Source organism: Quercus suber, unplaced genomic scaffold (genome assembly GCF_002906115.3).
Source record: "Quercus suber isolate HL8 unplaced genomic scaffold, Cork oak 2.0 scaffold_66, whole genome shotgun sequence".
NCBI classification, from domain to species: domain Eukaryota; kingdom Viridiplantae; phylum Streptophyta; class Magnoliopsida; order Fagales; family Fagaceae; genus Quercus; species Quercus suber.
The window spans coordinates 764984-818160 of NW_027069531.1; the positions used below are offsets into that span (position 1 = coordinate 764984).

The 53177-nt window shown below is 36.3% G+C and overlaps 5 protein-coding genes across 8 annotated transcripts; 2 read left to right on the forward strand and 3 right to left on the reverse strand.

Moving 5' to 3' along the window:
• The first annotated feature begins 8376 nt into the window (after positions 1–8376).
• On the forward strand, positions 8377–10215 carry LOC112034032 (uncharacterized protein At2g23090). Its single transcript, XM_024066821.2, has 3 exons — positions 8377–8544; positions 8879–8919; positions 9855–10215. Exons 1-3 carry the CDS (start codon positions 8469–8471, stop codon positions 9972–9974), a joined length of 237 nt encoding a protein of 78 aa, XP_023922589.1. The 5' UTR covers positions 8377–8468; the 3' UTR covers positions 9975–10215.
• Positions 10216–12859: 2644 nt separating this feature from the next.
• On the reverse strand, positions 12860–17793 carry LOC112034018 (casein kinase II subunit alpha-2). 3 transcript variants are annotated; one of them, XM_024066808.2, is made up of 10 exons: positions 17418–17791; positions 16609–16738; positions 16127–16321; positions 15776–15933; positions 15175–15265; positions 14962–15027; positions 14554–14636; positions 14312–14375; positions 14150–14218; positions 12860–13104 (listed from the first exon to the last, which is right to left on the reverse strand). In XM_024066808.2, exons 1-10 carry the CDS (start codon positions 17738–17740, stop codon positions 13045–13047), a joined length of 1239 nt encoding a protein of 412 aa, XP_023922576.1. In that variant the 5' UTR covers positions 17741–17791; the 3' UTR covers positions 12860–13044. The 3 variants fall into 3 exon arrangements, 2 of the variants coding, with proteins under 2 accessions (XP_023922576.1, XP_065628969.1); XR_010628762.1 differs by lacking the exon at positions 14554–14636 and having other exon boundaries at positions 13059–13104; positions 17418–17792; XM_065772897.1 differs by lacking the exons at positions 12860–13104; positions 14150–14218; positions 14312–14375; positions 14554–14636 and adding an exon at positions 14677–14727 and having other exon boundaries at positions 14959–15027; positions 17418–17793.
• A 3096-nt stretch (positions 17794–20889) lies between these two features.
• LOC112034017 (ribonuclease III domain-containing protein RNC1, chloroplastic) lies at positions 20890–26035 on the reverse strand. Its single transcript, XM_024066807.2, has 5 exons — positions 25015–26035; positions 22954–23158; positions 22230–22430; positions 21529–21615; positions 20890–21373 (listed from the first exon to the last, which is right to left on the reverse strand). Exons 1-5 carry the CDS (start codon positions 25830–25832, stop codon positions 21053–21055), a joined length of 1632 nt encoding a protein of 543 aa, XP_023922575.2. The 5' UTR covers positions 25833–26035; the 3' UTR covers positions 20890–21052.
• Positions 26036–40885: 14850 nt separating this feature from the next.
• Positions 40886–44570, forward strand: LOC112034019 (BTB/POZ domain-containing protein SR1IP1). Its single transcript, XM_024066809.2, has 5 exons — positions 40886–41441; positions 41731–41800; positions 42059–42673; positions 42756–43295; positions 43819–44570. The coding sequence occupies exons 1-5, from the start codon at positions 41308–41310 to the stop codon at positions 44356–44358; spliced, it is 1899 nt and encodes a 632-aa protein (XP_023922577.1). The 5' UTR covers positions 40886–41307; the 3' UTR covers positions 44359–44570.
• Positions 44571–47984: 3414 nt separating this feature from the next.
• LOC112034030 (uncharacterized) lies at positions 47985–50539 on the reverse strand. 2 transcript variants are annotated; one of them, XM_024066819.2, is made up of 3 exons: positions 50166–50539; positions 48828–49022; positions 47985–48706 (listed from the first exon to the last, which is right to left on the reverse strand). In XM_024066819.2, exons 2-3 carry the CDS (start codon positions 48906–48908, stop codon positions 48155–48157), a joined length of 633 nt encoding a protein of 210 aa, XP_023922587.1. In that variant the 5' UTR covers positions 48909–49022; positions 50166–50539; the 3' UTR covers positions 47985–48154. The 2 variants fall into 2 exon arrangements, with proteins under 2 accessions (XP_023922587.1, XP_065628970.1); XM_065772898.1 differs by lacking the exon at positions 50166–50539 and having other exon boundaries at positions 48828–50137.
• Positions 50540–53177: the final 2638 nt, after the last annotated feature.

Genomic DNA, 53177 nt, shown 5'->3' on the forward strand with positions numbered 1-53177 from the left:
AGAGAGATAACCCTTTAAGAAGGGCTTCATATCCACTTCATTATTAGTTGTTGGTTACTGCAAGTAAACCTAGTGATTTAATTTATCTCCTTTTGGTGATTACAAAACAACTCCTATGCCTCCTGCATGCAGTGTAGACGATCCATCTACATGGACGACCCATTTTTTATTATCTTCTCTTTCACCTAAGTCCTTATAACTTGGAGTGAACTCTGTAATGAAATCTACCAGGGTTTGAGCCTTTATTGCATTTCTCGGTTGGTACCGAATGTCAAATTCACTAAACTCGACTACTCATTGAATTAGTCATCTTGCAGCTTCCAGCTTGTTCATTTCCTTCTTGAGCGGATGGTTCGTTATGACATTAATGACATGAACTTGGAAGTAATGTTTTAACTTCCTAGAAGTTGTTATTAGTTTAAAGCTAATTCTCTATCAATGGGCACCTCCTTCTGCTCCTCTCAATGCTATGCTAATGTAATACACAAGCTTTTACACCTTCTCTTCCTCCCTGATCAACATTGAACTCACGACATGTGTGGACACTACTAAGTACAGATATAGTTCCTCTTTTAGCATAGACGGACTTAACAATGGAGTCATGGTAAGATAGTCCTTTAGATCTTGGAAGGCCTTTTGACACTCGTCCGTCATTCGAATGCATTCTTGAGAACTTTGAAAAAGGGTAAACACTTATCTGTGACTTTTGAAACAAATCTATTCAGAGCTGCAACTTGTCCGGTGAGGGATTGGACTTCCTTGATGTTCTTCGGTGGTTCCACGTTCAATATGGCTTGGATCTTGTTTGGATTTGCTTCAATTCCTCTCTGTGAAACCATGAATCCTAGAAACTTTCTGATGATACTCCGAATGCACATTTACTTAGGTTCAGTTTCATCTTATATCGCTTAAGTGTTTCAAAGGTTTCCTAAAGATCATCCAAATGGCTTCTCTTGTCTATCTGTGGACGGAATATGTGATTCACCAACTTTTGACAAGTTGCTCTTGTGTTCTTTAGACCGAAGGGCATCACCTTATAACAAAACAAACCTTGACTAGTGATGAAGAAGGTCTTTTCTTGGTTAGCCTCGTCCATCTTTATCTGATTACATCCTGAGAAGGCGTCCATGAAGCTCAACAATTGATGGCCAGTTATAGAATCCACCAATTGATCAAAGCATGGCAAAGGATAACTATCCTTAGGGCAAGCCTTGTTCAAGTCAGTGAAGTCTACACACATCCTCCACTTGCCGTTTGCCTTCTTCACCATTACCACATTGGCTAACCAATCCGAGTAATAGACTTCTCTGATAAACTGTGCTGTGGTCAGTTTCTAAACCTTTTCCTTAATAGCCTTATCTCGTTTAGGAGCAAACACCCTCTTCTTCTGATGAATAGGTTTAGAAGAGGGATACACATTCAATCGATGAGTAATTACACTTGGATCAATACCTAGCATGTTGTCATAACTCCACACAAAAACATCGATACTCTTTCTCAGAAACTGGACAAGGTCTTTTTTCGCCTTCTCCTTCATACTTGTTTCAATTCTGGTGAACTTTTCAGGATCACTTTCTTGTAATAAGACGTCTTCCAATACTTCAGTAGGTTCCGCGACAATTCTTCTTTCCTTTATACTCATTAACTGCGCTTGCACGTCCAAAGCTAACATGGCTAGATAACATTCTCTAGCTACCAACTAATCAGCTTGTGCTTGTCCTATCCCGTACTCTATAAGGAATTTGATTGATAGATGGTAGGTAGAAGCTATTGCCTTTCAACTATTTAAGGTTGGTCTTCCAATGATGGCATTGTATGAGGATGAACAATCCACCATAAGGAAATTCACTTCCTTAGTTATCTGTTGTGGGTATGATCCCACAACTACAGGTAATGTAATGGTGCCCACGTGCTGTACTTTCATTCCTCCAAATCCTATCAGTCATGAACATGCTGGACGAAATTAATCTCGTCCAAGCCTCATCTGCTGGAAGGCAGGGTAATGCAATATATCCGTTGAACTTTCATTATCCACCAACACCGTCCTGGTTGTGTAATTTGTGATGAGTAGGGTAATGACAATTGCATCGTCATGTGGATGATGGATTCTCTTAGTTTCCTCGTCCATGAAAGAAATGATTGGCTTGTCTATCCCTCTCATCCTTAGGGATCGTCCAGAAAGTTGGACGTTTTGCACCAATTTGAAATACGTCTTCTTCGATTTGGAAGATTGTCCGATAGAAGTCCCTCCTATGATAACCCTTATTTCTCCAAATGGTGGCCGTGATAATTCTTCCATCTTCCCCTTCAACTTCTCATCTTTATGATCCCTTCCAACGAAGTGTCTCAATTTTCCTTATCTAATGAGATTCTCGATCTGCTGCTTCAAGTCATAACACTCGTCCATGTTATGCCCATGATCTCTATGGAAGCGACAATATTTATTCTTATTGCACTTGTTAGGATCTTATTTCATCTTCTCTGGCCACTTCAAGGAAGGATCATCCTTGATTTGCATAAGCACCTGATCGGGTGGGGCATTTAAGGGTGTATAATTCTAATTTCTTGTTGAAGGCCTGCCTTTTTGTTATCTCGGTCTTTCTTATTTTTCGTTCGTCCCTTCTTTGGACAAGGCCCTTGTTCAGAGTGGCGCATGAGGTTTGCTTCCATTCTCTCAGCTCTCTTCCTCTTCTTAGCTATGATTGCGTCTTCTGCATTCATAAAGTTTTGGGCTAAATGGACGAGTTCAGCCATGGACTAAGGCTCTTTTTCATAAAGCTTGTAAATGAATAAGTCCAAATTAACCCCATTGTGGAAGGCTGCCAATAATAGCTTGTCATCCACCTCGTCTACTGTCAAGGTTTCACTGTTGAAACGAGTGATGAAGGACCACAGATTTTCATTCTCTCCTTGTTCTATAGTTAACAGGCTGGACGAGTAGCGTTTATGCCTTTGTCTTCTAATGAAGTTATTGACAAACAACTTACTCAACTCTTCAAAAGAACTGATTGTGCTTGGAGGTATCTTGCTGAACCACACTTACGTTGGTCTTTTAAGGGTGGTAGGAAAGGCTCTGCACATAATCTCGTGTGGAACCCCTTGGAGATTCATTGTAGTCTTGAAAGTAGCAATATGATCGAAAGGATCACGTGTTCCATCATATGAATCCAAGGAAGGCAATTTGAACTTTGGGGGCAAGGGATGACCATTGATGGAAGCTATGAAAGGGGAATCTGTTCGATGAACCAAATCCTCTATTGTATTTACCCTTCTCATGTTCTCCCGCATCTCGTTCATAACCTTCCTCATCTGATCCATCTCCTTCTCCAAGTATGGCACCCTTCGCAAAGTGGTGCCCCTTGATTGACTTTCGGGCTCAGCATTTCCCCCTCTATCTTCTTGACTTTGGGCTTGTCCTTCTGCATATCCTTCACGATATTGCCTCAGATTAATCTCCCTAGTCAACTCTTGGTTCTGGCGAGTTAACTTTGCAATGGCGACTGACATGGACTGTATATGTTGGATGGAAGACGGCTGCATGACAGGAGCTGATTGGCGATCTCGCTGGGATTGCTAGAAGCATCCTTACTCTCTTAGTGGCCTGGGCTAGTGGCCCTTGATCTTGTCCAAACCATACAGCCTTTTGTCAGAGAAAGATAAACTGCAAAACTCGAAGTTTCTCCCTTCCCACAGACGGCGCCAACTAATACTGCACAGAATCAGTAGGCTAAATGTTTCGACTTCGATGGACCAACGGTTGTTGTGAAAGACTACTAAGATGAACACATTATCAAAAAGGGACCGGGGTGAACCGGCCAAACACCTTCCGATGGCTAAGTTAGTTTCTTGCAAGAAAAGAGTTTCAACATTTTGGAAGTAAAATCTCAGATTGCACTTACTTTGATTTGATTCAGACCGGTCCTTATATAGAGAACCTTAGAGCGGTTATTAGCTTAGTAACTTCCCCAAGATTCGTGGAAATTAGTGAATCTGGACATAACTTTCTTAACGGTTATAGGAGTTACAACCGCTGGTGGAAGTAAAGTACTAATGAAGAATTTGTGGCGATAAATATGGGTTGGGTAACCGCTCCAAGATTTTGTGGCTCAAATCCTCCACACACGAGTGATTCTATTCTTGAGGTTTTCCCAAGTGTTGTGTGGTCGTCCATGTGCCTTGCCCATGGATGACTCTTTTGTTCATAGACGGAGTGTTGTGTGATCATCCATGTGCTTTGCCCATGGACGACTCTTTTGCTCAGACGATTTGTTTGAACATTTAGCTCAAGGTTTATGGACGATCACTATGGACGAACCAGAGATGGTAATTTTTGCAATCCCATCAATATTTATTGACAAAATTTTGTACATAAGCTATGTTAGAAATTTGACAAACTTTCTCGATTTCCAAACTTTCTCTCCCTAATATCAATAGCATAGAAAACATATATAAAAAATGTATAAGTCAAAGAAGAAAAGAAACAACTACTTTCGGGAACAAAGTCATATTTCAAGAAAAATAAAAAGGTTACCTTTAGTACATTAAACATTTTCTAAAACTATTTCATCTTTCTATCTCTACCAATATATCATGCTATTATTTTGGGAGTCTTTGATTGATATTATTCCTTTATGAGATGTAACATATTCTCAAAATTATGTTATTATATGTAAGTTTCAAATAAGTTATTCAAATTCATCATCCTCTTAAAGGAGATTATCATGATAATAAAAAAAAATCATCCTAAAATTGCACTTAATATTACACAAATATAGGCACACTCAAATGCATAATCAATATTGTGTTCTGATATAAATTCAATTATCACTTCCAAAATAACTAAGTATTTCCTATCAAAAAAAATCAAACCAAGGCTATAAGAGAAAGAGAGAGAGACTACTTGTGATGGGGAACTCAAAAATACAACACCAATAATTTATTTTTATTTTTATTTTTGATAACTACAACACAAATACTTTTTAACCCAAAATAGAGTTTTAAAAATACAACGATTCATCAATCTAAAGTAGAGATGCAAGGAAGAATATAAAATCAAGAGAGAGAGAGAGAGAGAGAGAGAGTAATCACTTTTTCAAAAGAGAATAACAAAATTATAGAAAATAAGATACGAAGAAAAATAGTAAAATAAAAGATATAGTAATAAACACCAAATTATCCTAGTCATGCTATGTAATAGAATAACATTATATTTCTTATATATTATCTTTATAATTCAATAAGATAACATCTATGAAATCAAAGAAAAGAAAAAAGATAACAACTGAAAAATATAAAACTAAATCACGTCAACCTAAAGTAGAGTTATAAAGAGCAAAAAAATATATCAACCAAAAGTAGAGATGCAAAAAAAAAAAAAAAAAAAAAGGGAGAGAAAGAGGGAGAGAGAAATAACATTTTGTCTATGAGAAAACTATGAATAGAATGTGAGTGTGAATTGCATATTTATAGTAAGAGAATAGAAATAAAAGAGCCAAAACTAAAAGGAAAATAAAGAGATAGAGGAAGAGTGGTATTAAGGTAGTAGTAGTGGGGATATGAAAAGATAAAATGGAGGGAAATGTTGACGAATGTGTAAAAATAAGTTGGATAATTAATGATGAGAAGATGATGAGTTGAGAGAGAGAAAAGATGATTGATTATAGAGAATGTGTGAAATGGAAACCAAAAAAGAAGAAAGAAATTGTGACACGACGATGATGTAACTCAACCGGAGAGCGTAACAACAATAAATTACGATTAGAAGCTAATTTGAATTATGATTGTGTTTCAAGTTTCAAATTTAACATATTATATATGACTCCAAGAATTATCTTATTACTTTTTTTTTTTTTAATATACAAGATACAAATTTTATTTTAACATAATCTGAGTGTATATGTTTGAAGCTCATTCTTGGAGATTTGAATCCTAATTTTTACCCACTATATTCCACAAACACTTATATTTGTGAAGTTATCATCATGCCAAGGAGGTGATTATCCCGATACCTGATAAAACCAAAAATATGCCTCTTCAAATATGGGCACACATTTCCAAAACAGTGCCCGATTTTTGCCCAAACGTGCTCCACAACCTCAATCACAGGACATGACAACCATCATGGGACAACGGACAAGTAATAATATATATGAGAAATGATATGTCTATAACAATTCTACAACATTTTTACAACAATCCTAAGTGGCAGGTTGTTACTATTAGGGCAAAAAGGTATTCTTAGTGTTAGTTTCAAATTTGAACCAATAACAACTAACCACTTGTTATTTATTGTAAAATTGTTATAGACGTAGCATCTCTCAATATATATTTCGTCATCCATGTACATGCCAAGGTATGAGGAATTCCTAATATACCGTTCATAAAGAATATCCATGATCCACAGCTGTGAATGCTAACTTAAGCATTGGAGAAATTTTAATCTGGCATCCTATGATGCAAAAGTTCGATTTTTAAGAGTTGTGGAGGTGATATTAATTTGACGTGTTTCTAAGGCTTTGGGAGCATAAAATTCCATGGCTCTTGAGATGAGAGGTTATGGTGACTTCCAAATGGATCAATAACCACCTAATGTCTCTCTTTAAGAGCTCTTAGTGCTCCACTTCGCTTTGGAATTGTGAACGACCTCCAAAGGGGAAGAGCTTTTGTTGTTGTCTTTGGATTAAGTCATAGTTATATTTATCTCATATACTAATCAGGGAAAAAAGAAAAAAGAAAAAAAGAAAAACAGAAGAAGATAGAAGTTGAAAATAGCACCGTAGTGTTGTTTTTGTGCTCTGAGTGCCAGGCGACATTTAGTTACATGGTCCAAGTGTCTACACTTTGACTCAAAGACTCTAAACTTATCCTTTTTTTTTTTTTTTTGGAGAAAGAATAAACTTATCCATTTGTTTCCCCCTTCTTTTTTTTCTTCTTTTTTGAGTTTTGAGGTAAATCCAATTTTTGGGACATAACTTTTTTTTTTCTCCAGTGATAAGCCTTTTTAAGGCGAGTTATGTTGGTGTCACATAAAGTGGTATAACTTGTGCCACAACTGGCCCACGTGACAACTCGCCAACGTGGCGAGTTGTAAGTGGTAGAGAGGTATCCTCATGTGGACCTACCATTACTCTTCTACCACTCACAACTCGCCTATGGGGCGAGTTGTGACACAAGTTGTGCCACTTTTAGGGCCACTAGTGGATATTTAGCAAATTTTGTAATTTAATTAAACTCTTATATATATATATATATAAGATTATCAATTAAAAAAAAATCCCAATTATCCAATAGAATTAAACTATTTATATGCATACATCACTCTTGTCTAAAGCCTAAACCAATGGGATTATGGTATAAATCAACCACAACTAGAGAACTAATCACTATTAATTAATTATAATTAATCATGTTTAGCATCAATCACAAGAATATGTATTAATTGTTAAATTTCGATAAGGCTATATCTTGTAATTTAGTGGTTTGATTTAAGCACATGATGTATTGTTTTTATTCTTATGACTTCTAGATTGATTTTGCAGTAAGTTCTTAATCATCAATAGTCAAAAATACAATTTTGCTCTTAGGATGAGGTTAAACTAAGGTTGTAAAACAAGCATAAGTAACTATTAGTACTTTAATTCATGTTATTATGAAACAAAATTTTTGTTCAATTCATTTGTTTTTAATTATAACAATCCATTTATTTATAAAATACAAAAATATGTATTTTAGGACATGCCTTTTAGGTGTGTTGAAATGAGTCGTTTCTACGTTAGTCTAGTACATGGATTGTGTTAGGTATGTGCCAACCCAACAAGAACAATTTAATAAGTATGTTACATGCATTATGTCGTGTCATTTTATTTAATAAACGAGTCGTGTTAAAGTCAAGAATTTTTTATACAGTTATCAAATGGGTTAGCTTAGAGTTGATTCGTATAATATAATACAAAATACTCATTACCTCAACACGATATGAAACAGATTTGTTAATACAAAATAAGATACAATACATCTACAATATTTTCATGGCAAATTCATAAGGATAAATTATTATTAATTATAATTTGAATTCATCATTAAAATTACATTTTTATCTACTAATAATATTCACTAATAATATACCACTTAGAACTTATTATGAATGTGTTTTAAAAATATTGTGCGCACAACAAGTGATACATTGATCCTGCGGATCTCCCATCAGCTAGTCAAAGACTATTAAGTCAACAGTTATATTTATTTTTGTTAAACTTAAGTCAACAGTTTTATAAATGAAAAATAACCGTTCAATTTTATTGGTCGGTGACTTTCATATGGGTGAGTGAATCACTGTCCCTTTTCCTATATGGTAATATAGTACTATATATACAGTTCCGCAGCGTATTACAACCTCTCTTTGTCACAAATCTAAAGATCTCATCGCGAAAACTAGGGTTTTGAGGTCCTGATCCCTCTGATTTGCAGCCATGGGAGGAGGCAACGCCCAAAAGTCGAAGATGGCACGCGAGAAGAACTTGGAGAAGGCAAAGGCTGCTGGCAAGGGTAAATCTTCATCCTCTCTTCCTCACTTTTTCTCAAATTTCCGTTTGTGGCCTGAGAATATGACTCGGAAAATCAAAGAAAATTAGACTTCTTTTATGTCTGAATTCTCATCTTTTGAAACATGGACTTTAAGTTTTCAGATCATAAAAGAACCACAGGGTTTTAATTGAGGTGGGTTTTTTCTGGGTAATCGAGATAATATCAAAAATTAGATAATCCGCAACCAAACAGAGCTTTAACCAAAAAAAAAAAAAAAAACTATTTGAGGTCTTTAAGAATTACATGTCAAGGATCTTGTTGTGGTTAACTTGGATTATCTTACTGATTTTCTCAGGAAGCCAGCTAGAATCAAACAAGAAGGCGATGACAATCCAGGTATTCTCGAATTTGTCATACATTTGATATTTCAAAATTTTGTTGTGTGCAAGTGTAACTATGGAAATTGAGATTTGTTGAAGTATTATTTTGAGAGAAGGGAATTTGATTAGGAATAGGGTATCAGGGAATTTAAGATCGGTGTCTGCCAATATAGTTAGCTAATTTAGAACCCCATATAGTAGATGAGGGCATACATGATCCATTCCCGGATGGATGGCTGACGCTCAGGTTGCTAATATGTATAAGTTTGAATGAGAGGATAACTAAAGTTTTTTCGTTTTTCTTTGCCTAAGTCCGAATAACAAACTGTCATGGATATGGTAGCTTGAATTTTAGTACAAGATGGCCCAAGTACCTTCGATGGAGGAGGAATTTCACTCTACTGCTATTTATATTGCAGTATCATTCAAACCATTTATAAATAGTAAATTATTTGTTTTATTTATTTTTTATGATCAATAAATAAGTATTAGCAGGATGTTAGGTTGTTTGCTTGAAAATTGAAGGCTCATCTGGAAATATGTAGTCAAAGCCGGAATCTATTCTGATTAAATCAATACTATATTTGGAATGAGTGTTTCCTCAACTCAGAAGGTAGTTTTACTTTATGTAGGAATTAGGTCAATTCATTATTCGGTTTACATTTTAAATATCCAAACGTTCTTTGTATCCAAATTCCAATGTTGGTCTCTGACATCTAGGGACTCTTCCTGGTTGCGTGTGTTGCTCATGCTGATTTTGTTAAGCTAATGATTATTATGTAAGTGTTTAGGGTAGGGCATGTATTTCCTAAGAATCTGGGGGTCTCAGACCAATCAATCCAATTTTAGATCAAGATTTGTATCTTGGCTCATTTGAGTTAAGTTCTGCTTATTGTACTATTTTTTAATTGTTTGTTAGTTATAATATATTTTGGTGAATCTTGAATGCAGTGCAAGGTGTGCATGCAGACATTTATGTGCACTACATCAGAGGTGAAGTGCAGGGAACATGCAGGAGCAAAGCACCCCAAATCCGATGTTACTGCTTGCTTCCCCCATCTCAAAAATTGAATAAATTGATCAGAGAGAAATCCTAGAGACATGCCAAGAAAATCATCATCTCATATTAAAGCTTTCTACTTTAATTCCAATGAGTCCTAACAATCATGGTTGCTTTCTGCGTATTGTATAATTTGTGTGCTTGAGAGGGTGAGTGGTTGATACTTGTTTCCTTTTGTTAAAGCGAAACTCAATGTTTTATTATATTATGAAGTATCAATGCCATTGGTCATGAAAGCTTGTTTAGTTATAATGCCCTTGATTATGAATATAAATGCCCTTGCTAATGTTGAAAGAGTTGTCTTACTTGGCCCATTGATCAAGTGCTTGCACTGGATCCAGATATTTTCCAATTGTGAATCTGACTTTGGAAGGTCTAGAGGAGTAAAGGGGGTGATGTCATCGTAATGGCACATTTCCTGCCATTTCGATGGCTGCAGTAATACATGAAGTAGTTTTTTCATGGGTCATTGCTTCCCTTGGGATACAGCTTGAAACAATTGGGTATTCAGTTTTCTTTTCTCTAGTGTCTATCGTGATCATGGATAATTGATTTCCTCCAGTCATCACTATAAGAAAATTGAAACCATTGCTTTCTAGTGTTCAATTGTGATTCAAATTGTAACGGTTGTCAGGATATGACCTTAATTCACCAAATCTTAAGCCATGTTCGGCTCAATTTTCATCTCAACACTCAAATCTCATCCCTATAACTCATTATGCAATTCTTATATTCGTAACTCAATTTTCTCATAACTCTACTTGCAATGTGTTTGGATGGAAGTTCTCAGTGGGTTTTTTAAATCAAAAACTCAACTTTAAGCAAAGTTGTGAGACCCACGAAAATTTACACTTTGCAAAATGCACAGAGCAGCTAAATTGAGTACTTGCATAGACATTCTCTCTCCACTTCACAATCTATTCGCATAGCTTTATATGTTTTAGCAAAACCTACTATTTTCTCTTTCTCCGCCTCTCTCTTTGTGCCTTTCTTTATTCTCCCCTCTCTTCTCTTCCTCTCACTTTGCCTTTGTGTCTCCTCTTCCTCTTATTATTTTTGAATCTGTTATCTAGTAGTGCACTAAAGGAGTTCTCCATTTTCCTTTTGTCTTTATGTTTGAAATCGAGAGTACAAACCCTCAAGAAGCTCGAGCCCAAGTTCGAATACAACCCAGGATCTAGAACATGCATCTCTCTGTCTCTCTCTCTCAAAGCTGTTGTCTGGCTAATGATGGATGAAGTTTCTGTATATCATACTTGGGTTTTGTAATTATGGGTCAGGTGATTTTTATTCCCCCATTGATCCGAATTGTAGATGAAGACCCATGGCTTCTTGTAACCAAAGGAGATAGGATACCACTACAAACTTCATAACACACACAGACACCTAAGAGAAGAGACTGAAGCTACAAATTTTGCAAGAGCTTTCAGAGGTGTTAAACTTTTTCGAAATCACAGTAAAATGGAAACCAAAACAAATGTTAAGGGAAAGTGAAAGTAAAGGAAAAGTAAGAGAAAAACAAAAGGTTGGTACATGCACAATGAAAGAGTCATTGGTCATCAATTAGTGCTCTGCACTTGATAGTGACAATACATATGGGTGGGACCCATTCTTTTGAGCAAAATTACAAAATTGCTATAATAACTCTATTTTTATAATTCAGAAACAACAAAAAGATGTTTTCACTTTCATAACCCTAACTCAATTTTTTGAGTCATGAGTTATGAAAATTGAGAATGAAAATCAAGCTAAACAGATGGAATGAATGTAAATCTCACAAAAAGTGAGTTTTGCTTTATAGAAATTGAGTGAAGAGTGATGAAAATCACTCTAAATTGACTCCTACTACACCGCCTTCAAGAAGCTACACTAGAACCAGTTGTGACCACCCACCCAGCATGCCTGTGTATGTTACTTGTTAAGCATTTGGTCGTGGAAGATACAAGGTCGCCCATAAGGCCATAACCTTCTCTCTTGGATACTAGAAATAAACAAATTCACAAAAAACTTGCAAGAATTTCTCAAGTATTATTACCTGCGTAAAGGTATCTGTTTGGTTAAGACTGTTAAGTGGTGGAGTGATTGCTTCATAAGGATTTAAATTTTCTCATACCTGTCTCTTCCTCTTTATGTTGTTGTCGTCGTTTTTTTTTTTTAATTACTTTACGGTGAGTGCAGATATGATTAACTGAATTAACTTGACACAGGTGGATTAACTGATTTAACTTCATGAATAAAGTGATATTTTTTAGACAAGAAGCAAACAAAATAAAAATGATCCTAATCATAGGTTGATAATGTATAATTATCCCTTCATTAAATTATAATTTATTAGAAACGATTCCTTATCTAAGTTGTCTTATTTCTTAACGTCAACGATATTATCACCATTATTTTTTTTTTTTTAGGGGGGGGTGAGGGGGAGGGGGGAATGGCTAGGAGGGATGCATATCCACTAAAAATATGTTTATATGCAAGCGCACACCATAGACCATAGTCCCTGCAATGCGATTGAAGATTTTTATTTTCCTTTCTTTTTCTGAGGAACTGCAATGCGATTAATTTGGTCCAACCAAAGGTCACAATTTTTGTTAGAATAAAAGGTCAATTAATTCTGCTCCAACTCAGTAAAACAAAAATTATTCAAGAATTTCTCTGCTTGCTGCCCCTATGCATGAAGGTAATAAAGAAGGCCTCTCCTCTCCTTCCAAGCCAAGCTTGAAAACATACAGGGAAAGAAAAGGCAAGAATGAGGTCAGTGATGCTTAGTTTACTGCCGGCACCACGTATGTACCTAGCAGTATTTACCGACTGAGAGGGGCTGCAAGTGTAGCACTGAAAGTGCTTCAAGAAAGACAGTAATAAAATTCTAAAATATCTGATGCAAAACTAGAAGTTTGAAAACATTATGTTTTTATTCAAACGAAACAGGAGACTTAAATCATTTTAGTAAAGAGCTCATAGCCAAACTTAGCTGCCTACATCCCATGCGAGGTGGCCATGAAAGTTTTAAGGGTTTATATAATACAAATTCCAAATAACGCGGACTCTAGTTTATACACAAGACTCCATTCAATCAGGCTATTGTGTCCGTATCCTGCTACTTTCTGCTGCCCTCACCTGTGAGAAATATGGATGTGCCTGCGGTACCAACACCAGTACAGCTACATGTTAGTATACCCAATGATAACAATTAGATTACTTACCTAAGTTATCAATCAATAGCTTCTTTAATAATTAAACATAGAGATGAAGTTGAAGATGTGACTCCTATCAAGTCTACGGTTTTCTCTTGCAGAGAGATCTGCATGTCAGGCAAAGCTCAACTAAAGAGACAAATCTCATGAAAGCTTTATAAATTCCCTCCGACTCATATCCCTATGCCTGAGTTGAAAGCTTTAAGTGCTCAACCAATGCTCTTGGATGATTGTCAGACAGTGTGGGCCAAACTAAGTTGAGTAGCTATAAGTACTAGAATACATTAATGCAACAACTGTTGCATCACCATACAATGAATTGCACCGAGTACTATCACACCCTCTAACCATCCATGCTGCACTAATCTCATAATATTGAACATAACACAAGTAATGTACACCAACTTCTGAGGCCAATAAAGAGGGAATATGTACTACCACTGAGTACCCTCTACCACCCAACCACTAGAAAGTTCCCAAGGCCTGTTTGGAGTGCAAAGTTCAGAACCATAGCTGGTTTGAATTTGGGGGGTGAATGATTATTATGATATGGAAGGCCCAAAAAAAAAAAAAAATGCTGCCCACCAGATATTGAGGCAAAACACTACAAATATGGTTAAAATATTTGTAGCATGTAATGCAGCACTAAAATTAATTCGAAAAAGAACAATGTTTTGTGTTGATGGAAGGTTGGAGAGGGAAAGAGGGGGTGGGGGGGCTTGACACATCAGAGGGAGAAGTTACAAAGAAAAATAACTACTCCTTTCTCACCCTAAGCAACAAGAACAACACTCCTGCAAACGTATACTACTTTCCTCTTGCATGGGGTGCAATGTTAAACATGAATAAATCCATGGGAGGCATGAGTTATGTAATCAATTTATATCAACAAAGAAAAATAAATTGAGAAAGAATGAGCATTGCCAAAGCCATTTTTTGGTTGTACTATAAGACAGATACAATTAGTGAATCAGCTCAATTAGGATTACCATGGCTTCCCTAGCAGTTAGCCTGTCCTGATGATCATACCGTAGGAGCTTATCAAGAAAATCAATGGCCTGCATCAAATACAAGTTAAAAAATCAACCAATCACAGTACTACTAGTAATGAGCTAAAATTTAATACACCTAAAAGAACAGAAGAAAAAAACCTCAGGAGAAACCAGATGCTGATTATCTGCATTAATAAATTTGGACCATGGCTTCCTGCTGTGCCTGCAGAAGAAGGTACCAACACATTAAAAAGTGGGTGCGTAACTACTTTAAGGTTGCATGAATTGATTAACTTAATAAAGGGACTTTTTTGATAATTGGTAACTTATACGTGCATCAATGGGACTTTTACACAATAACAGAGAGCTGACTCCAGAAAGGTGAAATCATTCAAACTTACCTCCCAACAAGTGCATCAAGTTGAGGATCAAGCTCTAAATGATACTTATTCAGATACGCATTTAACTCATCAGTCCCAAGTACCTGGAAAGCAAGCCACTAAAATTCATGCAGAAATTCTTCTAGGGAAAGAAAAGTATTATACTAGAAAATATATTTTCTCATCAGTCCCAAGTACTGTAGGAGCTTTTGTTAATAATTCTAACATATACACAGAAAAGATAGTGAACATTAGTAATAAACACAGTAGTTACTAATTTTTCTAATTAAAAATACATGTTATGTTTCCCATGTGACACAAATCTCTCTCTCTCAATGCGAGTGTGTAACAGAGATATCACAGAATAATAAATTATTGTCTATATATATAATAAATTTAAGATTCCTGCCAAATTAGAATAAGCGCTACCTTTGCAATTTTGACAAGTTGATCATGGTTGTCATGACCATAAAAGAATGGCTCCTTGCGGAATATCTGCATAAGCAGCAAGAATAGTAAGCAAGCAACTATATAATCCTCTTCTCTAACAGCTATTGCACAAGCACCTAAACAACTACATGCAGTTTATATTGCATTTTACATGACTTAATACCAGAGGTATTCTAGATAAAATATTCTTACCATTCCAGCAAACATGCAGCCAAGGCTCCACATGTCTAAAGAATAGTCATAGTCTTGCAAATCAACAAGTAGTTCGGGCCCCTTAAAGTATCTGAAAAACAAGGAAAGCAAATGCTCAAATCCTTTCAGACAGATGAATTTTCAAAATTTGAAGGAAAACAGCTTAAAATGTAATATGCCTTCAAACACTTTTTTTTTTTAAGCATGTAAACCACCCTCTGATCTGTAGATGCAAACACAGCATCATGAACTGATGCTATTGTTGGTTATGGACAGTCAAACTTATACACTACAATTCTGTTTATGTGTGTCCGCATAAGTAGGCTTTATAAAAGGATGTATGTTCAAGCATTTGTAAGTAACATCTACTAAATTCCAAAACTTTTGAAGTGGTTTGTAATAAGCATTCTATTCAAGGTATTCTCCACATGTTCACAAGTACAAAATAGGTTTGGACACAAGCAGACACCATATCCTGCGGCAAAATGTTATACAAAGCAACTTCTAATGAAAAATTATCACAAATATCAGTAGATGTAACTTCTAAAAGACATACGTTTCGATTTATAAGACTTAGGTCCACATGTCTTCAGAATGTTACCTCGAAGCCACACGAACATTATATTCCTTGCCAGGATGGTAAAACTCAGCGAGACCCCAGTCTATCAAGCGAAGTTTCCGCAACTCATGGTCTATCATAACATTATGAGGCTTGACATCTCTGTGCATTATTCCTTGTGAATGGCAGTAATCTAATGCCTGCAGTTTAAAGTTAAGAGAACTAATTTGGCATTAAAAAAAATGCATTTAAAACACCACATTACGTCAAGTAAGCAATGGATTTACCAGCAAGAATCATAAATAAGATTTAAGTATAAAAAAACATAATTGCATTGAAGGGAGAAAGATATAGCAGCTATGAAATTTTTGATAGATTCAATGCATAAATCACCTTGAGAAGCTCATATATGTAGTAACGTATGTCATAATCAGTCAATGTGGGGTACAGAACTTTGAAATCTGTACTGTTCACATACTCAAATATCAAGCTAGGCGTTTTTGAGTGCTGATCTCTGACAATATCAAGAAGCTTGACAATATTTGGACCCCCACAAAGGTTCTGAAGTATTTTTATCTCTCTCTTTATCTGCACAAAGATCAATAGAAAGCTCATGCTTAACCCTTAATTATTATCCGATTAAATTTACAGCAAACACCCAAAAAGACAGAGCAACTGAACAGAATATCTTAAGTAATAAAACGATAAATGACCATCTATTCCAACGATATATCTTTCCTCTCTCATTTGGGAAAATTGATATTGTAAATCCAACATCATAACCAACTCAAACAGATCACCACATATTGTCAAAGTAGTTCTCTGGAAAACAGCCAAGCTAACTCATCAAAAATAAAGTAAAAATTAAAATCCACCTTCTTTTTCTTAACAGGCTTGAGGATCTTGATTATGCACCGCTCACTGCTATTGACATTTATGCCCTCGAAAACCTCACTGTATTTTCCCCTTCCAACTTTCCGAACAACCTCATAATCATCTTGATCGCTGAAAAATTCACAGAAAATTTTTCTCAAAAAACCAGGAAATTACTAATGAGACAATACACACATTCAAAAAAAAAAAAAAAAATTAAAGCTGCTTCGGCATTAGCTCAAAGCCCCAAAAAACAAGTGAACAACGTTAAGTCAATAATCACTCCCTTCTCGAACCGAAAGACACTAATCCTACAACTAAAACTTACTCTACTGCCAAAAAATTTATATACCTTTATTTTTATAAAAACAAAGCCAAAGTTTTGGTACTAAGGCTCAGTTGTTTTATTAAAACAAGCACCAGTCTTTGAATTTTATCAACAACAAAAAATTGTATCCATTCCATACATATTCAATGTGATCCTTGATCAGGTATTCTCACTTTATATCACTAAAATAGGGAATCCAATCGAGCTAAGTGACGTTACTTAATCAAAGAAACTAAAAACCTTACTTTCTGTTTGGTAGCTAAGAAAAGGGATGGAAATTAAAGAACAATAAAAAAGGGATCTTTACTACATAACTAATAAAAAATTAGATGCTGAACCTTACTAAGCTAAAAAGCCATAAGATTTTTAAAATCTTAATATTTTTAGTCCCAAAATTATTCTCAGCTAACAAAATAAAGCAGCAGGGGACGCATAATCCCCAATCAAATAAAAACTTAGGGTTAAGAAAATTAATTTAAATACCCCCATTGAACGGTGAGAGACTCGTAATCCCAGTACTCTTTGGGGCGAACGACATTGATATCGGCGTAAACTCGGGCTTTCGACATGGGTCGGCGATCCAAACCGGAGATCTCGACGAGTTTTGTGGTATTGGAGGTAAGGATGATGATGTGGCTGTAGCTGTGGCTGTGAGGAAGGAGGTGGGAGTAAGGGGTGTGCAGGATAGGAGGGTGTGCGACCGGCGCACGGAAGGCAAGGAGGGCGCACAGTAGTAGCAGGAGGCGAGAAAGGAGGAGCAGTAGTACTGGATTGTTGGTGTTGGGGTGCTGCAGCGTATCTAGCATGTGACACTACACCGCTCCATTTACTTACCACGTTGCGCAATAAGCTGCGTTCTTTTTAATAGTAAGGCTTTGCTTGGTTTTGTTTTTTTTTATGGGAGGTTTGTTTGGTTTTGTTAATAGTAAGGGTAAAAAGTTGTAAATTATCCCTAAAGTTGGAAAAAATAGACCATATTTCGGGTGTATGGTTCACACAGCTGAGTGGATTTCAGGGTGGGTCTCACCAGCTGTGAGTAGAAAGAAGTATACACTCGAAACAGAATAAACTTTCTTATAAAATTTGTGAGTTTTTAGATTTTACACCATAAAATTTCAAAATTTGAATTTTATCCTCTAAAATATAAAAGTGTTTGAATTTTACACATTGGCGTTTCAAAATTTGAATTTTATTCCATAAAGTTTGGAATTGTTTAGATTTTACACTTCAAATTCTGAAATTTTAGGGTGTAAAATCCAAATACTCCTAAAATTTATGGGATAAAATTTGAATTCTGAAACGTTAAGGTGTAAAATTTAAACATCTCCAAGCTTTATGATTTAAAATATAAATTCTAAAATTTTAAGTTGTAAAATTCAAACAGCTTAAACTTTAAGGTTATAATTGCAATTTACTCAAAGAGTAAATAGGGTTAAGTAATAACAATATTTATCCGGGGTTGGGAAATTCTTGAGGTATGGTGTTTGGTTCTAATGAGATTGAGAATCTGATGGCGTGGCAATTGGTTATTGGTTCAAAGAGTAGCTTTAGAAACTCTAGATTGAAGGCAGATCACTTTGAATATTCTTTTCACCACTCTCTTTCCTTCTTTCTTTCACTTTAGTCTTTAGAGCATTCACAGTAGTGGAGGTATAATGTTATAATGCTATATTTTAGCTCTAATATCCCTGAAATGAGGCTGCAACAGTGGAGCAATGGCAAAAAAATTTAGATGAATTGCTACAGTGCACATCTATAAATAGATGTGCACTGTAGCTTGAAGCAAAAAAAAAACAATATCTTAATCAGCCGGACCTCATTGTTTTTATTTTTTATTCATTTTATCAAATCCAGTCATTCATTCACTCTTAGTCTCAGTCTCTCTCGTTCATCTCTCATTCCTCTCAAGCTCCACTCTCTCAAAGTCGCCGCCGCCATCGTCAAGCTCACTCCGGTACGGTACAACTTGCTGCTTCAGCCCCAACCCAATGCCAACTGAAGCCCCAGCCCCAGCCCAGCGCCTACCGTAGCCCAGCCCAGCGCCGACCGAAGCCCCAGCCCCAGCCCAGGGCCGATCGAAGCCCCAGCCCCAGCCCAGGGCCGATCGAAGCCCCAGCCCAGTGCCGACTATAGCCCAGCCCAGCGCCGATCGTAGCCCAGCCCAGCGCTGACCGTAGCCCAACCCAGCGCTGACCACTCTTTGCGTTCTCCACCTCAAAGGCCGAACCTCCGAGCTCCACCCTCTCTCTGTTATCTCATGCCCAGCGCCGATGTGGGTTTGTGTTTGTGTTTTCCGATCTGTTGTGGGCAGTGGGCTTGTGCTCGTGGTGGTTTTTTTTTTTTTTTTTTTTTTTGCTGTGGACTGGAGGGTAGTGGGCTTGTGCTCGTGGTGGTTTTTTTTTTTTTTTTTTTTTCCTGTGGACTGGTGGTGGTGGTGGTGATGGTGGTGTTGGCTGTGGCTGATGGTAGAAGTGGTTGTGGTTGGTGCTGTGATGGTTTTTTTGAGTAGTGAAATATATTATTTTATTGTAGTTGTTATAATATTTTATTGTGATGTTTATATTATTTTATTGTGTTGAAAGTTAAAATAAATCCACTGCTGTAGTATGTGTGTAGGTAAAATAGATAAAGTAAATTTTATTGGTGCTAAATAGCTAAAATTATAGATGTGCTACTGTGAATGCTCTTAGCTGCTTTCAATTAAAAATAGTAGGCTGGTAGATAATTTTGTTTGGGCAAGCATTGAAAAGGAAAGACCTTAAGATATCATTATTTTCATTATAACCATTTTGGATAATATTTATTTTACCAGTCAAAATGGGACCTAATTTTATTTTGAGAAGAAAAATTCCCAATCAAACGTCTTTCGGTCAATGAAGTCGTTCAGGTAGTGGATGGAACCATGGAAAGGCAGCATTAAGCAACTTAAATAAATTTCAAACAGGTCTGACTAATACCATTAGTTACTTCTCCTTCTTCTTCTTTTCTTAATTTTTTTTTTTAAGGTACCTTTAGAGTTTGATAAATGCCACCGCTTCATTGCAACGATAGTTTATGGACGTTTCTCAAAAAAAAATTATGGACTGTTTGATTAAGAAAAAAAATCTTAAAAAATTACATTTTACCACCTTAAATTATATTATATCATACACTTTATACCCTAAATTTTTCAAATTCACTTTTTACACCCTAAACTATGACCCTTGTTACACTTTGCACTATAATAATAAGTTTTATATTAACTTGGACGGAAATTCAAAGTCTAAGATGCAAAATATAATCAAGAGTATAATTTAAAGTGATAAAAAATAATTCTCTTTTGTTTTTAAGGGATTGAGAAGAATAACAATTAGGTCTTTTTACATGATGCCATATTTTTCTATCTAAATTAATAACAAACTTGATGTTAAGGTGCAAAGTGTAACAAAGATCATAGTTTAAGGTATAAAAAATGTATTCAAAAAGTTTAAGTTGTGTTTGGTTAAAGGAAAAAGTAGGTGTATTATGTATTTATTTTCAATTTTTTGCGACACTGTATTTTGAAATACTTGTTTGGTTTAAGGATTTGTATTCAGTTTTCAGATCTAGTGTCCTAAAATTTGGATTTCAATCCAAAAAATGAACATACATTTGGTACAAAGTGTAATTGAGGGTATTACTTAGAATGGCAAAATGTAATTTTCCCCCCAAAAAAAAAAAAAAAAAAAAAATCATAAGCTAACTTCATTTTTAAGTTAGAAAGTGTAATTGAGGGTATTATTTAGAATGGCAAAATGTAATTTTCCCCCCCAAAAAAAAAAAAAAAAAAAAATCATAAGCTAACTTCATTTTTAAGTTAGAATGCAGAGCAACCTTTTGACTTGATGGCTTGATGCATTGGTTTATCAACAGCTTCACAGCCAGAAAAATTCCATTTCCCATAAGAAACAATCCTGGAAGTTTAATGAATGAAACCTTATCAACCAACATAATCAAAAATCTATAATTATATCACCCCGCTGAGATATATTCGAACTGGATCTTCTACAAAGTTGGTGGCAAGTCTATCTCTAATTTGTAAATAGGGTAAAGGTCGAAGAGAATTATAAAATTACTTTCACCCTTATGTTACATTGGATTCATACTACAGCTTTAGGTTGGGTTTGCTCAAAATCAAATACCTCAAACATAAGGCGTCTTACATCAGGCTTCCCATAAACAGCATATGAAAGCCCATGAAGGGATTGTTGAACTGCCGTTGTAGCTGGATTCCTCATTTTTCGATTGTGTTCGTATTTCTCTTGAACATCTTCAGCGTAGATGACAAATCGATGGAGATGCTTGTCCCTCAAATATCTCCCACAGAACTTGTTCATAAGAGTACGCCGGTGCCTCTCCTGTAGCCATAATCCAGGAGCATCTAAATGCTTCATCAACAGCCTCTCAGCCATCACAAGATCCTAAAGAAAGCAAAAACAGACAGTTATCAAAATGTCTAATTTCCACACTAAGGGGAAATCAAAATTTGGATTGTGCTTTTAAATTGAGAAATAATGCATTTGTCTCTATCAAGAGGCCAGAGAACAGCTGCACCAATGCAGTAAAATTTTATTACCTGGATCTTTTGCCCAAGATATTCTAGGCGCTCATAGCAAAAGCGAGGATGCTCAAACTTGTGTTTTGATGGATGAAGAAAACAAAGCTGTTTTTCAGAGAGAAATTAAATGACACATCAGGAGATAAGGGCTAGGCAAAATTTCACATATATCAGACAATTAATAAATATACATTTTATATAAGGATGTATATGAAAATTAAATGAAGGAGACTTCAAAACTGTATTTATCAAAAGATACCAAGTAGCAATTCCAATTCATAAACAAATCTTGATAATTTGGGGTTCATGGTGTCTGGGAGCAGGTTGGTTAACCAAATGCTGCACCTAGTGTACCCGAGTGAAATTTACATGTGTAATAAAAAGTATGGTAATAATCATAAAAGAAGAAAACCAACATATAAGACACCAATCAAGTCAATTTCATCTACGAGCATGCTGGCTTACAAAATACTTTTTTCTTAATATGTGAATTTTGATCCTAAGAAGAGGGATAAGGGGAGATTCAAACTAATGACCTCTAGTTCATGAGATATGATCCCTATCCAATTGTGCTACCCCTTAGAGTTTACATAATTTACATAATTTTCTTTTCTAACTTTTCTTGATACTACAACATATGCTACAATCAATAGGTGATAACAATATGTGGTTTTGAGGAGGAAAAGGAAAAGGAGAATGATAGGCAGCAAAAGAACTACCTGTAGCCCAAGTCCAAGTTCAATGTTCCTTGCTTTAGTAATGTCTGGGATTCTATCTTCCATTTTTAAGGGGTATCCCAGTGCTCGCATGACTTGAGGTCTGCTCTCATAATCCCATATATTGCCTCTGAACCGATGCATGCCTGGTGGAACGCAAGCCCTGAAGAGCCTTGGGTGTGCAAAAAGAGCATCTTCTGGAGGCTGTGAAGGGGTGGGAAAAAAATTACTAGTGGACTCCTTCCAACAATGATTAGATTAAAATTTCCGCTATCCATTGAAATTCTGCAAGCAAATACTACCTAGACAGTCACTTTAATTTCTGATCTCAAGAATTAGCCTGCAAAATTACTTTCCTTTTACATTTTGATAATTCAATAGTTGGGGGTGGGGGGATTTGAACCTGGACATCATTGTGGGAAACACTAGGAGGTACCAATTGAACTACACTAGACTCTCAACAAATTACTTCCCTTTTACTATCCGAAAAACAATGTCCCCCACACATCCAAATCAAGAAATTTTTTTTTTTTTTATTTTTTTATTGGATAAATCCAAATCAAGAAACTTGTCCAGTCTAAAACAACTAGTCCCAAATTTAAATCTGTCAAGCTTGTCAGGCTTGGGTGTGCCAAGTGTGTCACTAAGCACAAAACTAGATTCTTGTGTTTACTATTTAATGGAGAAAGATCATAAACAAATCACAGAAAAGCAAATTAGAGCTTGCCTTATAAGCTGCAACCTCTTGCCAACTGAGCTTTTTGCCTTCAAATTCAACAGAGACATAATCTACATCTTCAAGTTGTCTTCGTTCTCTTGGTTGGCAGTCCTCAGCTTCTGGGTCCATGCCAAATACTTCAAAAAGAACACGATATACTTCTGGCATACCAAAACACAAATATATTGCCCCAAACAAAGCCCAGAAGACAGACCTGCTCGTAACATAAAAAATTTAGAACTCAAACGTGTTTTGCTCATCAATTATGATTTTCTTAACTTATCAACAAAAAAAAGAGTGTCCTTCCTGTTAGTTACGAATTCTCATGACACTAAGCATATCCATTACACTAAATAATTTTACAATAGAAATTAGCAAAGTTATAGTTGATGCAGTTATGATCCAGTGCAGGAAGGTAAGATGTTCCTCGGATGGGTTTGTACAGTTTTTTTAATTGTTTAGCACTGAAGATCCTGACTATTGATAATCTTCACAAGAAGCATGTATTGATAATAGATTGGTGTTGTATTTGTAAAAGAGGTGCTATAAATCATCTACTACTTCACAGCTCCTTGGCAACAGATATTTGGTCTTTTTTCTTTACATTGTTTGGGATAGTTTGGTTGATGGCAAAATCAGTGCTCATGGAGTGTTGACGAGGACTCCTTCATCGCCATAGAGCTGCTAAGGCTTGGCAAGCCACGCTGTTATGTCTTATGGAATTTGTGGAGTGAAAGAAACAAGAGGATCTTTGATGGAGTTAAACATCCTAATTTTGTAATCAAAGATTCTATACTACAATTACCTATCAAAAAAAAAAAAGATTCTACATTGCAATCCTTGTATGATTGGATACAAGCAGTGGGAGGCATTCCATTGATGGCTTTTGTTGATTTCATAGATTCTCTCTTTGTCATTTGTATTCTTGGAAAAGGGACTGTGCATATTTATTCTGTATCTTTCCCTTTTCCCTTTTCAAAAAGACTTTCTTTGCCCACCCATTGATGGCTTTTGTTGATAGATCTAGTCCTCAGCAATGAAGCACTGAGTCCCTACCATAAAGCATCTCACCATCGGTAAGTGCATGATGCATTACTTTTATCACATTTGGTCCAATGTCACAGAAAACAGTCTCAGCAGCTATTTGAAATAAGCAGTTACACAAACATTACCAATCTATTGACAAAGGCTTCCTTAGCCAAATAGAACATTCAGCTCTAAATCCATAGTAGTTAGTGCTGATGAGAAACAAGAGCTTTCATCATCAGTGTGATGAAAGAGAGTTCATCATGAATAGGTGAATAGCATAAAACGTAAGAGCCAATGGATGATGAGTGGTGACAAAAATGGGCAGAATCATGACACTTGGCATTGAAAACAAGAATGGAATAGAGAATCTTTTGCTAATGGATGCATAGCATACTTAATAAAGGCATTGCCAAGTTGGAAGGCAGGAATGCACATAATCTCTGAAACTAGCTACAGTCATTAACTTGGTGCACACATAAATGACTTTTCTATTTTCAAAGTCAACGGTTCATTTCAATAAGCAAGTTTATACAATAAGACTTAAGGGCTCTCTTCCAAAGACGTTATTTCTCTCTATGATAAAAGTATAACAACATATGAATTTCTGATAAAGTGAAATATCATTGTCCCTTGTTGACAACAAATCCATATAAAGCATTTTACAACATTAGCAACCAGAGAACATGCAAGAATTTTTAACATAAGCAACTTTAATCAGCACCACCCATAACAAGGTGCACACATCAATGGAGCAGTAACTAACAGAAGACCATTAAAAGTAAATATCTTGGTAATTCTAGCCAATGACACTCAACCTCCATCAGAATTATCATTCAGTCGAGGAGCAATCAGACGCACCCGCAAGCCATGTTCAATACCATAATACCCATTACTGAAAAACATCTTGCCCACATGTTTCAATTCCAAACTAAAATTTCTGTTCTTCCATTAGACATCTACTCAATTAACTACCAAATTGTTCAATCATTCTATTCTAAGTCCAAGAATTTAAACCAGATTAAAGAACAGAATGTAACTTACTTCACAGGCGGCTCCCGCTCCATCCTCTTCAACTTATCCATATCATCAAATGGAAACACCAAATTCTGCAAGCTCGCGGCTTTAATCCACTTGGGCAGGTGCTTCTTCCCAATCAACGCATACACCCTTTCTCTCATCGGACCCGGCGATTCCCTCGGATACCTTTGCAAAAAGAACTCTGCAAGCGCCAATTCAAGCACATACTGCCCCAAGAACAGCAACCTGGTGTGCCCAGACCTCACGTGCCGCGCCCTCGTCCTCTCACCCGTGGGGTGCTGAAAAGCCAAATACAACAACGTATCAAACTGTTTCGCCGGGTTATCATCCCCGAAATTTTCCGAGGGCTCCAGAGGGTACCCGAGGGCTTGCTTTGCCTCGAGCAAGTACTCGTCCATCCAAGTCTTGTCAGCATTGTTAAGACGCGAAGACGGCAAGCAAGAGCTCAACAATGGAAAGGCTTTGAGAGAGAGTTGAGGGCTATTGAGGAACCTCTCCGCTAATCTCTTGTCATCTAATGGGGGTCTCAGTATGAATTTCTTAGGGGGAAACTTTTTCTTCGGAGCAGTGCCTCTTTTACGCTCAGCTAGCTCTCTGAGGAGTCTCTGGGGACTGTTTTTTGGGAGCTCTTGTTGTGGCCCTTGTGGGTCTACTGCGACAGCGAAGATACGGTGATTTGGGCAAGTGGGGTTTGTGAATTTGAGAGTTTTTGTGTGGATTTGGATGGGAAATGGAGAGAAGGAAGATGAGAAAGAGTAATGGTTACAAAGTGAGGATGTGGATGGGTTTGGGAAGTGTATGAAGGAAGAAGAAAGTTCCATCAGTAGGGAGTGAAAGTGTGGAGTTGAAGTGAGGGGCTGAGCATTAATTAAGGAGTTTGAAGATATGAGAAATGGGGTATGGGAGATTGAGTTTGAATTTGGTTTGGCATTGAAAGGAGGAGTGGGAGGGTTTTTGTGTTTTCGTGAAGCAGGGTTTTGAGGGGTTTTGACTCTTTGAGAATGGTGGATAAGATAATAGAAAGAGTGGCATAAGGGTATCTCCGGTATAAGATATTTTAGACGATTCACGGTGACAGTTTGGGTGATGTAAACGACGCCGTTTCGTAATGTTAGCAGCGGCAGCACAAAAGTCAACGGGATTTTGTTGATGGATGAGTTCGTTAGACGGTCTGTCGTTTATTTAAAATGGTGCCGTCCTTAGAGCCTTTGATTTTGGAGCAACTTGAGAACCACATATTTGAGAGGGGTAGTGTGTGAGTTCTAATTAGCTAAATTGGTGAAGGGTGGCCAATGCCACTGGACACAAGCCTCTACCATTGGTAAAATCTCTTATTTTTTCACACAAAAAAAAAAAAATTGATAAAGTTTTTTGTTGTAGAATAAAAGACTACACAAAAAACCAATTGGTTTCTTTACTTAATAGTAAAAATCAATTATTATGAAATAGATGCTATTGGTTGAAATTCTAGCTTATCTTAAAAAAAAAGGGGGGATATTGAATCCTAAAAATGATTATGTAGCTAACGATGTTATATTCTCTAAATGAGAGTTTTATACAATGAAGTTGTCATATTTTAAAATTACGTCATTGTTTAAGAATGAAACTAAAACCAAAATTTACATGGCTTTTGGTCCTATTTACAATCTAAAAAACAAAAATTTACGTAGTTAAAGAAAAGTTTAGAGGCCAAAATCAAAGACTGGAGCCTAGTTTACAAAATGAGAAAGTATTAGGCACTCATTCTACCATCTCTAAACTCTATCTTCAAGGATTTAATGGCTATATCATGTTACACGTAAACATGCATTCAATCTAATGTCATGGCATCATCTTTCAAATCATATATCATATATTATAGTCAAAGAAAGCTTTAGCTCTCAAAATGAGAATTTTTTTTTTTTTCTCAAGAGAAATATGTTCATCACATCTTAAAAATCATTTTGTATATTATCTCATGTCATGATCATACTCATCATGTATCCTTTCATTTTCATTCATCATGTTAGGCTTCCATTTAAAAATTAAAATCACATTAGTCATCAATTTTATTATATTATGTTTTCATTGGGGGAAGTGGCGAATCCTATACATATTATTCTCATATCATGATAATGCCCACCATAAATTGAGTGATCTTGAAGCCAACTCGCTGCCAACTGAATCTCGGATTGGATTGGACAGTCCTACTATAGACATCTACAAATTAAAGATTTATAAAAACAACATTCTTTTTTCTTTTTGTACATAAATTTGAATTTTGAATGTCTTTGCTAGAACCACTAAATAATGTCAATCAATTAAGCTGCAAGGATGTTTACGTACAACATCCTCTTAATTAAACTAACCAAACTATCCTTTGCATGTTCCTCAAAAAAAAAAAAAAAAAAAAAAAAATAACCAAACTATCCTTTGCATGTTCCTCAAAAAAAAAAAAAAAAAAAAAAAACCTATCCTTACTAACGGCAGACAGCAAAATCACCCTCACAAACATGCAGGTCATGGGTCACCATCACTACCAGGCCAGCACCGCAACATCGGCAATTGCATCTCCCAGCAAGGCAATGGCGCCCGTTGCTACTTACTCGGGTCACCTGAATCACCGAGCTTAGTCATTCAAATGCAACACCGCCTGTAACAATGGCAGTTGACGAGAATACCAAAAAAAAATTTAACATATGTGGTAGTTCCTTTGTATAAGTTCGCTTTATAACCAGATTTGTTAAAAACTACTTTTAAAAGTAAAACAGCTTGTGTCCCATCAAAAAGGAAAATTTAACAGCTTGTGAAGCAGTAATGGCCGGGTAGTTAAAAAAAGTTCAGCTTAAAACTGGTGTGGAGAACTATCTTCCTCCAACTCGTTTTTTAATGGGATTTTTTTAATAAGTTATATAATATACTTAAATAAACTGATTTGGAGAAGATAACTCCAAATTGATTTGGAGTTAAATTTTGCCTAAATTTGTAATAATGAAACAATTAAGTTAGAGATTTCAAATGGGAAAATTATGAATAATTGAATATGAGGAATTCAAATGTTGAAGTCATGAAATTCAACTCTACAAGATCTGAATTTTAAAAAAAAAAATTTTAAATATATTTTTTGGCCTAAAGCAAATTCAATTTTTTTTTTTCTTTCTCTTACCCCTCATCCAACCTCTCTCTCTCTCTCTCCACTTTAATTTTTCTCCTCTATCCATTTAGCTACTTCCTCTTCACTTATTTTTTTTCCCTCTCTAGTTTATCACAGTCACATTTGGACATGGACAAAGCTTTCGTCCATTGTTCTAATGCCTTGAATAGGACACAATATAAACACATGCCAAAAATATGTACACTAAATGCAAGTCAAACCCTTTTGACACATAATATTTGCAAGTAAAAAGATTGAAAAATCATTGCGGAAAGTTAAGATGCAAAAAATGCTAACTACCACCAAAAACAATAAAATAATTGGATACTCTCTCGAAGTGTAGCCATGAGGTAGTCTTTTCTTCTTAATGAATGGTGAATTCTACTATGAATTTAATTATTGAAATTCAATATTATGTGAAAGTAGAGAACACCACATTATTGTACTTTCAAAGTATTATATAATTACTTCCAAATACATACATTTTGAAAGACTCAAAAAATAAACATTCAATGTGAAAGAGAAATTTTTCAAATGATGCCAAAAATAAATACCACTTATAATGAAAGCAATGTAATCTTAAATGAGTTAGAAAACGATTTCGTAACTTTCCTTATTTAGCTTTTCATGAGATAAAGTTGTTTTTTATTAAAAAAAAAAAAGTAGAAAATAATCTCTAAAAATTAAGTTATACTTCCTTCTCAAAAAAAAAAAAAAATCATACTTTTTATGCTGACCAAAAATAGTTTTCTTTTAATTCATTTTTTTTTTATGCTACCAAAACACTAAAAAGCAACCAAAAATTAAAAAACCTACCTTCACAAAAGGTTTTTCAATTTCCATCGAAACAAACAGTTACGACATTTGCATGGGATTCCAAAGTTAATTTAATTTGTACTTTTGCTGAGATATTTGATATTAACAACGAATGAAAATGAATAATTGCAGATGCGTACATCAAATAGACATCGATCACATGTTCACATGTGCAGACACACCCTAGGTACCATAGCCTTCATTTCTTCTCCTAGGCTAAGAACGTGGCTAAAGTGAAGCTATAGCCACTTCTTGTTTTTAATCGGAACTTGCTTTTTCTTGCTGAATAAAAGGGAAGTTTTAGGGGGTGAACTTATGTTCTACGCCGTGTAGTTACATCGAATTTCATTATGATTTAATGTGAAGATGTATGTTCTTGCTTGGAATGAGTGAAAATAATACTTTTTTTTTTTTGATAATCAACCAAGTGAAAAGAATACTTGGTTATGACTTTAGGAGGAATCAACCATGGAACATGCATATTAGGAGTGTTTACGGTGCGCTGTGATTTTGGGTCATTTTTAGCACCACACTTTGTGGTGCAATTTAGCTAAAATTATAATTGCACCACACTTTATTTTTGCGGTCACATGTACGGTGTGGTGTGGTGCGGTTTAGAATTTAGCCAAAACCATAACCACATTGCACCTCATTTTTGCGGTCACATATGCAGTGTTATGTATAAGATGCAGTTTGAACGGTTTGAAGTCGGTATATTTTTCAAATTTTGGGTTTTTCCTACCCAGCCCAAAACTAATTTTTCCCTTTGTTTTGGGCAAAGTTTTAAACTATTGAGTTAGTTTTTCTTTATTTTGGGCTAGCTTTCTTAGTCAACACTTACTAGGGTTATTGATTTTTTTTCTAAACTAGGGTTATTAAATTATTAATAATATATTTAATATTAAAAATAAATAAATATATTAATATATAGAGAGGGTGTGGTAGGCTACGGTTTTCTTATTATAAAACCACAAACCACATTGCACCAAGCGATGCACTGTTACTTGCGGTGCGGTGCGGTTATGCCTTTTTACGACCAGTTTTGGTACAGTTTGGTGAACACACCTAATGCACACTGTTCTTACTTCTTAGAAGCTAAGTTAGTGGCCAATGCCTTAGAAAAAGAAAGGACGCAAACTGTCTGATGACCTTGTCTTCTTTATATGTCCACCTCCTAATGTTATTTCTTTGGGTTTGATGTATCTGAGTTGTACTCCACTAGAGCCTCTTTCTTTTTTCTTTTTTCTTTTTTTAGAGTTTCAACCTATGGAGTCCGTTCCTAATGATGACTCTTTATTGTCAGACCAAGGCACCAATCAGTTTTTGGTATAGGCGGGGATTGAACCCCAAATCTCTTCTACAACTATCAGAAACTTTATTGGTTGAGCTAAATGAGTATTGTTTTGAAATGCGATTTATTAGCTTTTTTTTTTTTTTTTTCTTACTATCTTGTTTTCAAAAACACAATTTCAATAATTTTTTTTATACAAGATAGGAACAATTTCAATACTTTAAAATATTGACATTGTTGTGTTTTGAAAACATGATTTAAGTGAAATCATGTTTTAAAAATATGAATTTAACACTTAAAATTGTGTTTATGAACGGATTTTAAAAAAGAAATACTAGACTCCCAAATACAGGGGCATAGCCATGAAATTTTACTTGGGGGACGAATTATAGTATTAATACATTAACCATAGTTCATACTGAATACAAAATTATTAACTTTGATATATTATCATGTTCTTAAATATTAATGAACGGACAAAAATTATATAGTTTATTATAGACAAATACAAAAAAAAAAAAAAAAAAATCCAATAAAAAAACATTTCGCATCAAAATTATGCCTGACAATCTTTCATGGAATAAAGATAGCAATACAAAAAAAAAAAAAAAAAAAAGTGAACAACAAAATCTTAAACACCCATATGCATATCAACACACACACAATGGTAGAAGAAAGAAACAAAAATAATACTAATGGTAAAAGAATAATGATGACTAATAAAAGAGAGAGGAGAGAGAGAGAGAGAGAGAGAGAAAGAGAGAGAGCTAATACCACCAAGAGGGAGAGCAACTTAGAAAGGAAAGAAAGGGAGTTCGTGAGAGCTAAGGGGTGTCATTGGGTCGCTTGGCAAGGAACCACCCTTAGCAGGAAACACTAAGCCCACTATACAAGTAATTTGTGAGCTCAATTTCAAGCCTTGTTTGTTAAAGGAATTTTGGGCACGCAGAACTCTCATTCCCAAAACAAAAATCCTACTAGAGTTACAGAATTTTGCCCTATTAGCCTATGTAATGTTGTGTATAAATTGGCTTCTAAAACTCTTGCAAATAGGTTAAAGAAAATTTACCTCTTATTATTAGTGATAACCAAAGTGCCTTTGTTCATGAAAGATTAATCATTGATAATGTGTTGGTTACATTTGAAACCATGCACCACATTAGTTAGAAGTGGAAAGGTAAAGTTTGGGAGATGTCTTTGAAGTTGGATATGAGTAAAGTTTACAATAGGGTAGAGTCAGTGTTTTAGCTTTACTCAAAAAATTAGTTGAACTGGGTGATTTATCTGGAGTACAGGCTTGCAAATGGGGTCCTAGTGTTTCGCATTTATTTTTTATAGATGATAGTTTAATTTCCTGTAAAGCTTATATGGATGAGTGTACTGCACTGTAAAGAATTTTGAATGTATATGAGGAAGCTTTTGGACAAAAACTGAATAGAGCAAAAACATCATTGTTTTTTTTAGCAAAAATACTCTTGTTGAAATTTAGATTGAATTTAAAAGCAAGTTTGAGGCTTAGGTTATTCGTCAACATGAGAAATACCTTGGTCTTCATTCTTTGGTTGGTCAGTCTAAGTGTAACACCTTCATATATCTCAATAAAAAGTTAGCAACTAAATTGGTGGTTGGAAGGAGAAGCTTTCGTCTAGAGTTGGTAAGGAAATTATGATCAAGGTTGTTGCTTAAGCGGTTTTAACATACTCTGTGAGTTGCTTTAAGATCCCAGATTCAATTTGTGATGAGTTGACAAGTATGATGAGAAACATCTAGTGGGGACAAAAAAATGACGAAAACAAGATGACATAGATTAGTTGGAAAAAACTTTATATTCTAGTATATGTGAATAATTTTATCAATTAGTACCTAGTAAGTTTGAGGAATTTTCCTCNTGGCTCCATACTCCCCACATTCAATGGTGTGATGGTAATCAGTCGGTGGGGATTTTTTGTCTTTAAGGGCGGGAAACTCCGCCAGGTTGTTTTAAATTGAGGATATAAATACTCATTTGAACCGATTTGCCTCCTTACTTTTGTATTCAAGAACTCTGGCGCACATACTTTGAATCCGGTCAAACCTCCAACCCAACCAGTGTCCCAGAACGTGGTGAAGCTTCCCACTGACCCCCAGGTCACCCCTACCGACAAGGAGTCCTCCGGAGTTGCACCTCCGAGCTAGGATCTTGAGGCGCCAGATGAGGCTTCTCGGGCGACCCCCAAGGACCAGCTTTTTGTCGAGTTAAGGAGATGGGCAATTTCGTTCGGCCACCTTGCTATGTTGACTTGCGTCGCCCTTATCTTCCTTCCTCTTTGTCTTGATTCATCACCGTATATTTCGTTTTGGTTTAAAACACTGTAATGTTATTTTTATGCTGAATGCATGGATCTTCTTTTCTTTTTACCTGGCATCTATTGTCATTGCGATGAGTTTGGCTACCGACATAACCTGTGCTTCGATTATAAGCTTCACAATCTCTGAAACTCGGCACGTTTTTCATTCTAAACTGGCAACCGAAAAACATAAAGTCCCTAGCAATGGTTCCCACTTAGATTTTGATCGATAATTGAACCACATTAACACCACGACCTATTTTTGCTGGATTGGATGCTGAGGGAACGACTCCACAATATTGGTTCTACATCACATGAATGAGATACTGTAAACAGTAAAAAAATGCTTAGGAAAGCCATTAGTTGCTGACTACGCTAAGGGGTTAGGTTCAATATGCCTTAAAATGCTTTAAGTGATGCTCATGGGCTTGTGCTTGTTTACTCCTTTGCTGAACGTAGCCAGTCTCTTCAGGGACCTGAATCCGAGGACCATGCAAAACCTTGGCTCTGTCTAACACTTAGGTCCCTCTGTGAGTAACTAGCCTCTCCTTAGGTTTGAGTCCGAGGGCCATGCAAGACCTTGGCTCAGCCTAAGGCTTATGTTCTCCTGTGAGTAGCAAGTTTTCTCATAGGTTTGAGTCCGAGGACCATGCAAGACCTTAGTTCAGTCTAGTACCTAGGTATTTTTGGAGTGGTTAGTTTTTCTATAAGCTTGAGTCCGAGGACCATGCAAGACCTTGGTTTAGTCTAACGCTTATGTTCTTCTGTAAGTAACTAGTTTTTCCATAGGTTTGAGTTCGAGGACTATGCAAAACCTTGGTTCAGTCTAGTACCCAAGTATTTTTGGAGTGGTTAGCTTTCTCATAGGCTTGAGTCCGAGGACCATGTAAAACCTTGGTTTAATCTAACGCTTGTGTTCTTTTGTAAGTAACTAGTTTTCCCATAGGTTTGAGTCTAAGGACCATGCAAGACCTTAGTTCAGTCTAATACTCAGGTATTTTTGGAGTGGTTAGTTTTCCTATAGGCTTGAGTCCGAGGACCATGCAAGACCTTGGTTTAGTCTAGTACCCAGGTATTTTTAGAGTGGTTAGTTTTCTCATAGGCTTGAGTCCGAGGACCATGCAAGACCTTGGTTCAGTCTAATGCTTGTGTTCTTCTGTAAGTAACTAGTTTTTCCATAGGTTTGAGTCCGAGAACCATGCAAGACCTTGGAGCGGTTAGTTTTCCCATAGGCTCGAGTCCGAGGACCATGCAAGATCTTGGTTCAGTCTAATGCTTGTGTTCTTCTACCTAGAGTGAAAGGATTAGTCCTCAATGTTGGGAAGTTTATTTTTAGTGTGACGACGACCTCGGCCTCGCTTCATCGGAAATGGGTTACTCCTCAGACTGGGCCCTTGGTCCCGAGCTACCCTAGACAGGGGCGGCTCAGATCTCTATCCTCATGCGTGGCAGTAGCCTTTCGTTCACTCCAATTTTTTGCCCTCTTTGATTACGAGGCATGTTTTGACTGTTCGAGTTGTACGCCTGACGCTTTGGTGTGCGAGGCGCGCCTTCATTAATATCCTCTTGGATTAATACAGATCCAGCGATGGGTGGCCTCTTTGGAGTTTGGTCATGATTAATATCGCTGATAATTCTTCCTTCGAATTATGTGTGGACTGATTCCCACCAACCTTTGCCCTCTATATAAGTTCTTCTGGGGAATCATCCTTCCATACCTCACAAACCCTTTAGTTGAACAGGAAACATGATCTTCCAACCCTCTAAGCCCCTTCGATAACCTTGCCAGGATTGTGATCAGGGCTTGAAGGAATGGGACGGCCCTAGATGAGAGCAAGGGCAAGCAAGCCAAAGGTGTTCTTACCCTTAAATTGAGCAAAAAGGGGGGTCCGCCTCCCTCAACCGAGAGCCATAGCGGTTGTAGTTCGCGTCAGGCTTCCGGTGCGGTAGGGCTTGGGCGTCATTCTCCTAGCAGTTAGGAGGGAGGTCCATGAGGAACATAATGCTTTTCTCCGATACGCGTCCGTGCCTGCCCTTCAAGCTGGTAGTGACCCGCGCCCAGCTCACCCGTCGATAGAGGCTTGCAAGATTACGTCACGTCTAGTTCCCAAGTGTTGCCACCTCCAATGTTTAACCATCATGAGGTTGGAGGAGCATCAAGGGGACATCATGGGGTGGGGCCATCAGGCGCTTTTGCGTCTGCTCCTCTCTTCTCATTGGCACCACCCACATCGGCCCAGGGGTTGTTGGCAGCCTTAAAACAAGCCTGCCTCAGCCTTCCTTCCTAGGGTTAGCTTTCGAACAAGCTTGTCTGGGCCTCCATTTGTAGAGTTGGCTTTAAAACAAGCCTGTCTGAGCCTCTGTTTGAACAATGTATATATATATTTTTTTATTTAATAAAAAGGCTGCAATGTTTATTTGCTCTTCCTTTTCTCTGAATCTTTTATTTTTCTACAATAACCGTTTCTTGAGCAGATGCATCGTTGTTTGTTTGTTTTTTTAAATGGGATTCGAGATCGGTGTCGTTGGCGGTGATGAAAAACTGCCTACCTTCTGTAAACTAGCAACCTAGGAACGATTGTCCACTACGCTTGCTAGTGCACAAGTTCTTTCCACAGACGATGCCAATTGTAGGGACTGGGTTTGAGCACTTCTACTGTTGAGTGAGTGGACTCAAGCACAGCTAGCCCAATACAATGAATTTGTAGAGAGCGGGTTCAAGAACTAGGCCCTGGCAAGTGGACAACCCCCTATGCAATGTTTTCCACCATCGAACACCGGTAAACCGAAACCATCCTCAAGAATCTGTCCTCGGCTCGGTCTGAGGAGCTTCTTCGTCGTCCTTCTTCCATGGGGATCCCCCTTTATATAGTCCTCCTTCAACGATCCCTTTCCTCCACTTGTTGATCATCCATGCCTTCCTCTGTCAACCCGTCCCATCAGCCACCTTGCCAGAACTCCTCGTGAGATGCAGCAATTTCCCATTAATGCTACCTGAACATCAGTCGTGTGCATTTAATGTGGAAGTTACAATTCAATCCTGGCTTTGCTCCTCGGCCTCCCTTCCACGGCCAATGTGTTGTACTTAATCTTTCTCCTTAGATGCCCTGGAGGGCTGCTTTTGGTGACTCGTTACTCTTCCCTTCTACGGTCTTGGCTGGCCGAGGACAGACTCGTCATTGGCAAGGTTCCTGGGCAATTTAGGTTTTCATGCTTCATCCCCGGGCATTTCCTCCTCTTCGGCATAGGCCTTGGGCCGGATACAAAGTGGGCCGGGGTTGCCAAATTCTCAGGCCCACACTAGTATAGTTGTAGGAGTTTACCCAAAAAAAAAAAAAAAAAAGTATAGTTGTAGAAGGAAAAAAAAAGGAATTGAATGGAATAGAATGATCATAAGGGAATGGAAATGAATGAAATGTATTTAAGTAAGGGAAAATAATGGAATAGAATAGAATTAAGTAACCTTGATTGGATGTTTTAAAATAAAGGAATGGAAATTAATGAAAATGAATGGATTGTAAGTAATCTTGTTTAGAAGCAACATGGAGAGAATGGAATGAAATCATTTTATGACAATATTACTATTAGACCCCTATTTTCAAATAAATGGTTAAATATATAGAGATATTTTGGGAGTTTTAGTAAAAAAAATCATTAAATCTAATTTCATTCTCTTCCATTCCTTCCAATTTCGGGGAGAATAAAAATTTGAGATTTTAAGGGAATAGAGAGAAATGAGTGTTCCTTCCTACCCATTTCATTCCTTCCCGCTTAAACTCCCAAACAAGGGAATGAGTTTTCCATTCCCTCCATTAAAACTCCCAAATAAGGGAATGGAAGAATATTATAAAATTTTTCTTTTTATTCCTTTTAATTTCTCCTCCTAAACGAGGCCTAAGACTTGAGTTCCAAGCTGATGTGGATAAATAATCCATATAGAACTCGAGTTTCTAAGACTTGAATTCCAAGAAGCGTGAGTAAGAAGTAGACCGAGACTGAGGAGAAGAAGAAGAAGAAGAAGAAGAAGATCTGAAGAGGAATCCACAGGAAGAAGAAGAACTCACGGTAGGAACAAACACATAGCCAGCGTGCACAAACCCAGATTTTCTTCGACAGCGATTCAAGTCTTAAAGACTCGAGTTCCATGTGAATTTTTCCTTCCACATCAGATTGCCACCACTTGCAACTCGAGACTTAGAGACTCGAGTTCTTTCACTAAAATCGAGTTTCAAAGTCTCAAGATGCTAGTTTGCAAAATAGTTTTGCGAACTTCACAACTAACTAAATTGTTCTAAAAATAATGTTAAATGGCAAATTTTCCCATGTTTCAATCTCACGATCCTCTCTTGTAATCAATCATTTGATTTATTAACCAATCCCAAGATTTGTTTTCTAGCAATCAATGTTTTGATTTGGTTTGGTCTTCAAATGGATAGAAGGTGAACTACACGTATTCTGCAGATGATGGAACCAAACAATTCTTGAAGGGTCTCTTCAAAAGTGCCCATATGTTACTGTAGCAATAGGCACATTTCTTTTTTTGGCTGATGTACCAGTAAATTAACATCAAATCTGTTAATTCTTCTACAGCAAAGATTCCTTTGGAACAATTTCTTGTGGTCTTGCTTGCATTGGTTCTCCTTTGGAGATGCTCCAAATTCTTTTGTGGCTGAAACTTTTAAACAATTTCATGAAGTCAAGTAAATAAGGGGACATACACTGCTCTGAGGTGACACGTCCTCGATCAGAAATTACCCGAAGGAGTGAGGACAATTTCGCAGTGTAAGATAGTGAATCCTAACTCAGCTAGAATCTCAAGTGCTTTGGAAATTATTGCCTTGATTGTGGGCCTTGTAATGTACAACATCTACATATATAGCTAGGTAGAAGCCGGATCAACTAAAACATAATTTTCCGATAAGCTGTATTCCATTGTCTATCACCCCCACATAGGGAACCATGGTGAAGGGAGTCAAAAAATTTGTCAGTGTAGGTCACACCACTCAGGCTGTTTTCCTTTTAGAACCTTTCAGCTGCTGAACTTAGCGCCTCTTCCCGTGTTTCTTGCTAGAACCTCCATTATTGTTCACTCTATGGACTTATTGAAATCTTGACTCTCTCTTAATCTATTGCATAAAGAGCAGACTCGACAGCAGGTTTATATATTCATCGGATGCCTTTTCTTTCAGCATTGCTGGTTGAGATTAAATACTAACATGTCTTGCAATGAGGATCGAACATCTGCTTCCAATTAACAAGTGATTGTGAATCTTAGTGATTAAATATTGTTAGAATAATGATTAAATTTATCTTTCTGTTAATAACTTAAGTTTTTGGGATAAATGGTAGTCTATCATGACACCATATGACAAGTGATCAGAGTTCAAACTCTCAATTCTACCTCCTATTTAAAAAGTCAAATATCACAAGATACACACCTAGGGACTGTTTGGTAGTGTATTTTAAACAATAGTTTTTAGTATTTAAACAATATTGCACGTATTTTCACACACACTTTTTTACTCACACGTATTTTTAAAAAATACAAACGTTACTAGAACATCATTATCAAATGAGCCCTAATAATTCATTTTCAGTTTCCAAGTTCTTATGCGCTAAGATGAGTTTTGGTTTACTGTAATGAAAGGTATCAAATGGTCTGCAAAGCTGTACGAACCCTCAACGGAATAACAAGATGCTAAACAAGTAAACACAGCCTTGAGCAAATCTGATCATCAATAACTTTGATAGTTTGCTCTATGATTTATTGGTAGATACTCAAGAATAGATTAGCTGCAAGGATTTGATTGACTATGCCGCACACACTTCCTTGATCAGAGAAAACGCTGGAAGTCAACACATAAAAATTCCAAAAGTAAGGAGTGTTAGTAGAAATTATCGGCGCCAGTGACAAAATTGCATGAAAATTGGTGACGTGAAGGGTAACTACGCTGGAAGCAAAACTCATCGCCCTCGACCACGACCAACACCGCTTTTGGGGCCAAAATCTTTCGTTTGGACCTAATATATATATATATATATATATATATATTTATTTATTTCTTTTAATTTTCCGTTAATAAAATCTTTCGTTTGGACCTAATATATATATATATATATATATATATATTTATTTCTTTTAATTTTCCGTTAATAATTTTTAATTTTAAAGTAAAATTAAACTCTTGAATGTTTTGGTATATATTTTTCCTAGAAACAATAGGATTTGATTTCATAAATCATAATAATCTTAATTTTGCCTTTTTTAATATAATTTTTCTATTTTATGGTCCAATTTCGTGCCTGACACGAATTAGGGGTTTAGAGTGTTTTCCTAGCTGCCCTAAGAATGGTTTAGGGCTCTATAAGTGTCTCTTCACAGCCCTAAGGCTTCTTTTTTATTTAAGCTCATTGTACCCTCCAAGGAATTCGGTATTAAGTATCTGATTAGAATTCGCTTATTTTTTCAAAATTAAAAACTTTTTACTAAAAATATGTAGGTAAAGGTAAAAGTTAGCTGAAATAGTACAGTGAGACTCATGAATAATACCAAAAAGTGCAGTAAAACCCATAAATAATAGTAAAAATAAGTCAAATAGTAAAATAAGTTAGTAAAATTAATTATGTCAAATGGACACTAAATTTGTTAAAATTTCAGAAATTTGTCTTTCTATTTTTTTTTGTGGATTCTAGTAACTCTCATTGCAGATTCAATGCATCCTTGAAACAATCCTTATTTGCTTCTTGTGACTTTCCGCCTGCATCACAAACAAAATTGCAGACCTACCTTTCAATCCCAGACCTTACCCCACAGTGCAGAAGTGCCCTAAGCCTAAGCCAAATGAGTTGGTAGCTTTGATTAACGGGGCCATGGTAGGACTAGTGGCCGGTGCTCAATTATTTGAATAGTGCACACTCAAATAATGAGGTCTGAAATCACTGTATCTAATGAGATATCGATGGATAACTGGTCCATGATCAGTCAACATATGAAGATTACACCTAAATAGCATAACGTGAAAGACTGACGCCTTTGATGTGTACAAGCTACAGATTTCTTCAATCATAGAAACATAAACTTATGACAGAAGACATGCTATCACTCTCACTGTCTCACCAGTCGGCAGCCAGTCCCTCTGCAGCTCTGTATGAGTTATCCAAAGTAACGCTCAAATTCTAAATTTGCTGCCCCTTTCAAAGGCAGGTGATGGTGGGACAGATTATTCACATTATTCCCAAAATGCTACGTAGCAGTGGGATTTAGTGATTTAACCATTTTCCCATTTGGCAAAAACTATGTTTTTTTTTGTAATCCATCTTGATTTGGATCATGGCAGTTTCCTCTCCCTCGGCTTACTTTTTTTGGAGCCTACCATCCTTGATAGAGAGGGTTTGTTGGTCACAGAATATTGCAAGGCCTTTCTATTTATCAAACAAAATAGACATTGTGTTATGGGCGAAGCTTGTGTTCTGTTCCACTGAGTGCACAGGCATGAGGACTTGGGTATCTTTAACAATTTTCCAAGTGATCACAATTTAGTCCATTCTCTTTATTACTTTCTATAAAATTTTAGAGGAAGATCATGAGTTTGTTAATATAAAAACTAACAACTATAATTTGGGCAATAATTCTCCCGGTTCCCTTTCTAGACATTAACACATGGTGCCCATTTAGCTGGGTGATTTCGCCAAGAGACTTGGCACATTATGGTGTTTTTAATTGAGGCATCCAGGGTTCAAATCTCCCATCCCAACAATCAAATTATAAAAATTAAAAACAAAAAACAAAAAAGGTACTATGATTTCAAAGACTTTTCAAGCCTAACTTTTTAAACTTGACTTGTGCCTAGGTACAATTTTTCAAAGAAATCTCAATTTTAAAAAGTTGAAAACTAAAAAGGTTGAAAAGTAAACTGTATCTACTCCTAAAGAAACAAACCAATGAAAATTAGATGATGACACTCATGGAAATTGCACCATCCTTCATATGATGATCCATTGATGTAATTATTAATCAAGTCAGTCAAGTAAACATTTTTCTGTCTTGTTCTGAATTTTCATTTTTGGGAGTTGGCACTTGGCACTTGGCACTTGGCATGTTAGAAAAACACACAAATTGCAAGATTAAAAAGCCAGGAAAAATGAAAAGGAAAGATGGGACCTTTGTGGGTGAGAATAATATCCCACGGGGAAACTAATACTTTTAGCCGCCTATAAGCAGGCGACCATCTCATCCTTTCAGCAGATCTCCATAAAGCCCTCACCACACACTAAAATCTACATCTTGATGCTTCAACTTTTACCCCCATTCCTATTTCATAATACCCTTCTGCCATTCATTTCAATACGTCCTTATATACTCACTAATGCATAATTCCTTTTGTTGCCAAACAGGAGGCCAATTTGGGAAATATACCATAAGATTATTGTTTGTGAAGCTGAAGTCGGATATTACAGTAATTAGCGAAGGAAAAAAAAAATTGAGATATGCAATTATGCACTGTTATCCAGCTTGAGCTAGCTTCTATCCTTCTTCATAATAATAACTACATAATAGTTAGGTTGAGTCTCTTATTGAAAGTTTGAAAAAAAGGGTCGAAAGAAAACAAAAAAAGTACATAGAATGACATGTTCATGAGTGATTCTTAACCAGAACCTTTGACAGAATATGTATCTCACTGTTTCTCCGTTCTTGCTTGCTTTGCTATCATCCACTATATGATGGAGAAATGACAATGATAAAAGGTGCCTCAGTCTCTGCCATGGAGGATGTCAATCAAGAGAAGACTGCACCCAACACTGTTAACAACATGTCATCTAAGAAGGAACTCCTTTCCTCTGCTCTGAAGAGAACCAGTGAATGGTTTGCTTCTTATTCTTTTGTCCTATCTAATTGCTTCACTGTTTTTTTTTTTTTTTTTTTTTTTTTAACTCTTTAAATGGTCATGAAATTATGTCTGTTATCTTTTATGTTTGGCCTAATTATTGTCCTATCTAATTGCTTCACTGTTTTTTTTTTTTTTTTTTTTTTTTTAACTCTTTAAATGGTCATGAAATTATGTCTGTTATCTTTTATGTTTGGCCTAATTTTGTCGGAGAAAACGTTAGGCCGAAGAAATATTGAAGATGGTGTCTTCAACTCTTTTTTGCAGGATTTTCTCCCAGGAGATCCCAAGCGATGTTACTATTCACGTTGGAGGGGCTTCCTTTTCCTTGCATAAGGTGCTATCCAATCTCAACTCTCCTGAATTTCAGTTTCAAGTGTCAGATTATCTTATAGAATCAATGATAGGGAATAAGACTTGGTAGTTGAAGTACAATTACATATAGAAAAGTGTCCTCTGATATAACTTGTATTCTTTTTTCTGTCTGTATACTTTTATATTTCAAAGAATCGTGGACAGGCAACAAGAATTTATAGAATTACAATTTAAATCACAAGTTATAGTGAATTTTAGTGTTTTGTCACTTCAATTGCAGTTTCCATTAGTCTCGAAATGTGGATACATTAGAAAGCTGGTATCAGAGTCTAGTAATGCTGATCTTTCTGTCATTGAACTCCCTGAAATACCAGGCGGGGCAGAAGCATTTGAACTTGCAGCTAAATTCTGTTATGGAATAAATTTTGAGATAAGCACAGAAAACATTGCCACACTTCGATGCGTGGCAGAGTATCTAGAGATGTCTGAGGACTATGCTGTCGGAAACTTAGTAGGAAGAACTGACGCCTACTTGAATGAAGTGGCGCTTCACAGCCTCGCAGGGGCAGTTTCTGTTTTACATATGTCAGAAAAGCTCATTCCAATAGCAGAGAGAGTAAAATTAGTAAGCCGGTGCATAGATGCCATTGCATATATGGCCTGCAAAGAGAACCAGTTCAGTATGTCAAGTAGAGCTGAGAGTGTAACTGAGGGTTCAATTTCTTCTTCAGTTTCTCAATCGAAGACTATTGTTGATTGGTGGGCTGAGGATTTGACTGTTCTTAGAATCGATATCTTTCAAAGAGTTCTGATTGCAATGATGGCTAGAGGTTTCAGACAATATGCTCTTGGTCCAATACTAATGCTCTATGCTCAGAAATCTCTACGAGGTTTGGTGAGATCCTACCCCAAAAGACATTAAATTGTTTCACTTACATGGTTTTTTGTGGCTAAAGCCAAATTAATTTTTGTTGTAGGAAATATTCGGGAAGGGAAGGAAGAAAATTGAGCCAGAACTAGAGCATGAGAAGAGGGTCATATTAGAAACAATTGTGAGTCTATTGCCAAGGGAAAAGAATGCAATATCTGTTAGCTTTCTTTCTATGCTGCTTCGATCTGCAATTTATCTCGAGACAACAGTTGCTTGCCGGCTTGATTTGGAGAAGAGGATGGGCATGCAATTAGGCCAGGCCGTTTTGGATGACCTCTTGATTCCTTCATATTCCTTTACTGGGGACACGTTATTTGATGTGGACACAGTGCAGAGGATCTTGATGAATTTCCTTGACTTTGAAATGGATGGGAACTGTTTGGGTTGCAATGCAGATGATGAGTATGTTTCTCCTCCACCAAGTGATATGGAGCGGGTTGGGAAGCTAATGGAGAACTACCTAGCTGAAATAGCCATTGACCGTAACGTATCTGTCTCAAGGTTCATCAATCTTGCTGAACTTATCCCCGAACAATCAAGGGTAACAGAAGATGGGATCTATAGAGCAATAGATATCTACATAAAGGTGCACTCTCTAACCTGTAAATTCCTTCTTGTATAGCTTCTAATTCAATAGGAATATTTACAAGACTATGTTATCTAGTCATTATTATAGATCCCTTGGTCATATGAATTGAAATATATAAATGAAAAAAAAAAAAAAAAAATCATCTACATGGATGCTCTAGATGCCATTCTTACCTGATTTTTACAACCACTCAAGTGGCTAGTTGATGCATTCATTTATCAGTAAAGGATTCAGACTTTAAATGCAAACTATAGTTATGAATCACTTATGATGCTTGGTACTAAGATCAAGGAATCTTGAGATTTTGAAAGTACTGCTATGATGACAAATTTGACATATGCCAAACAACATATCAAAAGGTTTAGATAGAATTTGGGCAATATGGAATTCTTTTCATGACAAGTGGAATTGTTGATGAAACTAAAACATAAAACCAAACAAATTGGGCTCTAAATATTTTAGAATTGTCCATAACAGAAGTTGTAGTTGTTGATCCACCATTCTCCTTTATGATTCACAGGCTCATCCTGCTCTAAGTGACATGGAGAGGAAGAAAGTGTGCAGCTTGATGGACTGTCAGAAACTATCTCGGGAGGCCTGTGCTCATGCTGCTCAGAATGAGCGGCTTCCGGTTCAAACTGTGGTCCAAGTGCTTTATTATGAGCAACAACGCCTTAGAAATGTCATGAGTGGGAACCTCATGGGTGGAGATTCTCCTGCTCTTACTTCCAAAGTAAATTTATACTCCACTGATATCCACCAGGCTTCGGATGAGCTCTCCAGCTTACGAAGAGAGAATGAGGACCTGAAAATAGAGCTAGCAAAGATGAAAATGAAACTGAAAGAAATTGAAATTTCGGCGCTTAAATCATCAGTTAGCAGTCCAATGCAAAACACTCTGCCATCAGCAGACAAGCCTCCTCTGCCTCGAAAATCATTTATAAACTCCATGTCCAGAAAACTTGGACGGCTTTATCCATTTGTACGTGCTGATGGTACACCTGGCAATACCAAAGGTCGGACAAAATCCAGCAGAAATCGTCGGCACTCCATATCCTAAGACATTAGTTTGTTTTGAGCTCTAGTAGTAGTCTGTGATGTTTATATTGCCATTGTTACTTTATTTTTAAGGCTTGAGAAGAGTTCTAGTAGCCTCTGCCTGCATTTGTGTGAAATCGTTGAAAATTACACTGTAATTCTATGCTTCTCTCAAGAACTTTAAATCAATAATTCAAAGGTGGTAAATAGAAAAAGTGGAATTGTTTAGTGCAATATTACTTGATTTGCTGTTTAATTGATGACTTTTCTGGTTTCTTGTTATTGAAGGGGGAATTTTAGATGTTAATGTTAAGCACACTTGCAATATATATTTGAACTTTGAAGTTAAACTGTACTAGACTCAACTTGCTCATAAAGAAAGAGGATGAAAATAAAGAAAAGAAAATTCAGTACTTTGCAATAGTAATATTAGAACAGTTGTGTTGAGAGTTATTTTCTTCATTAATCCCAGAAATCATGCATGAATTTAAAATGATTCAGTATCTTTGATGTTGAAGCTATTTGTCTCTGAAGAAAGTAAGATTATAGAAATAAAAACGAATAAAAACATCCTCATAAATCATACTGCTAAATAGAGGGCACAAAATAATTTAGCCAAAAAAACCAAAGGATCCAATGCTCTCTCTCTCTCTCTCTCTCCTCTGTCTCTGCGCACACGTTTGGGAGTTGCATGTAATTATTTGATAGTTACTTTTGAAGCCAATTGAAAGTGTTAACTTTGGGAAGTGTGTAGGGTTAAGACTAAGGGCCGTCTTAATTACACATACTATTTTGCATGCTCATCTGTACCCATGAGTGAATTTGAATTGAAGACACAATTTCCAAGTTTAAATTCACCTGTGAGTATGGACGTGTGTGCAAAATGGTGTGTAACGGGTTTTACCCAAAAATAATTACTCATATATAACATGTATTATTTATATATATTATGTTTCTTAATACATTATGATTAAGAAATCTAACATATACTTTTGGTGGGAGTTTAGCAGGTCTTTATACTTGTAATACTCCCCCAAGCTCAAACATATATATATATATATATATCATACAATCCATATAATCTTAATTTTTTACATGAAAAATCTAACATACTTTTACATAAAGACTCAAGAAATATATTAGCAATTTGAACTTCTATAAAAACTAGTCACAGACTCGCGCGATACACAAAAAAATTGACAACTTGTTTTTCTGTTAAGTGAAAAATGAAAATAGAAAATAAAACTTATAAGTGTTAACCTCAAACCCTTTTTAAAATGATGTGATTATTTTTTAACAAAGTATAATTCATACAATATATTATATTTTCTAAATTAAGCTATCTATATTTGCTATTTCATCAGTTTTAAATTTTGCAAGTTTTTTTTTTCAAAGAAATATAATGTATTTTACATACAATTATTATATAAAGCGAGATATTTTGTAAATAATGTAATGTGTAGTTGGAATATGTTTCTAGTGCTTCTTAGAAACGGTTCATCTCTTCTAAATGTGACATCAACACTAAAACAAAAACAAAAAAAAATACTAACAAAGTGATAGCGAAGTGTAGGAGAATACTACTTGTATCCCTTCTGAGTATGAGACTACTCAAGAAAAAAATGCACCTAAGAGATTAAGAATCATGTTTATCACCTCTCATGCTTAGAAGATGAACATAACATATGCACACAAGGTAAAGATTCAATTGATATGATAACAAGCAGTCAACATGACATCACTCCAATATGATTTTGGTACACTCCTATGAAATAAAAAGCATGGGCAACTTCCAATAGGTGTCTCAATTTACCTTCCACTACATTATTTTATGTGCAATATGAAACCAAAGATTGATAAAGTACACTATAATCATCAACAAATTGTGACAAAGAAGTTTGAAAATAGTCTTGCTATTATTAGATTTAAAATTTTAAAAATTAAAAAAAAAAAAAAAAACATGAATTGACTCATCAAATTGAATCTTTATTTCAATATAATTATAAAATACCTAAATCCCAAAATAAGAGGACTTTTACTGGACTCCAAATATCCAAATGGGCTAAATGAAAAGGACTACTAAAATGACCATCACACCTAGACACAAAGGGCAGGGCATTCACTGCTGCTTGCTCAAGTGATATGCTTCGCATTGTAATAACTCAACTTTACAACTAGAAGGAATCAACAACTTCAAGATCTAAAGAGAGGGTGACCAAGATGGCAACATACTAAAAGGGAGAAGTGGAGAATTGAAGTGCTACTGAATTGGAGGAGTCATGAGTAGAAAGATAAGAAATACAGCCAGACTCATGTATGCCAACAACCTTCCTCCTTGACATGTCAAGAGATCGTAAAAGATATAACAGGAGGGTGAGAATATTGCAGCACAGTAAGAGCTTGAGTATTTTTACTAACTGACAAAAAAATGAATGGAGATTACTGTCAATTATTCTTCATTTGCCAACTAGATAGTACTGCAGGGCAGGGGGATCAATGTCTCTTGTTACTGTTAAACTGGAAATCACTCAACCTGTAAGGAACCTTATGGACAATGAACTGCAATACCTGATTACAGCATTTTGTGGGGTCCGAATTTAAATAATTGAAACCTTTCTGATAAAGAGTCTTTAGAAAAGTAAGAATAGCTCAAGGGACAGCCTAGCCTAGTGCATATTGATGTCTGAGGCTAATCATCATTAAACCTAAAAGATGATGTTCTCAAAATTGTGACTGCTCATAAAAGGATATTAAACTGTTGGAGTTAGACATGCTTGTACTCTGACCTTCCTCACTAAAATTGTAAAGGCCATAACTATTTGAATTGGGAATCTAGTGTCCATCTGATGGCAGACACAAAAGTATAATTTTTTTATAAAAATTCTTATTGATGTCATAAAGTTTCCTAGTGATGGGTGGAATTTATAGGACATTTTTGAAGAGCTTGAGTCACCAATCATACTTGTTTTAGGAGGTAGAGATCATATTGTTGACAGATTCCTCCTACCTGATCTAATCCATTGCAATTTTAGTTCATTGATACTGTGAAATCCCATGCAATAGGATCATATGATGTTAAATCTCTAAAATTCCATCTCCAAGAGTACAGCATTTACATACAAAACAGATCCTTCCATGGTTTCAGGTTCCTTGGGCCTTCCATTTTTCTAATTATCATTTAAATAGCTTCCTTAAAGTGCAGCAACAAGATTAGCTGCACATGGAAATAAGAATGTTGGTCTACGATTCTATTCATTTTGTAAACATGCATTGTGGAAAAAAAAAAAAAAAAAATTGACTGCCCGTCAAGATAGTGGAATATCTGACATATGATGCAAAGTTTACCCCTTTAAAGTCGTTTCTTTTCAAGCTAAAACTCTGATGAAATGATTTCTGTATATAATAGAAACCTTAAGCAGTTTAAGCAAACAGATGACCATATCAATATTTGAGCAAGGAAGCAATTGCCTATTGTCTCCAATATTGTGGCCAAAGAAGAAAGTGCTAGATATTAGTTTAGCCCAACCTCTTTGTAGTTTTAAGTATGGAACTTTTGTCCATTAGCTCAATCAGACTTTTTTGTGTGTGGGGGCTTTGGCAGTATATGATGTATGGATATGACTGAGAGAAAAACTAAAATCTGGTCACTTGTAAATTGTGATGGAATTTCAACTCAGGGAAACCACTATACAGAAGACTCAACCGTACACCCATTAAACTGAAAAGCTAAGCAAAAAATTCCACACAAACATCAATCATACAATTAGCAGATGAGCAGTTCAAAATCTTCACATATTAACTTGGAAGATTTATTTTTTTCAGGTAGTGTTCAAGCTCAAAACTTGGAAAAACCAAGATGGCTGGTTTAGCCTATCCTGTCTTAATTGTTCTTCGACATCAATATTGTTTTTACTTCTGCTTTGATACCCTAGTGTCATGTCAGGCACCTGGACAAGCCTTGGTTCATGGCCATTTAATTCTTGTCGTGTTGTATAGGAACTAGTCCTATTTATGTGACTGGATCCAGTGGAAGAAGAAGAGAAGCTTGGTCCTGAATCTGAGGTTAGAGGAGTCTCAGGTTTCTTCCTTCTGTTGTAACTTGAGGGGCCTAGAGTCAGCTCAATCTCACTCTCGTCTATAATCTCTAATACTCCATTACCACCTGATTCTGCAATGTACTCCTCAGCTGGCTGTTCCAGATCAAGTTTCCTTTGTGGCTTTTGTTGTGCACCACGATTATGATTTGTCTGATTGAAACTAAGTTCATTCTTCAAATTCCATAGTTCTTGACTCCATCCATTAGGCCTGCTGCTTTCCATGTTTTTCATTAACATTTTCTGTATCTGATATAAACGATGAAGTTCATATACCTGAAAAATATCATTCTCACAGTTAAAAACAATGCTACTTGAGGATACAACTCAACAAAGCCTTCAAAAGAATGCCAATTGAGGATGTACAGTTAAAAATATAGGAAGAAAATTGAAATACCTGCTGCTTGAATGTTTCTTCATGTTTTAACATGGCCATTCTCATGCATTCCCTATCATATGACTCAACAAGCTTCTCCATTGAAGCTTAATTCAGCTTGTGAAAATCTCAGACCACTGCTTCTACCTCAAGAATATACTAGAATAGTAAGAGTTGAGAATCCTTTTCTTCTAAGATACCTTGGTACACCTACACCTGTGAATGGAGAAAAAAATATCAGGGAAATGAAGCCAAGAATGTACTCTATCAAATGTAAATTCTTTATGTAGAAAGAGAGTTATAATTGCTTGATTTTAATGAGTTTCAAACACCAATCGATATGGATTGATTAAATCAACAACTTTTCAGTATAATTTGTCTGTTTCTTTTCCTGTTTTTCTTAAATTCAGCCGTTTTGGGCCACAACAATCTTTTCCCATATGAAATATCTTCCCACATGACAGGGATATCCATCAGCACAATAATGCCTGTATATCAAGTACCAATTACTTAAAATACTTTTTCTTTTCTTTTTTGCCCTTGTATCAGTGGTCAAAGTATTGTTTTCTGTCCAATACACCCTATCCTAATTTCTATGTATGGTACAATGTCATATATAATTTCAAACATTATTCTGTCATTTGAAAACAATATTACAATCGAGACCTTTCAACTATTTTGTGTCGTATCTGCCACCACAGTGAGTATTCTTTTGCAATTCATATTCAAATGAATATTATTGCTAATAGAACCCTATTTAGTACTTCAACAAATGATGTCATTTTGCTCATTTCATTGACCTTTTAGCCATAATTCTTTCTTACATGTTAACTTGAATATTTAGATAGAGATCCTGACATTAATTGAAGGGATGTTATTAATTTTCTGTACAATAGACTTCTAACATATATTTCAGAACAAACTTTCACTTCCCTAATATACTTATAATCATATGAATCTTTCATACTTATTCATTACATCAACTAATTAACTTGTACGTTACATGGTAAAAAAATTCCAGGCCAGAGTTTCTGTGTTGCAAACTCAACAAGTTAAATTATCATGGAAATATGAAAGCCAAAAATATAATCTAATTATTACTATTTGCTAGTAATGGAGAGAGAGAATTTTTTTTTGGTTGAAGTGGGAGAGGGGGGAGAGAACACAATTAACTTGATAAAACTTTAAAGATTAAAAAGCAAACGAGAAAACACACAAATGCATGAGTTTGACTAGGATTAATATGATAAAAGTGGGTCTAAACAAGTTTTAGACCCACGCAGTATCATTTGCTAAGCTCCACACCATTGAATTCATATACTAAAGGTGGCTGAAATAGATAAGACTGACTCTTCTGACCTGTAATAGTTTCATGAGCTGAGGTGATCACAGCTGTGTCGTTCTGAAGCAGAAGGAGAAGTAGTAGTAGAAGAAGAAGAAGAAGAAGAAGAAGAAGCAAAGCAAAAAGGCAAACAGTTACACCTCAAATTGAGCCACAGCTTTCTAAGATAAAGAAAGACCTTGACCTCACATTCCCCATCAGTATATACTGCAAAAGAGTTAAATAAAATAGAACTGTTAAACTGTTGAAGGATTTAAGATTCTCTCTCCCACACAGAAACCAAGGCTTTGTTGCATTTGGGGTTTGAGGCATGCCAAACAAATCACAGTGCCTTAGCCAATGTGAGTCAAGTTTTGTGAAAGAGATGCCAGAGACAGGTCCAGCAATGCAGATATATTAAATTTGAATATAATAAGCACATAATATTATTTATATATAAAAATAACTATATGATTTTTGAGGATCACAATGCCTTGCATTGCTCAAGACAATCATCAGAATAACAGCTTAGCCTACCAAGGTGAATCACATGCACCCAAGAATTACATATATTACAACTCACAGTTGTCTCAATTATGTGCTCTACATAATACATATATGCACCAAATATATATTATTGTTATTGTTTTGGTCTGAAATACACCATTAGTATGAACTATGAAGGATCTTAAGGTGGCATATCTGGCCCACCAATAAATAGATCAGAATGGTACGATAAGTGGGTACCACTTGAAACAGTCCACAATTTAAGAACTGGCCACAGGATCTAAAACCCAACTAGATCAGATTTACATAGAAAAAATAATAATATTAAGGAATAAGGATAATGGATAATGGATTTATCTACCTGTACAATGTAAAGATTGATATTAGTGGTTGGGCTAGTGTTAGTGGACTTGTATCACCACCCATGAGGAAGAGCCAGCACAATGATACAGCCTTAATTGGCCATGTGAGAGTGGTAGCATTAAAATATTAATTTCTAAATAAATATCAAAAGAACTTGGACCCTACATATAGCTAATTAAAATCATGCATAATATACTTAAAAAAAAAAAAAAAACTCTATTGTTTGGCAATGGATTAATCTCCTTTTGTTTTCGGGGGAGAATATTATTTGTCATTGTTAACGCTGTAGCTGATTGTACAGACAGATTGGAAGAGAAGGAATCCAAGTTCATGAATTTTCAAGCAAATTGGATTTGCTCAAGGTTATTAATCTAATCATCATGTAAAAACTTATAGTGCATGTCTAGTCGTATTTAACTATTTTATCAATAAGAAAGATTCTTCTCTATCTCTTAAAACTAATACGAAGAATGGAAGGATTATCACATGCCCGTTGGGCTTAATGGAAGTTGCTGATAAGAAGTATAATACATTATTATGTATAACCGAAAAAAAAAAGTAAAAAAAATAATAATAATGAGAGAGAGAGAGAGAGAGAGAGAGAGAGAGGGAGAGGTGGACATGGTAGCACGCGTTGCCGGTGTGAGGAGGTGCAGTCGTATGGGGCGGTGGGTCCATTGGGTTAAGCGAAAAGGCTGAGCCACAGGCTTGCGCTGTTGTTTGGTCCCACCAAATGGCAGAAAGAAACTGGCAAAGGATCAGAATGGGAAAAAAACAAAGGAATTGTCAAATTTTTCTGTAGTTTATCAGAGTACAGCAGTCCTGAGAGAAAAGACGGTCCTAGCATTGTGCCACTTGTGTGTCTCAGGTTCTCATAGCATGACGCAATGGGGTACATGATAGCTGCCATGTTGATGTTGGTGTCTAGTGCATCTTTGCCCAAAGTCATCACGCATGAAAATTATAAATACTTTATCGGATGTCCTATCACCTATCAAATTCTGAAATTATTAGGTTCTATATACTGTTATACTTCTACAGTCTACGCAGGACCCCGAGCAATGAACCCTATAGGAGGATGCTGAAACGTACTTAGAACTTGTCACGTGACAATATTCCATCTGGTCTCATGCACAAAATATACTAAATTTAGAGTATGTTTAGTATGTGTATTTAAATTATTATTGTGGGGAGAGAAAAACCCAGCCCAGCTTATTCGGCCCAAGGCCCTAAAAGAGGAACATTCTTCATCCGAGGAGATGAAGCCTTCAGTCGGAAGCCCACGCCAATGGGGGATGCCTGGAGACGAACACGTATACCATCCGAGGAGATGCTCATACGTCCGAGCAGTCATGAGTCCTCGGATCCGAAGAGGTTTGATCAAACGCGAGTATGGGAGGTTCAAGTGATCTATTTGACAAGTGTAAGGAGGGAGAGGAACCTCGAACACACATGAAGATAACAGCAACAGGGGAATATCAAGGAGGCGTACTTCAACCACCACATTTAATGCCCTGTACCTACCTTTCTGGCCGCATTTATGTGGACAGGACACCTGAACGGTGCTTTCTCAGCTACCGCCACTCACATAAGGCTAAAGGTGGGATGATGGGACATGTACTCGAGTGGATGCCTGGATGATGAACAAGTGGACGGAGGAGATGTAAGAAGGTAATGCTATATAAGGGAAGGGTACCTCTGATGGAAGGGGAGGGAAAAACAGGAGAGAGAAAGGGTACCTTAGATGGTTGTAGCTCCAGCAATTGTAACCCTTGATTATCAATGAACAACTTCTCTTCGGACAGAGTACTCATATTAGTCCGAGAGCACATTAATTCAACTTCTCTCATTGGTGTTGCTGTTTAATACTGTCATTTTCATTATTTGCCTAGCCCTTTCGCCCACTCTCTACAAAATTTATTGTTTTGGGCTCAGAGGGTTCCAAATCCATACCTCCTTGGGCTTGGGCCGCAAAAACTGACCCTACAATTGGCGCCGTCTGTGGGGAGAGCTTGTGCAAGAGTGAAAACAACAGTTGATGATGGCGGGACAAGGTGAACAGCAAGCAGAATCCAGGGCGTCCCAACACATGGACCATTTCGCCAACCTGGAGGGAAGGCAAAATCGTGAGGGTAGCGTACACACAGTGCGCCTTAGCCAGGGCCAATCGCAGAGCGGAA

Excerpts from the sequence above, each read along its gene's own strand:
- LOC112034032 (XM_024066821.2), top strand. The coding sequence starts at position 8,469 with ATGGGAGGAGGCAACGCCCAAAAGTCGAAGATGGCACGCGAGAAGAAC. Across the intron at positions 8,545-8,878 it reads GGCAAAGGCTGCTGGCAAGG|GAAGCCAGCTAGAATCAAAC; the intron begins GTAAATCTTCAT and ends TGATTTTCTCAG. Across the intron at positions 8,920-9,854 it reads AGAAGGCGATGACAATCCAG|TGCAAGGTGTGCATGCAGAC; the intron begins GTATTCTCGAAT and ends TCTTGAATGCAG.
- LOC112034018 (XM_024066808.2), bottom strand. The coding sequence starts at position 17,740 with ATGCTAGATACGCTGCAGCACCCCAACACCAACAATCCAGTACTACTG. Across the intron at positions 15,028-15,174 it reads GCTGCATGTTTGCTGGAATG|ATATTCCGCAAGGAGCCATT; the intron begins GTAAGAATATTT and ends CTGCTTATGCAG. Across the intron at positions 14,219-14,311 it reads AGCATCTGGTTTCTCCTGAG|GCCATTGATTTTCTTGATAA; the intron begins GTTTTTTTCTTC and ends TATTTGATGCAG.
- LOC112034017 (XM_024066807.2), bottom strand. The coding sequence starts at position 25,832 with ATGGAACTTTCTTCTTCCTTCATACACTTCCCAAACCCATCCACATCC. Across the intron at positions 22,431-22,953 it reads AAGAGGTTGCAGCTTATAAG|CCTCCAGAAGATGCTCTTTT; the intron begins GCAAGCTCTAAT and ends ACCCCTTCACAG. Across the intron at positions 21,374-21,528 it reads ATCTTGGGCAAAAGATCCAG|GATCTTGTGATGGCTGAGAG; the intron begins GTAATAAAATTT and ends TGCTTTCTTTAG.
- LOC112034019 (XM_024066809.2), top strand. The coding sequence starts at position 41,308 with ATGACAATGATAAAAGGTGCCTCAGTCTCTGCCATGGAGGATGTCAAT. Across the intron at positions 41,442-41,730 it reads CTGAAGAGAACCAGTGAATG|GATTTTCTCCCAGGAGATCC; the intron begins GTTTGCTTCTTA and ends TCTTTTTTGCAG. Across the intron at positions 41,801-42,058 it reads CTTCCTTTTCCTTGCATAAG|TTTCCATTAGTCTCGAAATG; the intron begins GTGCTATCCAAT and ends CTTCAATTGCAG.
- LOC112034030 (XM_024066819.2), bottom strand. The coding sequence starts at position 48,908 with ATGGAGAAGCTTGTTGAGTCATATGATAGGGAATGCATGAGAATGGCC. Across the intron at positions 48,707-48,827 it reads AAGAAACATTCAAGCAGCAG|GTATATGAACTTCATCGTTT; the intron begins GTATTTCAATTT and ends GATATTTTTCAG.